We start from the raw sequence: 68779 nt of genomic DNA on the forward strand, positions 1-68779 counted from the left end.
CAGAATCTATAGTACATTTATTTTGGGAATGTAAAATTGTTCAGATCTTTTGGCATGATCATTTAAATTGGTTGTCAAACTCCTGTAAGCATATATGTAATTTAAAGCTTTCTCTAGAGCTAGTGGTATTTGGATGTGCGTATTTTAAATATTTATGTATGTCGTTCTTAGAATGGAAAAGAAGGATGAAATGTGTGTTTTTTGTGTGTGAGAGATAAATGGATAGCTAGATTGATTAGATATATAGTTAGAGAGAGAGAGAGAGAGAGAGAGAGAGAGAGAGAGAGAGAGAGAGAGAGAGAGAGAGAGAGAGAGAGAGAGAGGTGGAGTGGGGGAGATTGGAAGCCAGTACCCTAAAGTATTATATTGTGTTGTTTTATATTTTTTATGTACACAACCCATGTTTTACCCATGGCATGTGTTGTTCTAGTTGTAAACAAGGGGCTGGGAATAAAATAATAATAAAAATTATTTAAAAACAATTAACAATTGTAAATTTCTCTATGTTGCAAAACGTCAATCGTCAATAATCATATTCCCCATGAAAATAATTTATATTTATTGTTATTAATGTTGTATTGTAAACGGGTTTTATAATTTGTAGATAGTTCATAATTTTGTTTTATTCTTGTGTCGTAAAACATACGAAAAATAAACTAAACTGAATTTTTAAAATACAAATTGCTTTTGTCAATATTGCAATATTCTATTATTTGTAATTAGGAGAGGATAACTTATGCCCAATCCTGAGCTTTGTACTGTATTTTCAGCTGTTTTATTAAATGCTTTATGTAATAATGTTTTATTAGGCTAGTTTTCATTAATCTTTGAAAAATCTTGTTTTTTAAAAGTACACACATATATTTTAAAGTACACGGATGTTTTTTTTCCTGAAGACCAGGCTACTATACCTCTGACCTAAGTGAACTATGCAGGTAAACGTGAACAGTTAATTTTTATTAGTCGTAGATTTACCTACGTGATTTCTCGCGTAACGCACCTTATACCTGTGACGTGTTTCTAGGTCGAAGAATCTTGTTTTCGCGTATTTGCCCGTAGAAGACGATCCACACGTAAATGTTTACATTCGTTCCCTCATCAAAGTTAAAGTTTATTTTGTTTAACGACACCACTAGAGCACATTGATTTATAATCACCGGCTATTGGATGTCAAACATTTGGCTATTCTGACATATAGTTTTTAAAGAGGATACCCGCTACATTTTTCCATTTTTCCAAGCGAGCGTTTCACCACTGGGCTACGCACGTAAAGCCCCCATTCCCACCTCCACCCCAACACAAAGTACTGATCCGGAAAATGGTGGCGTGGTGCCATCAGTATTACTAGGAAGGAAATGTTTTACTTAACGACGCACTCAACACATTTTATTTACGGTTATATGGCGTCGGACATATGGGTTAAGGACCACACAGATATCGAGAGAGGAAACCCGCTGTCGCCACTTCATGGGCTACTCTTTTCAGTTAGCAGCAAGGGATCTTTTATATGCACCATCCCATAGACAGGATAGCACATACCACGGCCTTTGATGTATCAGTCGTGGTGCACTGGCTGGAGCGAGAAATAGCCCAATGGGCTCACCGGCGGGGATCGATCATAAACCGACCGCGCATCAAACGAGCGATTCACCACTGAGCTACGTCTCGCCCCTCAGTATTACTAGATTCCTGTATTATCACATCGTAGCAAATTTTATGAAATTGGCGAATCCACAAAATCTGCCACGTTGACTGAATAGGACCGTCAGACAAATGAGAACGTTGCACGAAGAGAGAATTTTTAGGCAGTATCTGGCTGGCTTTACCTTGTGGAATGAATGAATGAATGAATGAATGAATGAATGCTTAACGAAGTCCCAGCACAAAAAGAAAAAAAAGGGAAAGAAATGTTTTATTTAACGACGCACTCAACACATTTTATTTACGGTTATATGGCGTCAGACATATGGTTAAGGACCACACAGATTTTGAGAGGAAACTCGCTGTCGCCACTACATGGACTACTCTTTCCGATTAGCAGCAAGGGATCTTTTATTTGCGCTTCCCACAGGCAGGATAGCTCAAACCATGGCCTTTGTTGAACCAGTTATGAATCACTGGTCGGTGCAAGTGGTTTACACCTACATATTGAGCCTTGCGGAGCACTCACTCAGGGTTTGGAGTCGGTATCTGGATTAAAAATCCCATGTCTCGACTGGGATCTGAACCCAGTACCTACCAGCCTGTAGACCGATGGCCTAATCACGACGCCACCGAGGCCGGTAGAGCAGCACAAAAAGAGCTATTGGGTGTGATACAAACATATATGAATACGAGTATAATTCACCACCAATTCTGTCGGTCGTCCATTACAGATTTTCCAACATTGTTTCCTATTAGTAAGTTATATTATTTAGCTGGAATGTTTTATGATGGATAAACTGAATAGAAAGGTATAATGCTTACATTTCAAAGTAGAAATGAATAAATAATTTAGCAGGAAGCCGCAATTATGCATCTTTAACGTGAAACATATTTAAAATATAAAACTCATTTCTGTTCACTATGTTTACGCAATAAGCCCCACCCCTAGTTGTATTAGAAAAATAATAAAATAGTTGGACTTCTTCCGATCGGAATATACACATGTATGTGGTCTAAAAATACATCATAGGCTATTGTTTCTCAAACATTTAGTAATTTTGACTCGTAGTCATCAGAGGAAACCCGCTATTTTTTCTAATGTAGCAAGGGATTTTTTATATGCACTTTCCCACAGACAGGAAAACACATACCACGGTCTTTGTCCAGTTGTGGTGCATTGGTTGGAACGAAAAAAAAAACCCAGTCAGCTGAATGGATCCACTGAGGTGGTTCGATCCTACGACGCAAGCACCTCAAGCGAGCACTCAACCGACTGAGCTAAATCACGCCCTGACAAACGTATTAAAGTCCAATCAAAGATAATACTATTCTCATGTCTGATATAATAAACTCGGAGCATCGTAATTTTTTTTATATTCTTTTTATTTTATTTTATTTTTGAGGGGGGGGGGGTAGGGGTTGGGGAGGTTTTTTTTTTTATGTTGTTGGGGTTTCTGTTTTGTTTTGTTTTTTTAAACAAACTATTAGATTATAATTTCCTATAAATTATTAGTTTTTTAGTTTAAAAAAAAAAGTCTTTTCTATTATTTCAATAAATATATTGCAATGCCCACACACTCCGATTCCCATGTATTACACTTTATTTCCATGTTTGTGATGTATCAAACACACACACACACACACACACACACACACACACACACACACACAAAGAAAACCACAAAAATCACAAAACCACAAAAACAAAAACCTGCATATTTAAACAATAAAATGAACATTATAATTATTTTGTTGTAAAACTAAACTGTGTTACGTCGTACGAGATACGTTTGTGAGTATGTACTGGATACGTTTGTGTGTATGTACTGGATACGTTTGCGAGTATGTACTGGATACGTTTGTGAGTATGTACTGGACACGTTTGTGAGTATTGATACGTTTGTGAGTATGTACTGGATACGTTTGTGAGTATGTACTGGATACGTTTGTGAGTATGTACTGGATACGTTTGTGAGTATGTACTGGGTACGTTTGTGAGTATGTACTGGATACGTTTGTGAGTATGTTCTGGATCACCGCCAAATGACGACTACACTAATAGTCTAAACGGGTGATCTGTGACACGGGTTGTAAGAAAGGAGTATTTCCCCAGTGGTGTTGGGGACGCACGGAGGCCATGCCCCTCAATCTTTTTTTTAAAAACTCTATTAAATTTTATAAAATCATACATACATACATACATTCATACATTCATTCATACATACATACGGGGGCGGGACGTAGCCAAGTGGTAAAACGCTCGCTTGATACGCGGTCTGTTTAGGACCGATCCCCATCAGTGGCCCCATTGGGCTATTTCTCGTTCCAGCCAGTGCTCCACAACTGGTGTAACAAAGGCCGTGGTATGTACTATCCTGTCTGTGAAATGGTGCATATAAACGACCCCTTGCTGTTAATCGAAAAGAGTAGCCCATGAAGTGGCGACAGCAGGTTTCCTATAGCTATACCTGTGTATGGTCCTTAACCATATGTCTGACGCCATATAACCGTAAATAAAAGGTGTTGAGTGCGTCGTTAAATAATACATTTCCTTAATTTCCTTCCTTGACACATACATACATTCATACATACATACATACATACACACATACATACATAGTGTGTGTTTGACCCCCCGCCCTCCAAGCCAATATAAAATCCTGTCTTCTCCAGTGTATATCCCCCCTCTAAAGCTAATTTCCTAGTCCTAGTATCAAGCCCACAGCTCAGATCAGTTTACCAAGGTGAACTCGCTAACAAGTAGAAACAAATGAAACATACACCTCCACGTTATACACAATGGTAGTGTTTGTTACATTTCTGAAATATTTGTGTTGGGATGGGTGGGTGTGTGAGGGGTGATTCAAAATATTTATGTTTAGATTTTTAAATTTTAATATTTAATTGCATTATATTAATATTTTATCAAATGTTTATATTGAATATCGCTACAATTTAATATTCATATTCTAAAAATATAAATTATTGCATTTACATGTATATAGCCTATTAGGAAGAGAAGAGAGAGAGAGAGAGATAGAGAGAGAGAGAGAGAGAGAGAGAGAGCGAGAGAGAGAGAGAGAGAGAGAGAGACATTAGGATGGAGTCCGTATATGGCTGTAGGTGTGTGTGTTGTTGTTTGTTTTGTTTTTGTTTTGTTGTTGTTGTTGTTGTTTTTTGTGAGAGAACACAATTAATTCATTTGGTGGGGTTGTCATGTTTACAATATTTGATCATACAGGTGAGTCAGATATAAATGGTAAATTTCCGTATCTTGTACTGATGACTTATAAACAATCAAACACGTTTCTAGGTAAATATTTTGAGCAGTATCCTGTTGGACGTTCAGCCAATGATCAGCGGTTTTTCTGGTGTGTCCGACTGTTTACGGGTACATCCCGAAAGAAAAAAACACACAATTTATTAACAATAGGACTGTCCGACCACGCACAGTCGAGTCAGATTAACCTTGTGACCTGTCACGTGATCTTTGAACTGACGATCAGTTTTACGATCTTGTAAGGCAAAATTGTCCCATCCCCGGTTGTGTAGAATGGTTAAGCCATCAGAAATAAGGCTGGTATGTACATGTACCGGGTTAGCACAACATAAAATTTGGGGTAAAGACTGGTTCAGAAATTATGGAATGGGAAAGGTCTCCAGTTTTATTCCTGATACTCACAATTTACAGAAGTGGCTTGGGAAAGGTGTTTCTCAAATCTGTGATCTTGTTGATGAATACGGCAACTTTTTAACTTTAACCGCATTTAATAATTTATACGAATTAAATGCATCTTTGTTTTAGAGTATCAGGGAGTTATTAACTCACTTAAGGCTTAGCTTAGGAAATCGAACTGAATAAAATAGAGACAAATATTACTTTCGATGATTCTCCTGTTCGACGAAAACTTTGTTCTATCAGAAATGGCTCAAAACTATATTATCATACATTTGTAACTTCCGAAAAGCCAAATTCTGCAATATCAAAATGAAAAAATTATTTTCTTTAAGACCTTAATTGGCACACTATCTATTTAAAACCATTTGTAACCACGCAAGAAATAAAACTTAGATGTTCCAATATAGGATACTTCATAGAATATTAACTACTAATAGTTTCGCATATAAATTAAAATTAATTGACAGGACGCGTATTAGTACATTTATTTTGGGAATGTAAAATTGTTCAGAACTTTTGGCATGATTATTTAAATTGGTTATCAAACTCATGTAAGCATATATGTAATTTAAAGCTTTCTATACACACACACACACACACACACACACACATGCACACGCACACACACACACACACACACACGTGTATATATATATTTGCATATTTTAAATATTTATGTACGTCGTTCATAAAATGGAAAAGAAGGATAAATGTGTGTTTTTTGTGTGTGAGAGATAAAAAAAAAAGATTGATTAGATATATATATATATAGAGAGAGAGATGTGCAGGAGAAGAGACTGGAGAGAGGAGGAGAGAGAGAGAGAGCGAGTGAGAGAGAGCATGAGAGATTAGAGAGAGAGAGAGACTGTATATATGGAGAGAGAGTAGAGAGAGAGAGTGGAGAGAGAGACACAGACACACACACCACGCTGAGAGATGAGAGGAGAGAGAGAGAGAGAGAGACATTAGAGAGACAGAGACACAGTGAGAGAAACAGAGAGGGACAGAGATCGACAGAGAGAGAGACACACACACAGAACGAGAGAGATAGAGAGAGAGAGAGAGAGGAGAGAGAGAGAGAGAGAGGAGAGAGAAAGGAGAGGGAGAGACAGTGAGCAGGAAACAGAGAGGGAGGAGCAGAGAGAGAGAAACACACAGAGAGAGAGAGAGAGAGAGAGAGCCGAGAGAGAGAGAGAGACTTAGCTGCGGAGAGAGAGACAGTGAGAGAACAGAGAGGAGAGAGAGAGAGAGAGAGAGAGAGAGAGAGAGAGAGAGAGAAGAGCGAGATGAGAGAGAAACAGAGAGAGGACGAGAGACAGTGAGAGAAACAGAGAGGGACAGAGAGAGACAGAGAGAGAGACACAGAGAGAGAGAGAGAGAGAGAGAGAGAGAGAGAGAGAGAGAGAGAGAGAGAGAGAGAGAGAGAGAGAGAGGTGGGGGTGGGGTGGGGTGGGCTGGGGTGGGTTGGATGCCAGTACCCTAAAGTATTATATTGTGTTGTTTTATTATTTTTATGTACACACAACCCATGTTTTACCCATAGCATGTGTTGTTCTAATTGTAAACAAGGGGCTGGGAATAATAATAAAACAAAATAATAATAATAATAAAAATTAACAATTGTAAATTTCTCTAAGTTGCAACACGTCAATCGTTAGACTAGTTATATTCCCCATGAAAATAATTTATATTGTTATTAATGTATTGTAAACTGGTTTTATAATTTGCAGATAGTTCATAATTTTGATTAACATTTTATATTATAGAATTATAGTATATTATTTTATTCTTATGTGTCATAAAACATACGAAAAATAAACTAAACTGAATTTTTAAAATACAAATTGCTTTTGTCAATATTGCAATATTCTATTATTTGTAATTAGGAGAGGATAACTTATGCTCAATCCTGAGCTTTGTACTGTATTTTCAGCTGTTTTATTAAATGCTTTATGTAATAATGTTTTATTAGGCTAGTTTTCATTAATATTTGAAAAATCAGATATCTTATTTTTCAAAAGTACGCATATATATTTTAAAGTACCCGGATGTTTTTTCCTGAAGACCAGGCTACTATACCTCTGAACTAAGTGAACTAAGCAGGTAAACGTGAACAGTTAATTTTTATTAGTCGTAGATTTACCTACGTGATTTCGCGCGTAACGCACCTTATACCTGTGACGCGTATCTAGATCGGGGAATCCCCACTGTATTGTTCGCGTGTTTGCCCGTAGAAGACGATCCACACGTAAATGTTTACATTCGTTCCCTCATCAAAGTTAAAGTTTGTTTTAATGACAACACTAGAACACATTGATTTATAATCACCGGCTATTGGATGTCAAACATTTGGCAATTCGGACATATAGTTTTTAAAGAGGATACTCGCTACATTTTTCCATTAGTAACAATTTTATATGCACCATCCCACAGACAGGATAGCACATACCACAGCCTTTGATATACCAGTCGTGGAGCACTGCCTGTAACATTAATTCATTTCAACTTATTTTCGTGCTCATATCCAATTAAGGTTCAAGCACGCTGTCCTGGGAACACACCTCGGCTATCTGTCCAGGAAATTTGGTTAGTTGTTAATGAGAGAGAAGACGGTGTAGTGGTCTTACACCTAACTCTCACTCTGGGTGGGAGCCGGTACCGGGCTGCGAACCCAGTAACTACCAGCCTTATGTCCGATGGCTTAACCACGAAACCACCGAAGCCGGTACTGGTTGTAACGAGAAATAGCCCAATGGGCCCACCGACGGGGATTAATCCTAGACCGACCGCGCATAAAGCGAGCGCTTCACCACTGGGCTACGCACGTAAAGCCCTCACCCCACCCCTACACAAAGTAATGATCCGGACAATGGTGGCGTGGTGGCATCAGTATGACTAGATTCCTGTATTATCACATCATAGCAAATTTTATAAAATTGGCGAATCCACAAAATCTGCCACGTTGACTGAATAGGACCGTCAGAGACAAATGAGAACGTTGCATGAAGAGAGAATTTGTCGGCAGTATCTGCCTGGCTTTACCTTGTGGAATGAATGAATGAATGAATGAATGAACGAAATGATGGATGGATGGATGGATGGATGAAAAAATGAATGAATGAATGAATGGATGAATGAATGGATGGAAGGATGAAAGGATGAATGAATGAATGAATGAATGAATGAAGCCCCCACACAAAAAGAGCATTTGGGTGTGGTACAAACGTATATGAATACGAGTATAATTCACGCCCAATTCTGTCGGTCGTCCATTATAGATTTTCCAAAAAAAAAAATCTATTAATAAGTTATATTATTTAGCTGTTTTATGATGGATAAACTGAATAGAAAAGTATAATGCTTACATTTCAAAGCAGAAATGAATAAATAATTTTAGCAGCAAGCCGCAATTATGCAACTTTAACGTGAAACATATTTAAAATATAAAACTGATTTCTATTCACTATGACCGGCCTCGGTGGCGTCATGGCAGGCCATCGGTCTACAGGCTGGTAGGTACTGGGTTCGGATCCCAGTCGAGGCATGGGATTTTTAATCCAGATACCGACTCCAAACCCTGAGTGAGTGCTCCGCAAGGCTCAATGGGTAGGTGTAAACCACTTGCACCGACCAGTGATCCATAACTGGTACAACAAAGGCCATGGTTTGTGCTATCCTGCCTGTGGGAAGCGCAAATAAAAGATCCCTTGCTGCTAATCGGAAGAGTAGCCCATGTAGTGGCGACAGCGGGTTTCCTCTCAAAATCTGTGTGGTCCTTAACCATATGTCTGACGCCATATAACCGTAAATAAAATGTGTTGAGTGCGTCGTTAAATAAAACATTTCTTTCTTTCTATTCACTATGTTTCCGCAATAAGCCCCACCTCTAGTTGTATTAGAAAAATAATAAAATAGTTGGACTTCTTCCGATCGTGACATCCTTAATTTCTTTTTACAACCCAATACCGGAATATACACGTGTATGTGGTCTAAAAATCCATTATAAAATGATTAGTCAGGAATTTTGTGACGTCACGTATTGTTTATAGCGCATTCCATTGCTTTCATTGCACAGGCATTTAGCACAGAGATTTATGGTTTGTTTTGAATGACGTAGTAATCGTGTCTGCATATAGACGCCGGTGTTTTATAAGCAGGGTTTAGAACATAATATAAAAAACAAACGTATTAAGAAGAAGTTTTTTGTTTAACGACACCACTAGAGCACATTGATTAATTAATCATCAGCTATTGGATGTCAAACATTTGGTAATTTTGACTCGTAGTCATCAGAGGAAACCCGCTACATTTTTCCTAATGTAGCAAGGGATTTTTATATGCACTTTCCCACAGACAGGAAAGCACATACCACGATCTTTGTCCAGTGGTGGTGCTCTGGTTGGAACGAGAAAAACCCCAGTCAGCTGAATGGATCCACTGGGGTGGTTCGATCCTGCGACCTCAAGCGAGCACTCAACCGACTGAGCTAAATCCCGCCCTGACAAACGTATTAAAGTCCAATCAAAGATAATACTATTCTCATGTCTGATATAATAAACTCGGAGCATCGTAATTTTTAAATATTCTTTTTGTTGTTGTTGTTTGTTTTGTTTTGTTGTTGTTGGGTTTTTTTGGGGGGAGGTGGCGGAGGTTTTTTTATGTTGTTGTTGTTGAGGTTTCTGTTGTTGTTGTTTTTTTCATATTTAAACAAATTATTAGATTATAATTTCCTATAAATTATTAGTTTAAAAAAAAAGAGAAAAAAAGAGTCAATAAATATATTACAATGCCCACAAACTCCGATCCCCATGCATTACACTTTATTTCCATGTTTGTGATGTATCAAACAAACATACACATACACACACACACACACACGCACGAACGCACGCACGCACGCACGCACGCACGCACGCGCACACACACACAAAGAAAACCACAAAAATCACAAAACCACAAAAAAACAAAAAACCCTGCAAATTTAAACGATAAAATGAACATAATTATTTTGTTGTAAAACTAAAATGTGTCACGGCGCACTAGATACGTTTGTGAGTATGTACTGGATACGTTTATGTGCATGTAATGGATGCGTTTGTGAGTATGTACTGGATACGTTTGTGAGCATGTACTGGATACGTTTGTGAGTATGTACTGGATACGTTTGTGAGTATGTACTGGATACGTTTGTGAGTGTGTACTGGATACGTTTGTGAGTATATACTGGTTACGTTTGTGAGTAAGTACTGGATATGTTTGTGAGTATATACTGGATACGTTTGTGAGTGTGTACTGGATACGTTTGTGAGTATGTACTGGATCACCGCCAAATGACGACTACACTAACAGTTGTTTGTTTACTCAAAGAAAAATAGACCACTTCCAAAGTACAAAGTTTTGGGAGAATGTAACGTTTTAATGTAATTATTTAAGTAATTTAATGAACAAACAATAAATATAATCAGGAAAATAATATTAGTACTACATGGCGCAGAACAAGTGACGTCACAGACGTGTTCTTTGCTACAACGGGTGATCTGTCACATGGGTTGTAAGAAACGGGTATTTCCCCAGTGGCGTTGGGGACACACGGAGGCCATGCCCCTCAATTTTTTTTTAAAACTGTATTAAATTTGATAAAATCATACATACATACATACATACATACATACATACATACCTACATGCATACCTACATGCATACATACGTACATACATTCATACGTACATACATACATACATACATACATACATTTCGATGGAAGCTTCGATAGCTCAGAGCGTATCGTGGTTAGTCTTGCAATTTGCGGGCGAATCGGTGCCACAGGTTCGAGTCCCAGCAACGGCATGGGACAATTTTTGAGGCCAGAAAGGATTTAATTATCCACTACGCCAGTGCGTTAATATCTATGTATGTAATAGTCAACCTCGACATACATACAATATATAGATATTCATACATCAATACATACTAGCCAGTGCCAGGTCTGCCCACTGTTTCATGCACGTAAGCGGGATCGACCGTGTAGATTGTAGGCCCCATGCATATGGTTGAGTTAAATGAAACTTCCTTTTTATGGAAGCTTCGATAGCTCAGAGCGTATCGTGGTTAGTCTTGCAATTTGCGGGCCAATCGGTGCCACAGGTTCGAGTCCCAGCAACGGCATGGGACAATTTTTGAGGCCAGAAAGGATTTAATTATCCCCTGCGCCAGTGCGTTAATATCTATGTATGTAATAGTCAACCTCGACATACATACAATATATAGATATTCATACATCAATACATACATACATTCATACGTACATACGGGGGCGGGACGTAACCCAGTGGTCAAGCGCTCGCTTGATGCGCAGTCGGTTTAGGATCGATCCCCATCAGTGGCCCTATTGGGCTATTTCTAGTTCCAGCCAGTGCTCCACAACTGATGTAACAAAGGCCGTGGTATGTACTATCCTGTCTGTGGGATGGTGCATATAAAAGATCCCTTGCTGCTAATCGAAAAGAGTAGCCCATGAAGTGGCGACAGCAGGTTTCCTCTCTTAATATCTGTGTGGTCGTTAACCATTTTCCTTTCTTCCATATAACCGTAAATAAAAGGTGTTGAGTGCGTCGTTAAATAAAACATTTCCTTCATTTCCTTCCTTCCTTCATATACATACATACATACATACATACATACATACATAGTGTGGTTGACCTCCCTCGAACCCAATATAAAATCCTGTCTACGCCAGAGTATATTCCCCCCGCCCCCATCTAAAGCTAACTTCCTCGTCCTGGTACTAAACCACAGCTTAGACCAGTTTCCCAGAAAACCACGTTCTGTGTACTCGGTGCGCCTGCTTTGTTTGCTGATCAACGTTTTACACAGCGTTACCAAGGTGCACTCGCTAACAGGTAGAAACAAATGAAACATAAACATCCACGTTATACACAATGACAATTTTTGAAATATTTGTGTTGGGATGGGTGTGTGTGTGAGGGGTGATTTAAAATATTTATGTTTAGATTTTTTTTTTTAATTATTTAATTGCATTATATTAATATTTTATCAAATGTTTTTACTGAATATCGCTACAATTTAATATTCATATTCTAAGAATATAAATGTATATAGTCTATTAGTAAGAGAGAGAGAGAGAGAGAGAGAGAGAGAGAGAGAGAGAGAGAGAGAGAGAGAGAGAGAGAGAGAGAGAGAGAGAGAGAGAGAGAGGGAGGAACAGAGAGAAAGAGAGAGAGAGAGAGAGAGAGAGAGAGAGAGAGAGAGAGAGAGAGAGACAAACGGAAAGAGATACCTCGAGAAAAAAACCCAGTTAAAGTTTGTTTTGTTTAACAACACCACTAGAGCACACTGATTTATTAACCATCGGCTATTGGATGTCAAACATTTGGTAATTTTGACATTTAATCTTAGAGAGGAAGCCCGCTACATTTTTCCATTAGTAGCAAGAGATAAATATATGCACCATCCCACAGACAGGATAACACATACCACGGCCTTTGATATACCAGTCGTAGTGCACTGGCAGGGAAGACAAATTGCCCAACAGGCCCACTGACAGGGATCGATCCTAGACCGACCACGCATCAAACGAGCGCTTTACAACTGGACTACAAACAGAGAGAAACAACGAGAAAGAAAGATTGAGAAATACAGACTGTAAACTGTATTTTTATTCTTGAAAAATTATAATTTAATTGTGTTGAAATTCAATAATAGTAATATATATTTATGGCGTTCAGGGGTGAGGGTGGGGTGAAGATAGAAAGGAGACGTTAATTTTGATACGTAGTCACCATCCACCACTTGCTTCATTGTATGATAACAATACCTGAACACGTACAGTACCGGTAGATTGGGTGTTAATATATAGGTATGTATAGCATTTGCTCTTAGGAACTAGGAGCGTGAATTAGCTCAGTCGGTTGAGTACTCACTTGAGGTGCTTTTATCGCAGGATGGAACCACCTCGGTGGATACATTCAACTGATTTGTTTTTTTCTCGTTCCAACCAGTGCACCATAACTAGTCAAAGGCCGTGGTATGTGCTTTCCTGTCTGTGGGAAAGTGCATATAAAAGATCCTAGCTTGCTACTTCAGGAAAAATGTAGCGGGTTTCCTCTGATATTTACGTGTCAGGATTACCAAATGTTTGACATCCAATAGCCGATGATTAATTATTTTTAAAACCCCCCCAACAAATTAGAAACTATTTTGAACCAATTAATCTGCAATTACTATTAGAAGATAGAACCACCCTAAGTGACGACACTAATAAACAAATATTTCAACATTTTCACAAATACATTAAACAAACACAACGATTTAACCAACAAAACTTTTTAAAGATAAAATTATATCTTATTATGCGGAATAGGTTTTGTTATTTTGTTGGTCTGTCTGACTAAAATAAAACAATATTAAAACAAGTACATCACGACTGGGAAAGTGTTTGCTGATAATGGAAAAATGTAGCGGGTTTTGTTATTTTGTTGGTCTGTCTGACTAAAATAAAACAATATTAAAACAAGTACATCACGACTGGGAAAGTGTTTGCTGATAATGGAAAAATGTAGCGGGTTTTGTTATTTTGTTGGTCTGACTAAAATAAAACAATATTAAAACAAGTACATCACGACTGGGAAAGTGTTTGCTGATAATGGAAAAATGTAGCGGGTTTCCTCTTAAGACTACGAGTCAAATATTACCAAATGTTTGACATCCAATAGCCGAATATTAATAAATCAAAATACTCTAGTGGTGTCGTTAAACAAAAAAAATGTTAACTTTATTTTTCCCTTTTTTCCCCATTATTTTTTCTTTTCTTCCATGTTTTAATCTTTCACATTATTCCGTTTTTTCGTTTTAAATGTACATATTTTAAAATAAAAATTGTTGTCGTCCTTCTTGTAATATTGTATTATTTGTAATTAGAAGAAGGTCTCGTAAGTTGGATACCTTCTGAACAATCAATAACATTGTAATCTGGGTACATCACATTTTAGAATTAAAAAAATTCATTGGTAACAAATAACACTATTCTTTTACGGATATATGCAGCTATTTCAATAAATGTTATATGTTTTATTAGGCTAATATTTATTAATATTTTTAAAGTCAAATACACGGATATGCTTTTTAAAAGTACCCGGATGTTTTCCTTGACGACCAGACCACTTGATCTCTGACCTAAGTGAACTAAGCAGGTAAACGTGACCAAATATTAGTTTTAGATGTATCTACGTGAATTCCCACGTAACGCACCTCATTCATACCCGTGACTTGTAACAGACAGAAGCCAAACGTATATTTTTACATTGTTCCCTCATCAATTTTCATGTAGTAAATGTACATGTAATTAACAACGAAACAATGTACTTTAAAGTGTTAAAGAACATTATGAAACCCAGAAATTAATGTGACATTATTAGCTCAAAGCAAGCTTATTTTTAAAATATTAAACTGATAGCACAGGGGCAGTCCATTTATAGTGGTGTTTACCATTCACAGCTACTTTAATTACAACCTTGCTTTGTTATTTCACATTCCATCAAACTACGGCCACCCGCCTGTTTAATAATACATACCTTTGTTTATTACTTTTGGAGGTTTAGAAGAAAAATATTTTTAAAAAACCACTTTCAAGCAACACTAAGGCCAAAAAAAAAAATATATATATATATAAAAAAAAAAAAAAAAAAAAAAAATAATAATAATAAAAAAAAAAAAATTAATTAAAAAAATAAAAACCCATCGGTCTCTGGTCAGACCAAAGTTCCAGAATTGATGCGGCGATGCGGCTTATTTTTTGTTCAGTTTTGTTTAAATCATGGATTGCACATAAAAGGTGGGTATACTTGATACCGAAATAAGGGGTATATTTAAAATGAAATCAGAATGCAGATCCTAGTTCATGTGCGATGGCATTTTGGCCCCAAATGCGGTTTTACGTAATAGCAAAAAAAGCCCGGTAAAAATGGATGTATATCGAGGGAAGTTAAAAAAATCCAAAACAATGTTGACGCGCGAGCATCAAAATCGACGTGCACGCTGACCAGAGACCAGAAATTTATTTTGTTTGGCCTAATCCATTTAAAAACAAAATAATTATGTTTTCTATATCACAGTTACAAGTGCCATATTTCGTCCATTACTTCTGTTGCGTGGAGGTAGCGGGTTTCCTCCCATTATCTGTGTGGTCCTTAACCACAATTATATCTGACGCCATATAATTGTAATCAAAATAACTTGAGTAAATTAAATTAATTCTTCCTTCTTCGTCCATTAATCCATATACATAACTAATGATACCAGGCCCGTAGGAACGTGGCGGGAGGGGGAGGATTGTGCACTTTTTTCCTACTCTGTATAACTAAAGATTAAAATGTGACTTGTGCCCCCACTCCACGCTAGATGTCGTGCCCACCCTACTGACCTGAATACAATATTAAATAAAGTTAAGTATGTGAATTAATGGACGAATGACTAAGAGTATAAACATTTTATATTTATATTGTTTCCGAAAATATGTTTTACCCCTGGCCGTAGCAAGACGTAGCAAGGTATGTGGTATGTACTGTTCTGTCTGTGGGATGGTGCATATTATAAAAGATCCTTTACCACTAACAGAAAAATAATCCATTACTACTAATGGAAAAATCATTTTCCTGTCCTGGGCAGAGGAGCAGCGAGGCCAGCACCTGCGCCCAGGACAGGCATGCGCTACAATAGCTTGTTCTGAATGTGCATGTACAACCCTATGACATGACATGACATGACATGACATGACATGACATAATGGAAAAATGTAACAGCTTTCCTCTGTAAGATTATATGTAAAAAAATACCAAACATTCGACATCCAAAAGCCGATGATTAATAAATCAGTGAAGGTATACAAGTCTTATTGGATGACTCATTTGCCATCGTTTTCATAATTCAAGGGTCCAAGTTTTACACCCATATTAGTATACGCGACCAAATCTTATAAATTTAGAGAACTAATGGAGAACAAACGAATAAGTACCTTAAATATATTAGCATGTTTCATAAATATAATAATTAATGAATTTAAACGCCTTGACTACAAACATCTAAACCTCAACCACTTAGCATATTATATATTTAAGCATTCTTTGGCCGCACACACCCGAAAATCCCCCAAAACATATAGAATCTCAAGTGGTAAAACACTGAATACCACACCATCAAAACCAAACATTTAATACATTATTACCATTATGTACTGTACCATATATGCTATTAATAATTTATTCGTTTATAAGTACTTGGATACCCGTTTATCTGTATTAAATATCTGTATTATTACATAATATATTGATATTTGAGATTGTATGTGTTTGTGTATGTGTGTATTAATGTATTTATTGTCAACCATATTCCTCCTTAGCCGCTGTGCAACGGCCCGAGTGCAAATAAAGTCGTGTCATCTTGACAGCAAAACATTATTAACCGAGTTAATAATAGTAAATACCCCAAAATATCCGGTAAAAATAATAGAAACTTAAAGAAAATCCTCTTCTTGGTTTTAAGTATGTAACTTCCCTGAAATGACTGCAAAATGGTATATAGATTTCACATTTCCTGAGGGTGTGGGCATGCCCTCGGACCCTCTAATATCTTGCGCCTTCCATGCTCAAAAAAACATCCTAACTACGGCCGACCGGCCTCGGTGGCGTCGTGGCAGGCCATCGGTCTACAGGCTGGTAGGTACTGGGTTCGGATCCCAGTCGAGGCATGGGATTTTTAATCCAGATACCGACTCCAAACCCTGAGTGAGTGCTCCGCAAGGCTCAGTGGGTAGGTGTAAACCACTTGCACCGACCAGTGATCCATAACTGGTTCAACAAAGGCCATGGTTTGTGCTATTCTGCCTGTGGGAAGCGCAAATAAAAGATCCCTTGCTGCCAATCGGAAGAGTAGCCCATGTAGTGGCGACAGCGGGTTTCCTCTCAAAATCTGTGTGGTCCTTAACCATATGTCTGACGCCATATAACCGTAAATAAAATGTGTTGAGTGCGTCGTTAAATAAAACATTTCTTTCTTTTCCTAACTACGGCCCTGAAGTCATTTATTATAGTTTCAAGCACGGTGGTACATTAATAATTATTGTACAAATAAAAACACCAGTCCAGGACAACCTCTATCATATTTGTTCACCAGTGACATGTGAAATAGCAAAGAGTACTTTACACTTTGGAAATATAGCACCCTTGACCTGCTATTTTTACATTATAACCTGTCTCACAGAAGGCCACCGAGCTGTCCCACTTTGTTCAAACAGCGCTCGCACAACGCTGTCTACTTCAATAAAAGTAAAATGGCGACACAAAATGAGGCTGGAAGTACTGAAGTGACTTTTGAGAAACCCGACCCATACACCGACATAGAGCTGCTAGTGGAGGGGGAAAGTTTGTACTGCAACAAAACCATCTTGTCGTACGCGTCGCCGGTTTTTGCTAAAATGTTTCACGGAGAATTCACGGAAAAGGATCAAGCGAAGATACCGCTTCCGGAAAAGAAGTATGATGACTTTCGTTCTTTTCTATTGTGCATACACCCTGCTACGTTAAAAGAAGTAACAACGGAAAACGTAGAGAAGGTACTACCTCTTGCAAACAAATACCAAGTATCCCACCTTAAGGAAAAATGTGACGTTGTTCTTGAGAAAATCATTACCGATTATAGCTACAAAATATATGGCTACGGTGCACAAGATAAACTTGTGCATTACCTCGAACTCGCTCGTAATTTTGACCTGGTGAAGACGAACCAAAAAGCTGTTCAAGTTATCGCATCTATGTCTTGGAAGAACAATATAAAACCAAGTTTGGAAAAAGCTGGAATCGACGATAAAGTAAAACTAGAAATTTTGTCTAGACGTATGGAAGATCTTGAATCTGGAAAATTGAAGCTTTAAAAGAGGATGTTCTGGTATATACAGAATTTACATTAATGCCTTAAAGAGAATTGATCCTGAAAATATAATTGTACTCTGTTCTGCTTTTGGTCGAAACTTATAGCACCATGCTTATAGTCCTTTCCACGGGGAACGCAATTTTCTTATTGTGGTATTTGTACAACAAGTTACTTATTTCTAAGCCAATTGTTTCCTAAATTGCATACAAAAATAGTGTGTGGTTTTTGTTGTTGTTGTTGTAGTTGTGTGGGAGTTTTTTTGTTTGTTTGTTTTTTGTGTTTTTTTGTTTGTTTCTTTGGTTTTTTTGTGTGTTTTGTTGTTGTTGTTGTTGGGGTGGGGTTTTTTTTTTGGGAGGGGGGGAGGGTGTGTGCACATTTCCAAAACACTTTTACTTTTCTTCTTACATCAGTTCTAATTGAAATTATTTACAAAACATAGACTGTAAAGGAATATAGAATGTTCAGTTATGTACGTCTATTTGGATCTTGATTGGCTTAATGTCACTAGAAGCTACACCTACGTCACGATACGATACGTATCACGATACATAACTCGCGATACGATATGTACCACGATACATAACCGGCGATACGATACATATCACGATACACTATATATAACGATACCTAACTCACGATACGATACATATCACGATACGATACATATCACGATACCTAACCCACGATACGATAGGTATCACGATACATAACCTGCGATACGATACGTGTCACAATACATAACCCGCGATACGATAGGTATCACGATACATAACCCGCGATACGATATGTATTACGACACATAACCTGCGATACGATATGTATCACGATACATAACCTGCGATACGATACGTGTCACGATACCTAACCCACGATACGATAGGTATCACGATACATAACCCGCGATACGATATGTATTACGACACATAACCTGCGATACGATACGTGTCACGATACCTAACCCACGATACGATAGGTATCACGATACATAACCCGCGATACGATATGTATTACGACACATAACCTGCGATACGATATGTATCACGATACCTGATGCAGGGTATTTTCCCCCTTAGAACAAGAAATTGAAGCTTGGGTGAAATGATTTTAAAATAAGACATAAACATGATAAAAGTGAAACACTGATTAAACACAGTTTAAATATGGAAACACCACATCATAGACATATTGACGTAAGCAGGCACATATTCTCTGTCCACTTCACTGTTTCTCCTTGAAGGAAATAACTTGTCAATACATACGTCTCAGTACAAATTGGTGTTGGTAAACTGATATGAAATTAAAATATGAACCGATACATGGTAAATATATAAATCGATACACAAGCAAGGGTATCGTGTATCGTATCGTCAGCAGTAGTATCGTAATGCATTGGTGTATCGTGTCATCCCTGCTAGAAAAAAAGTAAAGTTTGTTTTATTTAACAATGCCACTAGAGCACATTGATTTTTTGTTATCTTATCATCGGCTATTGGACGTCAAACATATGGTCATTCTGACACTGGGTTTTTTAGAGGAAACTCGCTGACGCCACAGGCAGCAAGGGATCTTTTATTTGCGCTTCCCACAGACAGAATAGCACAAACCATGGCCTTTGTTGAACCAGTTATGGATCACTGGTCGGTGCAAGTGGTTTACACCTACCCATTGAGCCTTGCTCAAGGTTTGGAGTCGGTATCTGGATTAAAAATCCCATGCCTCGACTGGGATCCGAACCCAGTACCTACCAGCATGTAGACCGATGGCCTAACCACGACACCACCGAGGCCGGTCCCTGTTAGAAGCTGAAGACATGTTTTCTTAAATAACAGTTTTTAAAAATGCATCCTATATGACTGTGAGGGTGTTTTATACACCAGGGCCCCGTTCCACAAAGCTATCTTAGCCCTAAGATCACCTTAAGTACATAGCTACCTTATGCACTAAGGTGATCGTAATGTTAAGATCGCTTCGTGGAACGGGGCCCTGAACACATCAAATGATTACGAACTTAATAATTTTCTTGTCTCCAGATTTAAGTGGAACAGTTTGAGTAAAGGAGTGATGGAAATTTTGTTGGGTGATTATGCATTAAGAACTAAATTGACGGGACAACATGTGAAGAAATGATCGTTTCACGGAAGAAACTAAGTTTTGACCAGATACATGTTGTAAGAGGACTACGTCCATTTAAAACCGCAAAAATTGTCAATATGGATTATCCTCCTTTACTCGAAAACCGTCCTGCTAACAGGAAATGGCCGATGCGCATGCTCAGTGTTATCACACTAACTTGTAACTAACAGTATTGTTTACCTTTTCACTTCAGTAATAAAAAATATAAAACGTTTTCCATATAACCACTTGTTGTTTCTGTTTACATAAACATTGCAATAGGTAGTAAGAATCTATCATTGTTCTTACCATGTCCCAAAACCCGTTCTATGCAGTTATCAAAGCAAATCACGTGGTTTTTAACTAAATTAATCAGACCAGAATGAATGAATGAATTAATGTTTAACGACACCTCAGCACGAAAATGTCTATAAGCAAACATGACTGGGATGCATCATTAATTTTAAATTATTTTCGTGCTTATATCCAATTAAGGTTAAAGCACGCTGTCCTGGGCACATACCTCAGCTATCGGGGTTGTCAGTCCAGGACAGATGGTTAGTCGTTAGTGGTTAGTGAGAGAGAAGAGGATGTAGTGGTCTTACACCGACCCACTGAGTCGTTAAAACTCGCTCTGGGTGGGAGCCGGTACCGGGCTGTGAACCCTGTATCTACCAGCCTTATGTCCGATGGCCTAACCACGACACCACCGAGGCCGGTTGGGATGTATCGTTTATCGTGTAGATGTCTTGTTTATCAATTACAAGTCTTATGTTTCACGTATATTAGGTATGTAGTGAAGTGGTATTCATTGTGATGGTAGAATGCAGCGTAGGCATGCATAATGATTAATTGTATTGTGCACAAAAATATTTTTAACCTTTTTTTTTTCAGATATATATTTTATTATTTGTTCCTTAAATTAATGTGTTGCTACGTCAACTGTCTACAATGTGCGGTTTTGTTTTTATATACTCTATTTTAAAATACGACGGTTTTTGGGTTAAGACGATTTTCGAGAACTAGCGATACATACCTTTAGTACATGTTAGAATGAAAACAAAATCATTGGTAACAAATAATATTGTTATTTTAGGAATATTTTCAGCTTTTTCAATTAATGCTTGTTTAATAATGTTTTATTTGACTAGTTTTTAATTAATATGTTTAAAGTCTGGTACTTTTTTTTGAGTAGGCCTACACGGATATGTTTTTTAAAGTACCCCGATCTACTTCTTGAAGATCTCTGACTTAGGTGAACTAAGCCCCTGAACGTGAACAGTTTTAATTATTTTAGATTTATCTATATGATCTCTAGGTTAGGGAATTCCCATTACATTTTTCTAAGGAGGGAGTGCACAGTTTAAAAAGGCCACCTACAGTATTCAGGACCGTAGCTAGCGGGGAGGGGAGGGGGCGTAGTCTTGGTATAAAGTGCTCCTGCTGAGAATAACTATTGACAGGCCTCGGTGTTGTAGTGGTTGATCCATTAGACTTAAGGCTAGTAGGTACTGGGTTCGCATCCCGGTACTAGCTCACACCCAGATAGAGAGAGCTTCTCTCGCACAAACTACTAACCCACTGTCATGAACAGATAGTCCAGATAGCTGAGGTGTGTGCCCAGGACAACGTGCTTGAACCTTAATTGGATTATAAGCTCGAAAATAGTATACAAACAAGCAAACAAAGTAGCTAGTGATAATTTCCCTATTAGCTCAGTTGGTAGAATGCTGGATTCTCACACAGATTCTCTTGTTCGAATCCTGTAAGTGGAGATTAAAATCTGTTACATAATGAAGACGAGTTTCATTTCCTACTTGTTTACCCACAAATCAGTGAATTCAGTGTTAAATAGATTTTAAAATATTACTAATGTAAACCATCGGTTTTCAAATTAATTCAGTTATTACATGACGCTAGCATGAGAGTTATTATTAACTAAAAATAAATATCTCTATGATGATACAGCAAATCGTCAATCATTAGCATAACCATGAAATATAATAAACTTTTTGCCGTGTCCTTGTCCTTGTCCTTGTCACGTTATGCATAAAGTTACTTAAAGTTTGGTCTGTTTAACGACTTTATGCACATGCTTGTATTAATTTAATGTTCAAACACGTCCGTCCTGGGCTCAACATCTGACATTGCCAGTGGCTTGGCCCTGGACAAAGTTCTGTACATGTTTAATTATTTATATTGATTGCTATGTCATGTTGTATTGCAAACTTCATGTACATGTAGTTTGCATATACATGTAGTTCACGATTTTCGGTAACATTTCGCATTGTATTGCCGTAAGGCGCACATGTGAATGGGACTCATTCCCCCTACATATTTATGTTCCGCTTTGTTTCAACTTCTTTCCAACAAGGATGCACTTTTGACGAGTTAGTCTAAGTGCACTTTTCCTGTTACTTTCCCCGCAAAACATTTCCTGGATCCACTCCCGAGGCGTACGGAAATAAAGTGAAATGAATTGAATTATATGTCCCTAACGTCATATAACAGACGACACTATGCTAGAGGTTAGCCCCACCCCTGGTACTGTTTTAAAAAATACATGTAATAATAATAAAACCGTGGTCTTCCGATCGTGACATCCTAGATTCCTCTTTACATCCCAATACCGGAATATTCACAAGTACATCATAGCATTAATATTAGTCATAAATATTGTGGCATCACGCATTGTTAATAGTGCATTCTATTAGTTTTATTACACAGGAACTTAACACAAAGATTTATGGTCAATGTACGGCTCAATAACCATGCATGCATTTAAACTTTAATAGCCTAGTTTTAGATAAAGAAACAAATTTGATTACTTTTAAGCCACCCGGATATTGTTAAAATTACAGCCAAAAGTTGCCATCTTATTTTATTACGTCGTCAAAGATTTTTTATACATACAGAGATATACATATTTTATGGTTTTTAGTTTTAATTCTTATAAATACAATATTTTATTATTTTTTATTTTTTTAAATAGTTTTAAAGTCTCTTATAACTCCACAGGAGTGGCTTGTGTACTTTTATTGCTGTATTATTGTATTATTACTGTTGAATTCTTGTTTTTACTTTAATCTGTACGTACAGATGAGACGTAAATTAAAACAATTGTCCGTCTGTGTTATAACTAGTGTTTAGAACATATTATAAAGACCGAATGTATTAAAGTGAATTCTCGAGTCTCGTATAATATTGATTTTAAATGTAAAATTAATAAAGTTTGTTTTGTTTAGACAGGAAATTCGCTACATTTTTCTATTAGTAGTAAGGGATCTTTTATATGCACCATCTCACAGACAGAATAGCACATACCACGGCCTTTGATATACCAATCGTGATGCACTGGCTCAAACGAGAAATAGCCCAATGGGCCCATCGACGGGGATCGATCCCAGACCGACCGCACATCAGGTGGGCGGTCTACCACTGGGCTGTTTCTCGCCCACCGTAAAATTAATAACACTACTGGCATTTTTACTGTAACTGCTCGACCCCATAAACATAGCACACAATATAATATTAATAGTAATAAATAAATTAATTAATTATTAATAAAAAAAAAGAAAGAAAGAAAGATAAAAATTATGTATGAGGTTTCAATGATACGTGGAAAGTATAAGTTGAGTTTTAAAAATATTTTAAATATAATTACATATTTATAAATTGAAGCGAAATGGTTTACAATGTAATCAAATTTTCAAAATTAATGTAATTTTCTGCATCTCTTGATTAATTCTTTTTTTAAATCCACTTCTACTTGTATATCATGTACGTAAAAAAATTATTATCAAATATTATGCATGTAAGTAACAAGCTATGTGGGTTTTTTTTATTAAAAAGATCGCTTTGCCAGGTATGTTTGAACAGCAGTATTATTAAATAATTATTAATTTAATAGTTAAATAAAGATAATTTTTATTCATATTTCTTTTAAGAAATTCATGGTCAAGTAAACATTTTGGCGTTACATGTTTTGACAGGATAAAGTCCCAGTCATACTGTCAGGTATTGATGGCTAGGTATTACTACGTTGTTAAAACGTAGTAAAACGGCAATATACGTAGTAAAACGTATTATATACGGATATATACGAATGGCAGATTGCTCCAGCCACGTTCATGTTCAAAATAAGCGTGGAGTTTCGATATACGTAGCATATACCAAACGCGGCAAAAATTTGGCAATACGTAGGGGTGGGAAACGTAGTAATACCTAGCCCTCAACACCTGATAATGTGACTGGGGCTTTAACAAAAAGCGAAAGATATTGTCAAAAATTAGATAAGATGTATATAATAAATAGACCATCGCATGGTGGGTTTTTTTCGAATACGATATTTAGGTTAACTCGTGATGTGTGAAAATCATATTTTCACTCATTGCTTCACAATATTTTTAGTGTGTGTGTGTGTGTGTGTGTGTGTGTGCACGCACGCATGTTTTTTTTTAGTTTGTTGTTGGGTTTTCTGTTTGTTGTTTTTTGTTTTGTTTAGTTTTTGTTTTGCTTTGCTTTGCTTTGCTTTGCTTTGCTTTTGCTTTTGCTTTTGCTTTTGCTTTGCTTTGCTTTTGCTTTGCTTTTGCTTTGCTTTGCTTTTCTTTTGCTTTGCTTTGCTTTTGCTTTGCTTTGCTTTTGCTTTTGCTTTGCTTTGCTTTTGCTTTGCTTTGCTTTTGCTTTTGCTTTTGCTTTTGCTTTGCTTTTGCTTTGCTTTGTTTAATCAAATCTAAAATTACTATCGGTATGTATTGGTGGTTCAGGTATGCTTCTTCCTAAAACATAAATCTCATTTCATTAAACTGTCCTTTTAGAAAACCATAGCGACCCATTGCTATGTTATATGAATCCCGCCGACAATAACCGTTGTTTTGATAGCAATAAATGATCTCACATTATCATAGACGTACAAGCTTCCATTTATGTAGGGAACGGGCCGATTTTTTATATATGTGGAGAATTAAACATCACTAGGAATCCGCGTGAATATAACTATAATTCTAATTGTTAAAAGTAGCAAATACATTCCAATTAAGTTCATTTTATTGTATAAATATTTTAATTTTGCTTGTTAAAAGCCTTGACAGGCGGCTCCAGATACTTCGTCTAAGTTAATGTTTCTCTGTGTTTAGTCTTAAACCATTCCAATGTAAACTTTAGTAGACCGCACCGACCAGTGATCCATAACTGGTTTAACAATGGTTTGTGCTATCCTGCCTGTGGGAAGCGCAAATAAAATATCCCTTGCTGCCTGTCGTAAAAGAGTAGCCTATGTGGCGACAGCGGGTTTCCTCTAAAAAACCCAGTGTCAGAATGACCATATGTTTGACGTCCAATAGCCGATGATAAGATAAAAAATCAATGTGCTCTAGTGGCGTCGTTAAATAAAACAAACTTTACTTTTTAGTAGACCGTTTTTTGCTGCCATTATACCATCTAATACGAAATATGTACGTTAGTTGCTAGAGATTCACAGCCCCTACGAAGCTACTCACGACGCTCATGACATCTGTCGATCATGCCCCCCCAATTTGTTTTCAGCCTGGATTCCGTCTAATTAGGCAAGGGACGTCACTCTTCGCGCGCATGCGCAATAGGTAGCGAAAGAGGTCTATTAAACGAAAATGCTCATAGGCCTAAATCAGGGCTCGAAATAGAAATTAACCTGCTAAAGCTACCAAAAACTTACTTAATTCCACAATGCACTAAAATATATCTCAGAGGTCTTAATTTTCCTACACACTGTCCAAAACCCTACCATCAACCCCGTATTATCGTATTTGTAGCAGGACATATGTTTTCTGAGCAGAATATATTTGTTTTGTCCTGATACTTACCCCCCCCAAAAAAACCCCCAAAAAACAACAACAACAAAAACAAACAACAACAAAACAAAAAAAAAAAACCCCCCCCCAACAACCCCCCCCCCCCCCCAACAACACACACACACACACATACCAAAAAAACTGCAAAAAAACAAAAAACAAAAAAACAAGCAGGCCATATATTACTTCCTATTTCGAGCCCTGTCAGTGTATATTATGATGAGACGAACTATCAATATCACGTTAAGTGTGATATATCGCAGTATCAATTCTTCTTTGTGGTAGCGGGGCGGGACTCGCTCGATGCGGGGTCGGTTTGGGTCGATCCCCGTCGGTGGGCCCATTGGGCTATTTCTCGTTCCAGCCAGTGCACCACGACTGGTATATCAAAGACCGTGGTATGTACTACCCTGTCTGTGGGATGGTGCATATAAAAAATCTCTTGCTGCTAATCGAAAAGGGTAGCCCATGAAGTGGCGACCGGGTTTCCTCTCTCATTATCTGTGTGGTCCTTAACCATATGTCTAACGCCATATAACCGTAAATAAAATGTGTTGAGTGCGTCGTTAAATATAACATTTCTTTCTTTATTTTTGTTTATAGAAGCAGGCGATTATTTCAAGCTGAGCTCCATTAGCTCTCAATTGTCGTGGTGTGTGCTATCATGTTTGTTAAAAGTGCATATCATAAAAAGTTAGTTGGTAATTAGTGTCTTCAAATAAATATTTCTTTTCTTTAGCATTCTCAAAAGCAAGATCGATATTTTAATAGTGAATAATATTGAATCTTTGTGCGTTGTTAAATTATCATTAACCCATATTAGTACACGGAAATCCTGTCTGATTACTGGCACACCTACCGTAAAACGCATTGATATGATAATATGGTACTTTCTAATTCTAAGGGAATAATAACGGTGTGTCCGGGTAGATTACTAATTCCAGGCTAATGGGTTTGTGATCAACAAATACACCTTGATATTTAATCATGCACGTTTCGCAATCGATTTTTTAAACACATAAAATATTACAAACACTAAGTTTTTGGAATGATAATTGAAATCCTTATAATTTCGACGCTTCAAATGTCATTGCGAATCTGTGTGGCAGGTTCAAATTTCATCAACATATACTTTGTATTTTTATTATTTCAATTAGTTTGTGTAGTTTTTAGAAGTTATAATTCCGTAATTTTATTAAAACCATTTGGTATATGCTACGTATATCGAAACCCCACGCTTATTTTGAACATGTTCAAAACAAATGTGGCTGGAGCAATCATCATTTCGTATATATCCGTATGTAATACGTTTTACTACGTATATTGCCGTTTTACTACGTTTTAACAACGTAGTAAAACCTAGCCACCAGTACCTGACAATGTGACTGGGGCTTAGACGCCTTTTCTTATTTATAATAATAGTAACAGACCAATAATAGATTATTAGTTTTTTATGTTCAGATTTTTTTAAAACAGTGTTAAAACCGGATCGACGCCAATGTCGACAAGAAAAAATTCAAAATATTCAATGAAATAAATTATCTAGTGATATAATTTTATTGTTTCTATGACTCATCTGCAGCATGTCACAGCATTACATCATACATATTTCACTATTTCAGTTTCAAACAGGATGTTTAACGTTATTTTACAAATAATCAGACACCTCGACCTTTAGTTAACACAATATTGACATTCCCGAGTGAAAAACACGAGCTTACACTTTCCCTTTCTATAATATGGCGCGTACTCAAAGGAGTTCCCGTTCGTCATGAATGTGTTTAGAATTTACCTTTAAGTTTGGTTCCTTTGCAGATAATTATGTCTGCAGTTAATCAGGTTTGTCAGAGCCAGGGTGAAAAGTTTGGGGGGGGGGGGGGGGGGTAAGGTACGCTTGCTCACTTTAGTATTATAGTGGTAGCAGGGCCGTAGCAAAAACAAATCCGGAAAAAATTATAGAAACTTAAAAAAAATTCTCTTCATAACTGTTTAAAGAGTTTTAGACTATTAACTACTCAGTTGTCCCCCCCCCCCCCCCCCCCCCCCCCAACAAAAAAACCTAGCTACGGCCCTGGGTAGTGAAGCGAACTTATGTGTCCCAAGAACCTCTGTTAAAGAGCACACATGAGTATAATTAAAAAACCTAACAATGTTGCATGGGACGAATTTACGATGCCTGTTTTTCTCAAACGCAGGTGTTTAAGCATTGTAAATGTATGTAGTTACACATGTGTAAGATAAAATCAGGTTTGGTAAATTCGACCCCATATGTCTTTAGCCCCAACCCCAGTAAGTGGCCTGATCTGCGGACGTTTTTATACACACACCCACCACCCGGTTCCCCACCCTAGTGGTGGATTCTAGATTTTTCTACGGCCAACCTGTACACCTTAACGGCCTTAACGAGGCCACACATGTGGACATACAGATATATGATTAAATAGTCCGATCCTCTCTTCCTTCTCTCGTTTATTTTTGGACTGTCCTTCTAAAATGCTCCAAAATATATAAATATTCGGCCGAGCAATCAATTCCTTTTTATTTTTTACTAGTTAACTTTTTAATTAAAAAATAATATATATATATTATTATCTTTTTCACTAATTGCTATTCCAAAATTCTGTCCATTTCCAATTCACCCCCCCCCCCCCCCCCCCCCCCCCTTCTGTCCCGAACCCAGTCACTGGCTAAGTCTAAGAGATTGTTCCCGGGAGAGACGTGCTTGAACCTTAATTGAATATAGGCACGTTAATATGTCATCCAATCCAATCCTACGGACATATCCAGTATTCAGTGAGAGAATGCAGCGTTTAAAACTTTTAAAGTTTTTTTTTTTAACAATACCACTAGAGCACTGATTAATTAATCATAAGATGTCAAACATTTAGTAATTCGTAGTCAACAGAGGAAGCCCGTTACATTTTTCCATTAGCAGCAAGGGATCTTTTAAATGCACTTTCCCACAGACAGGAAAGCACTTACCACGGCCTTTGACCAGTCGTGTTGCACTGGTTGGAATGAGGGCGAAATTTCGCTCTGTCGGCTAAGCGCTCACCTGAGGTGCATGCGTCGCAGGATCGAATTACCTCGGTGGATCCATTCAAATGATATATTTTGTTTTACTTGTTCCAATCAGTGCACCACAACTGATCTAAGGCCGTGGTATGTGCTTTTTTGTCTGTGGGAAAGTGCATATAAAAGATTCCTTGCTACATTAGAAAATATGTAGCGGTTTCCTCTGATAACTACGAGTCAGAATTACCAAATGTTTGACATTCAATAACCGATGATAAATTAATCAATGTGCTCTAGTGGTGTCAACAAAACAAACCTTAACTTTTAACCTTTGGTTGGAACGAGAAAACCCCAATCAGTTGAATGGATCCACCGAGATGGTTCGATCTCGTTTAAAAAGAGCACATGTTGGCAGTATGTAAAAATATACCAACAAATATTATCTAAATGGTAATCTTCCACAGAAATGCCAAGCTGACCAAGATATTACTGGTACTGCCCACTGAAAACAAATAAATGCATAGTGGGTGTTTTTTTTACCTGCTAAACACATGGAATTTGTTTTTGTGCAGTGCGCAACCCCAGCATCCTCCCCTTGGATCTGCACTGCCGCCATCGATTTAGTTGAAAGTGTATCTAACGAGCCTGTTCAAGACTCAGAGTATACTATACGCCATTAGACACTTGAAACTTTATTACAAGGCAAAGAAGGAAGGAAATGTTTTATTTAACGACGCACTCAACACATTTTATTTATGGTTATATGGCGTCGAACATATGGTTAAGGACCACACAGCTATATAGAGAGGAAACCCGCTGTCGCCACTTCATGGGCTACTCTTTTCGATTAGCAGCAAGGGATCTTTTATTTCTCCCATCCTAGCCATGCAAGGCAGGTGTATTCCATGACGTCAGCCCATACGGAATAAATCGGTCTTGCATGATCACGTGACTTCTGTTGTTTGAGCTCATATTAATATTGGGTGACGTCACATAAACGGTAAAATAACACAACAAATGCTTTTTATATTTCATAAAAACAAGGAAACCGGCTGTCATAATGAAATTATACTATCATTTTCGGTTTATACTTTTAGTATAAACCATTTCTGGGTACGATCTTTTCAATGGTTATGATTATTTTATTGTAAGATAATGTAGGTTTTTCACTTTTTCCCAAAATGCTTGTTTTTCATCTAGGCTACTGGGTGGGAGAAAAATAATCCTCCATTATGTATCCATTCTGGACAGGGGTATTCCACCCTCGGGTACATAATATGATGTCAGGGACTCGGCAAGCCTCGTCCCTGACAACAAATTATGTACCATCGGGTGGAATAGCCCTGCGAACGCTTTACCACTGGGCTACGTCCCACCCCTTATTACGAGGCCGTCAAACGATAGCATGTGGGAATTATACAATAGGTATTTTATAATGACAAGATGACAACATCTGTTCTTCGTGAAAATATACTCATATAATTCAAAATACCTGCACAGATTTTAAAAAATGAAGAAGTGGTGACAAAATAATTAAATATAGAAATACGAATTTTGACAAGTTAGTATTTTAAATAGTATCTAATGATATTGAAGATAATGCTTTACTGAATTTACTCCAAGTTTAGTCTTTGAATGCATTGAAATATATATATACAGCTTTGATCGACTGCGAACCGCACTAGCCCCACACACACACACACACACCCAACCATCACCACACACCGCTTCCTCTGATAGTTTAGCTTCACTACACTTTGAGCATGGTGGAACTGATTGCTTAAAATGTCTCAGGATTTGTTTTAAAGATAATGTACGTTTTCCAAGAGAGTATATTATAGGATAGTTCACAAGTTCGTACCCTTTAGTATAAAAGCGCCCTTGTTGTCTGGCTAGAGAAGACCCTGTGTTACTGTACCCTAAAGGAAGGAAGGAAGAAATAAGTCTATTGAACGACGCATAGCACATATTTAAATTATGGTTATATGGTGTTGGACATAATGGTTAAGGACCACACAGATAATGAGAGAGGAAACCTGCTGCCATCACACAATGGGCTATTATTTTCGATTAGCAGCGAGGAATCGTTTATATGCGCCACCCAACAGACAAGATAGTATATACTATGGCCTTTATTACACCAACTGTGGTGCACTGGCTGGAACGTGAAATAGCCCAATGGCCCCACCAACGGGGATCGATCCCAGACTGAATGCGCATCAAGCGATCGATTTACCATTGGGCTACGTCCCACCCATATTCCCGGGTTATTATAGCCAAATATGATACAAAGTCTTCCAGTGTCAAAAAGTTAAAAGTTTGATTTATTAATCATCAGCTATTGGATATCAACAATTTATATAATCTTATGAAGTTATAGTCTTCATAGGAAACCTGCAACATTTTTCCTAATGTAGCAAGGGATTTTTTATGTTCAATTTATCACAGACAGCACAGCACATACCACGGTTTTTGATAAACCAGTCGTAACAATACGGGCGCTCTGCCGACTGAACTAGGTTGTCAACGGGAGAGACTCTTTTATTTCAATAGATACAGTTGAAACAGGTCCACTGTCATCAATCATATCGATCCTCCGTACAAGGACAAGGCACCTCAGACGGGCGCTCTGCCGACTGAACTAGATCCCGCCAGTGCACCACGACTGGTATAACAAAGGCCGTGGTATGTGCTATCCTGCCTGTAGGGTGGTGCATATAAAACATCCCTTGCTGCATTAGGAAAAATGTAGCGGGTTTCCTCTGATGATTACGAGTCAGAATTACCAAATGTTTGACATCCAATAGCCGATGATTATTTAATCAATGTGCTCTAGTGGTGTCGTTAAACAAAACAAACTTGTTTCTCTTTTTTTCCGTTGGTACAATGGATCAAAGGAACCATGCTTACCAGTAACACTTTGTAAACATAAAACAAAGTCTAAAGATTAACTGAGGAAAGTTCTTTAATATATATAGTATAAACATGTATAAAGTCACATAAGTATTTACAAGCCATTCAACATATATACAGTATATAATATTCTTACCTCTATTACTTTAATGAAATCCAAATTATCTCTTTGAGGTTTATGACAAAATATATTTTGAAAGACACATCTGGCGTGAGATTTCAAAATTAATTTTCGAAACAAAAGGAAAAGCTTGAGACACTGTAGAGCTTGATAGCACTACGCCACTGACGATATATACGAGGCGAGTTCCATGCACCATAGCTCGAGTGTTCTCTAGCGTTTTCTGTTATATATGACAATAATAGCATAACGCTTAGAGGACACTCGAGCTACATGCACCAGTATCTCGTTATGGAGGGATCACCGTCAAACAAAATAAAGAAATACCTTTATATATAAAATCGAAAAGAAAAAAGAACAAATAGAAAATAAAATGCAGTTCATTAAAGACCGGATCACACGGTAGTTGACCTAGTAAAGAATTGAGTCGTACCGATAATTTGAAATATATACTGTGCGTACGTTCTCTCTTCAGCTAACGCTGGCTATCATAAGCCGCTTTCCAAACACATAAAATAGCGTTAGATATAAACGGATATAAAAAATATACTAGTATATAATTATGGCTACGTATCTATAATTCAATTATTTACCAAAATACCGAAATGACAAATATATAGCTGATTGGATAGCTGTTAGTATACACATTTATATTTGTAACAAGTACTTCATGGAACGTATAAAATGGATATATTTTCAGTCAATATTTAGTAGATTAACGGACTGTGTGACCTTGTCTTTGAACATACATTATCACAGTTGTACTTCTTGCTGTACCTTCATCTTGAGAACCGACTAGATGTGAATAAGAATCTTTCATGTCTTAATCAACCCTTAACATCAGTGTTCTGTAGTGGACACTCGCTTTTCTCAATTCAAGCACTGCGCTAGATGCTTCACAGTTATTTTTTACTTATCAATAGTTTCTTCCCATAATAGTTCATTCACTAAATGTATTCTTCATAATTTAGACACTTCATCGTTCGCTTCACTTGGTTTGTAAATAGGATTAATACGAACTTTAGCATCTGGAGTTGAAAGAGTCCAATTTTTGTTACCTCCAATCTGATTGGTAGATCGGGCTCGCAGAGCCCCGGATGGGAATTTTGTCATTGGTTCGTAAGGATTCTCTGACCAATCGGAACCATTCTCCGTTCCCTCGTCATCGACATTTCTCTCGTAGAAGTCTGATCTGACATCGACCATCGCTGAATCGCCCGATTCGTCGATCCTGTCTGGGACTTCAAGAAACACCGATTCGTAGCTGGGATTGGCGCGTCCGCCATTGCCTGTCTCTTCGTCTCCTTCAAACGCCGGATTCACGTGACCGCCGCCGCCACCGACGTTTTCCTTCTCGTAATGTCGACTCCCGCTGTCGTCACTGATGCTCTGGGTGGTGTCGTTGTTGTCCGTGTCGGCGCCCTCCGCAGCGTCCCCTGCCCCAACGCCGCTGTCGTTGTCACTGATGGATTCTGTAGAAATGGCTGGAGCGAGACCCGTCGTTTTACTGCGGTGTTTGTTGAGGACTCGATTGAACACGGATTCCACGTACGTTCTCTTCACGATGCCGATTCGGAAGAAACCCAGTTGTCCAGTCTGAACATTTCGGCAGTCGACTACAGTAGACGCAGAGTTTTCAGGAGCGGGTCCACTGCACAAGATTCCATCACACTGGAGAATAAAAAACAATATGTTATATATTGCAAAAAAAATTATAATAACAATGTGCACGTAGATGACGTGTGTATTGTTCCAATTTAAACGGATACATATATTTTACGTTGCCTAAAACTAGGCGGCTTTAACTTAATATGTTCTCAAAAAATCGCGAATGGTTTAAAGGAAAATAAAAGTTTGTTTTGTTTAACGACACCACTAGAGCACATTGATTAATTAATGATCGGCTATTGGATGTCAAACATTTTGTAATTTTAACTCGTAGTCTTCAGAGGAAACCCGCTACATTTTCCAGTTAGCAGCAATGGATCTTTTATATGCACCATTTCACAGACCGTACATGCCACAGCCTTTGATATACTAGTCGCTGTGCACTGTTAAAAAACCACACACACCAGATCAGATCAGCGAATGGGGGTCATCGATGAGGTTCGATCCTGCGACCAAAGCAACTAAGACAACCGTTCTACGGACTGAGCTACATCTTGGCTCCGATGTAAAGTAAGATGACTTACAAAGGCAGACGAGTTACAAAGGCAGACAAGTTACAAAGGCAGACGACTTACAAAGGTAGACGACTTACAAAGGCTTACAAAAGCAAACGACTTACAAAGATAGACAACTTATAAAGGCTTACAAAAGCAGACGACTTACAAAGGTAGACAACTTATAAAGGCTTATAAAAACAGACGACTTACAAAGGCAGACAACTTACAAAGGCTTATAAAAGCAGACGACTTACAAAGATAGACAACTTATAAAGGCTTATAAAAGCAGACGACTTACAAAGGCAGACAACTTACAGAGGCTTATGAAAGCAGACGACTTACAAAGGCAGACAACTTACAAAGGCTTACAAAGGTAGACGACTTATAAAAGCAGACGACTTACAAAGGCTTACAAAGGCAGACGACTTATAAAACAGACGACTTATAAAGGCAGACGACTTATAAAGGCAGACGACTTACAAAGTCAGACAACTTACAAAGGCAGACGACTTATAAAAACAGACGACTTACAGAGGTAGACGACTTACAGAGGTAGACGACTTACAAAGGTAGACGACTTACAAAGGCTTACAAAGGCAGACGACTTACATTCTCCAGCCCGAGCTTGGCGAGCACCTGTAGGTGGTGTGTTGTGTCTGCCTCGCCGGTCGGGTTGGCAGACGTAGTGGCGACTGGTCCCGTCAGGTCTATCAGGGCTGACGTCACCGTGTTGTCCGGCATCCGCACCGCGATGCTGTCTGGTCGGCCGATATACTTCTCAGCACTACCGATCCCAAGACTGTCCATCCATGGTCCTAGAAAATACAAACACAGTTTTTGTATAACAGTCATAAAAAAAAAAAAAAAAAAATGGGCAAAATAAATAAATAAAATAAAATAAATAAATAAAATAAATAATAATCCAAACAACCAACCAAAAAAATTACCACCACACACACTACAAAAAGTACTTGATGATATTAGAATCTACTGCATGGTACTGCATGGCAACTATAATTTGACAGTCAATGACGTTAACGCTTTAACGTTACGAGCAACAGCGACGTCCTCTTATTTCTTGTACGGGGACACACAATAAAAATCCAGGCACGCCTATTCTACTAGACCTTGTCAGTGAATATAACCGGGCCAGATTTTTGTTCTTAATCTGACATACTGTTATATACATGTATTCTTAAATTAAACTCGATTACAATTTACAATTCACCTTACATACTAATCTTCCAATAAAGGTGTCGATAAAATCCTGAATTCGAACGGACGTTGACAGCATAAAGACCTCTTCATTAAAGAATATATTTATATATTTTAATTATGGTGTACCTTTTGGCAAGACCAAGCTGACTGTTCCCGGCCAGATTTCGTCCATGAAGTCCCAGAGCAGTTCTCCAAAGAGTTCACGCCCAGCCGCCAGCTGTTCTCGTCTAGAGATCCACATCGACATGGGTCGGTCATCGGCTTCTTTCTTGGTGTTGTAAGCTCTCTACAAATGGAGATTCAAAAACAGTCACCATAACTGTATTATTTGTTTTTCTGTTCTATACGTGCAGGGTTTCTGCCAGTGTAAAACGGGTATGGTGCCATACCCAAATTTCTTTTACAGATGTTTTTTTTTAAAGTTAACCTTTTGACAAAATTAATTACTCTTATCATTACTTTATTATTTTCTTAACCCTTACCCTAAACTTAATCCATTTTCTTTCTAGGGAAGCCCCCCCCCCCCCCCCCCCCCCCCCCCATACCCCCATGTTGACTGTGGTTGCATTCAATTCCATAACGCCATACCCATAACTAACGTGTTTAAATCGAACGCGTATGTAGGGAAGGGGGTCGGTAGTCGAAACCCTCCAGCTTGTTTGTTTTTTTAATATATTTTTCGGGGAGCATGATTCAAATCCCCTAGATATTCTGCCTGTCACAATCTAGACCCACCCTCTGCTCTATAGCCCGTGAATATAAATTGTTGGGAAGTTAAATGGAGCATTAAAGTGTGTTATATACCGTGTTTGTGTCTATCTTACTACTCCGACGGACCAGTATCAACCAAAATTTACTTGTGCAGTAAAATATTGCTATAATTTAAATGCACCTTCAAATGACTATCTAGCGAAACCATAAAATGTTGAAATATCTTTTCCAGCGATTTGTGTTCACTCTATAGTAATATTTAATATTTTTTGGATGAAACATACAGGTAGCCGCTCACGAGACTGATGGCAATATATATATATTTTTAACTCGTCCACCAGAATTTTTACTCGTTTGTGACGACGAACCTGGCTAGAGATTTTGTAAGTTATCTTAGCGCTACGATATAATAAGACCGTCGTAAGATATGACGTCACAACGACGTATACATACGACGGTTTATGCTATCATAGCGCTAAGATAGCTTCGAAAATCTGTAACGACTAGTCAGATAAACTGTATGTTTTAGAGTGTAGTCTTCTTACCTCAATTGCCTTAGGGAACTTGACAGCGGCCACCAACACATAAACCACGTCAGTAGGGATTCCGCAAATTCCTCCCTTGTTCATAATGTCTGTGAAAACAAATCATGGTCATAGTCATACAACATGCAAGGATCTTACGAAACAACAACAATAACAGCAGGAGTAGCAGCAACAACAACAACAACAACAACAACAAACAACAACAACCCAATCAGTATATAGTTTTAGTATCATATTTCTAATTAATTATTTACAATTAAATATTCCTGCTGGCTTATCTCATTTTTCAACAAACTATTCTGCAATACTGGTGAACATAATTAAGACATTATTTCTGTTCCAATATATGTACTGCGTTTTTATGTTAACACTAAACATTGGAGAGAACATAATGTGTGTTTAAAGACACCCCAGTAGTTTATTTTATCTAGTGACTATTAAGTGTCTAACATGTTTGTACTTGCGACACACAATCTACATGATGAGATCAAAGGAACCCCTCTTCCTTTCCATTGACCCAAACTAGCAATTGTTTTCTTCAGTGTTGTTACCCACAATGCATCACTTACCGCCAATAGTTTTGACCCCACTCTGTCGTTTGGCGTCTGCCCACACGGCCCGGTCTCCCTGCGAGTGGATCTTGCTGACCTGGACGATTGGCTTGCCCACGGGGAGGACATCCCGACCCCAGACAACCTTCAGAGCAGATGCGGCGAAACAGTAGAAGCAGACGACAACGAATATGATCATGATGACAATTTCGTAGATCTGAGACCCGGGTATGGCAAGGGTTCTGAGGATGAGTGCAAGCACGACGAGGTCGAACACCAGCATGAGCAGGAACCAGGCTTTGTTAATCAGTGTGGACAGACTCAGCAGGAGAAGACCAACAATGAAGAAGGCAATGGCGCCCACAGCTGCCGCCACGTTGTTGTCAAGTGTAAGAACCCCAACCCCTCTAGCCGGACCCCAGATAAGCCAAAGAGACCCCATTGTGAAGAAGGCAATACTTTCAAACGTCAGTCCTCGAGAAAAGCTAACGGATGCTACGATCATCTGAGGAATTCCTCCAAAACCAATAACCCATGGCATCACAAGGAAGCCATTCGGCAGCCAAAGGATAGCCAGACCAGAAACTGCGTTAAGGGCAAAACCCACGGCGTCGAGATCCAAGTATTTCGACTGGCCCAACATAAAATTCTTGGAAAACAGCGAGTTTGAGGAATTATTTTCTTTCAGTTTTCCATATAGACACCTTGCACAACACAGACATTTGTCTTTGAAGAAGTTCTTAAGCGTTGCAGATTCAATAATACGCATGCCAAGTGGGAGTTTGTACTGAGTATTCCTAACCCGACTGATGTGTGCTGCTAATGCATACAGAGAAAAGATTAAACATACCCAGCCCATAGCTCCTAAGAACACTCCCCTGTTGCCGTCGACGCAAAACGCAACGCACATTATGCAGAAAGAAATATTCTGAAGAAACTGATAGAGCTCTTTTGTCAGTGAAATTATGGAAATAACAAAGAATATAACAACATATATGACTCCCACGGCAATGAGAGGTGGAAGAGTCACGCCTGTGACGTATTCGTAAACCAGATTGTAAGAGTTGGCTGTCCAGAACATCCCATAGAGGAAGAAATAGAAGCCATTGTACCCATCGCCTCGTCTGACAGCCACCACAGCCGCCACTGTCTGGAAGATCCCGGCGCAGATAACCCAGCTGAACTCCCTGTTGGGTAAGTTATACACGCCCGTGACGCTTCCCGCGTAAACGGCAAACGCCAACGTGTTCATCGCATGACCAAAGGGAGGTAATCTCTGGACACTTGCTGGCCATGAGGCGTTATCGCTTCATGTACATCCGGGTTGTTTCGTGTTTTGAATCTGGCCAGCATCATACCGCATATGCTGTAGAAGGCCAGGGCGGTTAGAAGGATGTAGTAGGCAGCGGCGGTGCCACGAAGGGGACGCCATAGAGACGCGATTTCAAATATGCAGGCGAGAGAAAAACCAAGGGCAAGAACTGCGGTGAATTTCGACTTGTGTATGAGAGACCCCATAACAAAGAGCAAAGAGATGAGGAGAAAGACGCCATAGCCTGCCCATAATGCCTCGGAATCGGTGACTCCCTGTGGGAGTGACCCTTCGGTGACGTGCCAGATGCCAATAGATCCCCACATCGCTGCGATACATAGCTGGAAGGAGCGGAGTATGGTTTCTTCAGGGTGCTGAGCAGTGATACCTAAAACAGAAGAAGAAGAAAAAAATAATTAAATTTAATATTTTGAAACAGACGCTGAGAATTAGACATAAATGTTTGTTATAATTAACGATTCCCTGTCTTGTCAAAATTATAGTGACGTCTCAAAATCGCCTAGTTGTGACGAAAATATGGATTATTATTATGGAGTACTTTGTACATTATCGGAACACTTTTTCAGAAATGCACCTACAATTTTTTTTTTAAACTTAAGACAGCTGATAATATGTTTGGGGACTTCTTCTATGTTTTTTTTTGTTTTTGTGGAGGGGGTGTTATTTTTTTGGTTGGGTTTTGATTTTTTGTCTGTTTGCAAAACTGAAGGCTTATGGTGTGTTTAGAGATCTCGTAAATTCCGATTGATACCCTGTATTCACGCAAGTAGCTTCAATGTAAGGTGCCACTATTCTATGCGTTTACGTTCTGAGATATTTAGTACACTGTTTCTAACAGCTTTAATACAAAATATTAACTTTATTTCAATTAGGAATTGTTTTCAGTAGGTGCACCTTCGCTTTACCGTGTGACAGTGATAACTCGCCAATTCCTCTTGTGCTGTGGGCATGAAACGCCCTAAATCTCCAGATGATGAGGATTTGCTGCAGATGACGGTTTTACCCGCCTCTACTGCTGCGTGCTTAGTACAACACTATCAGCAGCTGTCTAGCACTAAGTACTAACAACACTAGGAGGTTCTACAGCTGTCTAGCATACTAGCACAGCACTAAGACAGTGATATGAAGACACCATACTGATTGGGCGATAATCTGTAACAAAGGTTTTGATAAGCTTGGTAAGCTTGAAGAAGGCGTTTTTGGCGCCATCGTGTTTAGATTGAAGTATATTGTTTGATTTCATTAATTTTTTGCAAATACCTAACAATGTAATATACCAAACAGGTTTGCCCCCCCCCACCCCCCTCCCAACCCTTTTAATTAGCTTTCTTTAGCTTTAATTTATGACAGTTGTTGAAAAATGTATCATTTAATTTTCGTATGTTCGTTCTATGCTATGCAGAGAGATGATAGTTTTGTTTTATACATATATTTTTCTATTAAACCAATTATTATTACATTGAATATTTTCACCATTCTGCATACAATGTAAACTTTCTTTTTACATAAAATAATAATAAAATGTGTTTTGTGCATGTATAATATTATACAACTATTTGTAACGCCTATGAACTGTGTGTTTACTGCTACATGGCTATCGTAATTCCGCAGTCGGATCTCAGTCATTCAAGTTAAAGGATTAACCGCAGGATTAGGTCTACAGCACGTGGCCTACTCGTTCGTGGTAAGTACTTTCTGTAAGGATTAACGCAGCATGCTGTCTACTTTACATCGTGTGTTGATGAGATTGCAGGCGGATTTAACGAGATGAACGCGGCGGTTTATCTATGCTGACAGAGTTACCAAAGTTTCGTTGAAAAATGTTTCTAAACTTTAATAAATGGGTGGTCAATAAAGACGTGCTATACTAGTAAATAACAAACCAAAAAATATAATTGTGGGGTTGGTTTTTTTTTCAAATCTAAGTCAAAATTACAAATTTAATTGAGTTACCGTGTTTATTTTCATCACAATAAATAGCAATTTAAGGGGGGGGGGGGGGTAATATCACCCATACAGGGTCACCTTTAACGAAAAAGGATGGGTCCCTCTCTCTCTCTCTCTCTCTCTCTCTGGGTGGTGTGTGTGTGTATGTATGTGCGTCTGCATGTTTGTGTGTATCTAAGTATACATGCGAACTACAAAGGTGTACGATTGATTTACACCGTACTGATGATTTGTCCCCGTTTTGTGACTATTATTATATGTTGTATATAATATATACAATACATGCCTATCGTATGCCTACAAACTGTGTTTTAGTAAATAAATAACATTAACATTTAACTATGTGAATTTATTAAATGAGCATCAGTTTTGTCTGTGAAATAATCTTGATAAAACTTGCACATCAGATTATCTTGGTTTCATGTTGAATAGATATATATATGTTTCAGTATTAACAGGATTAAGCATTCAAATATAACCGTGTATGTCAGCTACAACAAGGTGATAATGTATCCATAATAACAAATCGTATTAAAATTCCAACTTAGGTCTACAAAACATTGTGTATTTCCGGGAACCCGACCATACTTAGAAAAAACAGGCTGTCCCTAATTTGTTTTTCGATCTATTTTTTTATTATTAATATCTACGTGAAAAGAGTACATACATAACATCAGGGGCGGGTTATGAGGGGTTTCCCAATTGCACGGACCCCCCCCGCCCCCCCCCCCCCCCCCAACCACACCACGTAGATCTAAACTGATGTCCACATAAAATTTATAATTTCAAATTATGAACATTTAAATATTGTTTCGGACCCCCATCCTTACCTAAAGCATAATCTGCGCCTGAACATTTATATGGATCCTTAGTGGTGAATGTAGTTTGAAAATGTTTTTCAAAAGCCGATCTACCCTACATCGCACGTTCCCGGAAACATAAACTTATTTTTAGACCTTAGTTTAATGTCTTGTTCTATTTAGTGAAATATGTACATGTGTATTTAGCTAACGGTGTCGACCACATACCTCTGCTATGCTTTTTAGATCATTCTTTAAAACTCACGAAAACATTATTCTTAAATTGCGACATTTATTAACAATTTAAACTGTACAGTTAATTTTAATTATTTAATCTAATACAGCTTCGTGAATCTTTCTCGGATACATTATTTTATTTTATATATATTTTATTAAAACGATAGGCTGTTCAAAAAATGAGTAACTGAATGTTTAATGACACCCCAGCAGAAAACGAATTGTGTGTTAGACAAAGGTTTATGAATCGATGAATATACAACAGTAAAACTGTGTATACAGTTATGGTAAATAAAATATGTATCAATAATCTATTTAATAAAATTTTATCATTAAAACATTTTTAAAAATAAGTAATATTTTATACGTTTTTAAAACAGTTTCTATTAAAAATACTACAAAAATATAAATAAATAAAATAAAATATTTTTAGAAAATGAATACTAACACTTTCTTGTTAAATGGACTTACCAACAATGAGACTTAGTACAGACAATATAATGAGCGCCACTCCATAACCGACGTTGGCAGGTAGGTAGTTGGCGGGGACGCTGAAGTTGAAGATGATAACGACGATCAAGGTAACGAGTGTGCAGTAGAGACCTGCTATCGTGGCCGTGGAACGCTTGATTGCGCTCATTGTCTCTCGTCAATTCGCGAACACTGAACGGTTAATACTTGTAACTAAATATCGGAACAACAAATAATACGTGCTATCCTCAACAGTAAAAGACGTCAACTGGTTTTCAATATTGTCTATCGCTATATTCTGTCCAAAACGGATTTTACCTTAGAATGACGCCTAACCAAATAATGTTATTTCCTGCTCATTTGCATAAGGAGGCGGGGATCGCTTTGTGGGTGGAGCGAGAATGCGGAGTTTTTTTTCTCTCAGTAGGTGGCGTCATGCGGTTACTTAGTATAGCATACAATATTGTTCACGCTCACACAGTGGACTTAAAAATCAACACATCTACGTCACAAAAGTTTTAATATATCGTTCCGGGTCATCCTCGGTCCAGGATTTAGTTGTACCTGGGCATATGTTACGTCGAGACTTCCTCGTTGGACACTAGCCCGGTATGAGGACGTGCTCTGCGATTGGTCACCAAAAAACCCACGCTTTTGTTCTACCTGCGGACAACAGAAAAGGGGCATGACGGGAGAAGGGTGTATCTGAAATAGATCTAACGTTTCGCCGCAAGGGGGCGGTACAGTCTGCTGGAAACAACAATGGTTTGAATCGAGGGCGAGCCTACGAGCAGCTTGCTAGCAGCGAGACGAGGGACAACACACCCATCTCGGAGATATCCGACAAATTGTAATTGGACGTGACCATTTTGATTAAAAATAGCCAAATGACGACCAGGCCATGTGCAAAAATGTATATATTGAACTGTGCACCGGAATACCCGTACCAGACGGCTTAGGAGCTGCCGGCTTACGCACTCCATTTGGCTACAGCGAACAAAGTGCAAACCTAAAACACAAACTGTTTTCATTATTAATTTTAATTTTTTCAATTTTTGTTTTATTTATTTGGGTAGATTTTGGTGACGCCTAATGTCATTACTCAGCCACCATAGACGAACACTGGACATATATAAACAGAATTTAGTTAGAACTACATAACAGTCTGTGTCATAACTTCAGTTCTAAATTGTTTTCCCGAATAAAAAGGTAATATCATCGGAATTATACACATTAACATTAGAAGTGTTTCAACGTCTGGCGCAGTTCGCCAAATTGGATTGTATTTCAGTTTTAATATCCGTGAAGAACAGCAAAGATGCGTGATCCACAGGAGAGAGTGAGCGAGTTTGCTGCTATTCTGTACGCAGAGCCCGGGGCCCTGGGTTTGGTGGCCAACATCATGTCGGCGCTCGTCGTGGCCGTGGAAAACATGCTCAACGGACCTTTCTCGCAGACAGCTTTAACTCTGGCAGGTTGGTGCTTTAGTGTTTATTTCTAAAACAAAATTCGTAAGCTAATTTTTGAAAAATAAAAACAAAATATTAAACAACTTTAAAAATGATTTGTATGATTATCTTTATCATTATGATTATCATCATCATCATCATCATCATCATCATCATCATCATCATCACCACAACCACCATTATCATATTCGTCACCACCATTATTATCATTATTATCCTTGACACCCAATAGCCGATATGTATTTTTGTGCTGGTGTGTCGTTATACATTCCTTCATTTATTCATTCATCATTATTATCATTATTATTAATAACATAATTAAATTAATTAATTCTATTTAATTTATTATATTTCAGATATAATATTACCTTAAATTATTATAACTCTTTCTACATGTATGAATTCTTTGCTATTCAGTTTGATAATAATATAATCAGTCATTCAAAAATTACAGAATTTATAATTAAATTGCAGTTGCATTTTATTGCATTAACATGTATATATGTATTATGTGACCAGCTAAATAATTATCGACTCAATTATTAACTTATCATTAAATAAAATAAAATGAAGTATAATTAAAACCTAGCAAACTAAATAATAGCTTCCAGTGCGTGTTTATTATTTGTTCCTATTTGTGCTAAATAATATATTTTATTAAAGAAAGCTATAATAAAGAGGAAACATTAGCAATAAAATGGCTGGCTGTTTCAGTAAAGAATCAACCGGTGCACATTTTGTTAGACTGGAAACGTCCTAAATGAACCGCCGACACTAAGTAGAAAAGGGAAGGTAAACGAGAGGTTGTAACGCTTTTCCTTCTTCGTAGACTCACCAGTTTTTAGTAGTTTCCTGCAAAGTCACAAATTGTTCCTTTAACCCGAGCAGACGTTCTAATCCACGCGCGACAAAGGAAGTAAATAATCAGAACCGTAAATTCACGAAACGACCCCAACATAGGGTACAGGTTTTTTTAAATGTTTAATTGAACAATATAATTATTAGATTTTGGAAAGATTAGGCCTAACTATACGAAATGTATTTGCAAGCAATTAGGTAACTACACGCAAAATAAGACTTCGAAATAAGTTACTACCTGTAGTGATTGGAGGTCTGTAGGAACCAGGGTGAGGGGTGCAGTCCTGGCTTGTGCCCCACCCCATTAGAGATTGTGCCCCTCACGTCAAATAATCTGTCCACAGGCTTAAATTAGATATATAAATATATATATTATATACATGTATATATGTATATATATACACATTTAAAAAAAACAAAAACCCCGTGCCTCAAAACGGTCAACAACTATTCACCTGTAGGCTAAGCTTATTAAAAAAAATATAGTAATAATAAATTCTAAATCAAAAATGTCTTACAAAATATTCAACACTTCACTAAAAAATTTAATATTTTAATTTTAAAATTTAAATTTTATCAAATACATGTAGTCGTCCGTTCCTTTTTTTTAAATTTAGTTTTTGCTTTTGCTTTTGTTTGTTTGTTTGTTTTTGTGTGTGGGTTTTGTGTGTGTGTGTGTGTGTGTGTGTGTGTGTGTGTGTGTGGTTTTTTGTATGGGGTAGGGGATTCTTTTGAATGATTCCTTTTTAAAATACAAATAAAAATACCATTTAAATACATTAAATATTAATATTAAACAGTTACCTATTGACGTGTAAATCATGATTTAATATAAATATAGTTTATTTATGAAACTGAAAGGTGCTGAGATGGCTTTCCAGGCGGCCACTTGAAAATGAAAAGAGAAAGTAAAGTTTATTTTATTTAACGACGCCACTAGAGCACATTGATTTTTTTTATCTTATCATCGGCTATTGGAAGTCAAAGATATGGTCATTCTGACACTGTTTTTTTTAGAGGAAACCCGCTGTCGCCACATAGGCTACTCTTTTACGACAGGCAGCAAGGGATCTTTTATTTGCACTTCCCACAGGCAGGATAGCACAAACCATGACCTTTGTTGAACCAGTTATGGATCACTGGTCGGTGCAAGTGGTTTACACCTACCCATTCAGCCTTGCGGAGCACTCACTCAGGGTTTGGAGTCGGTATCTGAATTAAAAATCCCATGCCTCGACTGGGATCCGAACCAAGTACCTACCAGCCTGTAGACCGATGGCCTAACCACGACGCCTTCGAGGCCGGTATGAAAAGAGAATTAAACAACCAAGACAAATGTGATCTTTCATTGTGGAAAAATGTATATTTACATTTCTTTAAGCGAATGCATTAACTTTGGGGCTGTTATAACACGTTTCTCATTTAGCATCCATTTTAACGACTAAAATTACTTATTAAATATTAAATACATTTTCTCGTTTAATATGACAATGTCTTTACACTCAATATGTTGCTAGTCGTTCTAATTTTCGTAGCAACCCTGAATAGATTTCACCACCTAATAATTTCATGTGTTCGAAAAAAACCTCCACAATATATTACGAAATCAAATGAATTTTGAGCCATTACAAGCATTAGGCCGATCAGAAACACATTGAATATACAGACACTAATATCTTAAACAAGAAAATGTATTCAATGTGTTATTTTGGTGGTTAAAAGGCACTGTGGGTCGGTGAAATTTAAACAATGTCAGCAGACTCGATACCGTCTCTTTAACGAAGCGTTCAATTGTTTTCCATAATGAACTGACTAAACGCCGCACAACTTTAAAGGCGCAGACCCTAGTTTCAGCTCGTGAAAATGGACACTAAGGTTAGTTAATCGACAAACCTGTAATACATTTGGATACAATTATTTCAGAGAGAAGTTAAAGTCTGTGATGTTTAAACAGGGAAATACCGTCTAAAAAACTATAGCTTGTCTCGATAACCATTACTTCTCAGACGAACGTGCGTTTTTTTTAGAATTATGAAAAAATGCATTTTGGGGTATTGCAAAAGCCTGGATGACCAGAACCACTTAAGGTGTACGAAAATTAAAATTCTAAATAATAAAATGTAAGTACTTCTAATTTATATTATTTAAAAAACCCGGCTTTAATGGTGAACAATACGTCATAGTGTTTAAAAACTAGGATCTGTCACTTTAAGTGTTCACAAAAAGTAAGTCCAGGGATATTTGTTGAAGGACAGTCGACGTCATTACAAAGCGGCATTGAGTGCTCCTTTCCGTTTGCACTTTTCAAGTCTATATTTACGCCATATATCTATACCAAACATTGCCGCCCAGGGCTTCAAACACGCTGTTCTAAACCTAATTTATATGGGCGGTCTGTTTAAGAGAGTGAGTTAATGGCTGATTGTTAAAAGTGGGTTAGTGGCTGTCTGTCTAGGAGAGTGGGTTAATGGCTGGTTGTTAAGACTGGGTTAATGGCTGGTTGTTAAGAGTGGGTTAATGGCTGTCTGTCTAGGAGAGTGGGTTAATAGCTGGTTCTTAAGAGTGGGTTAATAGCTGGTTGTTAAAGAGTGGGTTAATGGCTGTCTGTCTAGGAGAGTGGGTTAATAGCTGGTTCTTAAGAGTGGGTTAATAGCTGGTTGTTAAAGAGTGGGTTAATGGCTGTCTGTCTAGGAGAGTGGGCTAATGGCTGGTTGTTAAAAGTGGGTTAATGACTGTCTGTCTAGGAAAGTGGGTTAATGGCTGGTTGTTAAGAGTGGGTTAATGGCTGCCTGTCTAGGAGAGTGGGTTAATGCCTGGTTGTTAAGAGTGTGTTAATGGCTGGTTGTTAAGAGTGGGTTAATAGCTGGTTGTTAAGAGTGGGTTAATGGCTGTCTGTCTAGGAGAGTGGGTTAATGGCTGGCTGTTAAGAGTGGGTTAATGGCTAGTTGTTAAGAGTGGATTAATGGCTGGTTATTAAGAGTGGGTTAATGCCTGGTTGTTAAGAGTGGGTTAATGGCTGGTTGTTAAGAGTGTGTTAATGGCTGGTTGTTAAGAGTGGACTAATGGCTGGTTGTTAAGAGTGGGTTAATGGCTGTATGTCTAGGAGAGTGGGTTAATAGCTGGTTATTATGAGTGGGTTAATGACTGGTTGTTAAGAGTGGGTTAATGGCTAGTTGTTAAAAGTGGGTTAATGGCTGAATGTTAAGTGTGGGCTAATGGCTGGTTGTTAAGAGTGGGTTAATGGCTGTCTGTCTAGGAGAGTGAGTTAATAGCTGGTTGTTAAGAGTGGGTTAATGGCTGGTTGTTAAGAGTGGGCTAATGGCTGGTTGTTAAGAGTGGGTTAATGTCTGTCTGTCTAGGAGAGTGAGTTAATAGCTGGTTGTTGTGAGTGGGTTAATGGTTGGTTGTTATGAGTGGGTTAATAGCTGGTTGTTATGAGTGGGTTAATGACTGGTTGTTAGTGGCTAATAAGGAATAAGTTGGTGGTCTCATACCTTCGCAATGACTCGTTAAATCTCGCTTTGGTTAGGAGCTGGTACCGCAATGCGAACCCAGTACCCACCAGCCTTAAAGTCGATAGCTTAACAACTACGTCATAGAAACCGTCCTCTTCCACCAGCCTTTGGTTCTTTGGTAGTGCAGCAGATAGTTTTGACATCATTATTTGCAAACAGTAGCTGACAAACTTGCCTAGTCGTAACACATAAAATTGTAGTTCTATCGCACTCGAAAAAGCTAACACTATCAAGATAACCATATTTCTGAGAAAACAATTAAGCATTACTAATGTGTGCTTCTACAACAACTACCACTACCACTTCCTTCTTCTACTACTACTACTACTACTACTATTACTACTGCTACTGCTAATGCTGCTGCTGCTTCTGTTACTTCTGTTATCACCACTACCTATACTACCACCCCTAATACCACCATCTTTAATACTAATATAACCACTACCACCACCAATTAATTCTGGCAAAAATAATTACCTTGACGACGATCTTGAGTAATATAAACTATATATGCACAAGCCTTATTATTGGTAGTAAATCTTAAGGCAGAGATGAATTTGACTTTTAGAATGCAGGAAATTGCATTTCAGGACATCTAGTTTTCACAATTTTATGAGAAAGCATACCTCCGAATCCCCTAGATACTTTGCTTCGCACCCTCGATCTCAGTCAGCCCCTCTCCCCCCCCCCCCAATGTCTACTTGCTTCCGCTATGCCTGATATATATTTTTTGTTGAAATGATATATTAATTTTTTTTACCGTTACTTAAAAATGTTATGACACAGAAAAATACTGTATATAGGAGATGAAGGCCTATGTATATGAATGGAACGAGTCAGTTTGATGCGATCATGTGACTCGTGTCTACTCAAAAACCTAAGATTGGCTCGTTCATTATTCATCTTTGTTTTGCATTCCAGCAAATGAGTAGTTAAACAAGGCTAAAACAATGTAAAATAACCAACTTAATTAATATGGCTATTAACAAAGTTTAAATCATGTTTAAAAATACGCTCATCAATTTAATAGATACGATCATTTTGGCTTTATAGCTAATTTTTACTGGAATCCTTGATACTCGTTTAAATCATCTTTTGCTTTTGCTTTCAAGAAATTCATTTAGTGATTTTCAATGTTTATTTATTTGAAAATAAATTCTGTCATAAATAATATGTGTAATCAGGAGAGGGCCCACAATCAAGCTTCAAAAATTATTACCCATTCCTTCCACTTAAGCAAAGGGTAAAACCAAAAAATACACTGAACAGTGGGGGGTTTTTGGTTATTTTTTTGTCTGATTACTCTCAAAATAATACATTAAAAAATAAATAAAACCAATTCATTATTGCGCTTTTGTTCTCTGCTTTACGTTTCAGATTATTCGGAATGATCAGTGCAGGTCTTTGCAAACAATCCGCTTACAGCCGGCTTACCGGTTAAACCTTCCGTATATCTGCTGTACTTATATAGTGTTGCAGCAGCAGTGACATGCGGTATTTTGCTTAATATGATATTGCTGACTAACAACACTTTCTGGCCACATAACTCAACTTTCATAAACGGAAGTCGACAGAACCGTTTCCGGAAATGTTGCCAGTGGGGATTTATTTTAACGAGTTTCTGTGTCACCTGGGTTTTAGGTATAATTATTAGGAAACTTGATTTTGTTTTTAAATATGCAGTGATTGTGTTCTTTTCGAATAAACAATTTATAAGTTTATAAAAATAATATTTGAAAAAATAACAATCCGAACATATTTTCGGAAGGGCGTAATTGTGGTTTAAAGCATTTTGACAAATAGGAACACATACGAAAGTAGTTCTTCAATTAAACTATTATTAATTAAAAATATTAAATATTATAAAGTGTTTCGACACATTCATTCTTGCGGAGGAGCAAATAGGTTATTTCCGTTCCATCTGATGATGATATATCTAATGGTATATATTTTTAAATTCCGTGCTAAGTGCTATTCTGGTTGCAGGAAAGATCACGTAAACACTCCATCTTACTAATCCTCTGAACTCTATCTATACGAGTTTGTGTTAATATATTTTTGATCATTAAGATTTATGTAGTGGTAGTTGATTTCTTTATATATATATATATATATATATACACGACATTTATGTTTTTATCCGATTACTTAATTGCAGTTTATTAAATTTAAATACAACATACAATTATTTAATAAATTGTCACCTAAGCATAGTTTCTTAGGCTATCTTTTAAGGTGATCAAAGTAAAAGGTATAACTAAACATAAAACAAACTGTAAATAATTTAATATTCCAAATGTCACCATGACAATTTACCAAACTGTTACAATTAAAACATACCCTTCCTTTTTGTCCTGTTATATTATGAAGGAATGAAGGAAATGCTTTATTTAACGATGCACTCAACATATTTTATTTACGGTTATATGGCGTCGGATATATGGTTAAGGACCACACAGATATTAAGAGAGGAAACCCGCTGTTCTTCTAAAATTATATCTGATCACTTTGCTTAATAAATAATTGAATGAATGAATGCATGAATGAATGAATGAATGAATGGATGAATGGATATCGAACGGCATCCCATGCCAGCATCGGTGCCACTATTCACCTGTCTTTCAATGTAAGTTTGTTTCTCGTGGGAATGGAAAATCATATGTCTATCATTACATTGATACATAACAAATGATACATCTTTTATCATCAGCTAGAGGGAAAATTTAGTTTTTATAATATGCAGATTTAGACTGCTGTTACATCATAATATGCTAAATCAGCATTTTTGTGACATATTATTACGCTTGGCAGCATATAATATTTTGTAACAATGTAACACACGTTCATAGTAAACTGTATCAACTATCATTCTCACCACGACTGGTTTATCAAAGGCCGTGGTATGTGCTGTCCTGCATGTGGGATGGTGCATATAAAAGATCCCTTGCTGCATTAGGAAAAATGTATCGGGTTCCTCTGATGACCACGTGTCAGAATTAATAAATGTTTGACATCCAATAGCCGATGATTAATTAATCAATGTGCTCCAGTGTTGTCATTAAACAAAACAAACGTTAACTAACATTCTAAAGTGTATATTTTTCTTCTTATTTCAGGGGCCCATCTTATCGTTATGGGCGGCTTTCTGCAGCTGGTTGCTGCAATCTTGAGCTTTCGTCGAAACGACCACCTTGTTGGAACAGCGTTCTCAATATTCGCCTCTTTGTGGACCGTGATGGGAATTAACCACATCCTCAACCCCGTCGTGGGTATCGAGGTCCTCCGCCAAGGAGCGATCTCAGGCATGATCGGCTTCATGACGGTGGCTGTCATACTGTGTCTGGTGGCCATCACCGTCAACTACATCATGCCCCCCGTCCTCGTCGCCATTATGCTGACTCTCGTCTTCGAAGGGGTTGGCATGTTTTTTGACTGGGGCAGGCGAGTAGCTGCTGCGTTTGAGATATTTATCGTCATTACCAGCGTCTACGCAGTCTGGGTGATGGTCCTCAAAGGGGTCAGCCAAACGTACATTCTGCCTGGCCTGGGCAATGCCATCTACGACCCTCTGCTGGTCAGAGTCAAGGAGAATTCCAACCAGAAAAACGAAGCCAGGAAGGACACAAAATACGGCGAACCGTACGGACTTGGGTACTTCGGCAACGTGGTGCCTGCCGTCGTGCTTCTATTCCATCACCTGGGCTACTTCCAGGACTTCAGGACGGCCATGCCAATGTTCATATACAGCATCGTCTGTCACCTCCTAGGCAGCTACTACTCGTTCCTCAGACACGACTTCTTTCATGCTATGGAATTCGTCATTTACTTTATATTCTGGATGTCCAGAGGCCTAATTCAGCTGCTGATAACGTTACAGTTTCCTGGAATTGAAAACCTCAGGGTTAACTTTTTCGGTCAGTGGGGCCTGATAGCTCTGTTGATATTTCTCACGCTCGTCTCAGCCACGAGGAACAAGGTGGTGTTCCTCTACAACCTCCTGTTTGTGATAGTGGCCATTCTGTCGGTGGACCACATACCCCATGCAGCTCATAACTTTACGTTCGGTGTGTCAGCGGCCGTGTTTGCGGTGGCCACGCTGTACGTTTCCATGGCGCATCTGGAAAACTCCATCGCCGAGAAGTCGGTCATGTTCATTGGACAAGAGGTGATGCTTAATGAGACTCTGCAGAAGTTCTTCGATGCTGGCTTTGCTAAACTTAGGTAAGAAGCTTTCTCTTTATCTTGTCTTTCCTTGTATCTCTTTTTATGTCTCGGTCTCTCTGCCCGTCTGTTTTTCTCCATCCCATCTCTTTCTCCCTCTGCCTGGCTCTCCTCCGCATAATAGGCGTACGGCCTCCCATTTGTGTGTGTGTGTGGGGGGGGGGGGGGGGGGGGAGGCTCTTTAATTTTTGCCCGAATTAAACGAAAATGCCTGAATCTGGATAACAACATTTATTCATATTAACATTACTGCCAAACAGCTATATAAGGTTGCAAACGAATCACTACGCATTTTTACATGTATTGAAACTAATGTTTCGGGTAGAATGATGGAAATACATGGACAACAAATAAGTCAAAAAGTATTTTGAGTAACAAACAAGAAACCACAATCGCAATTTCTGTGACCTTTTGTACTTTGTTATTGTTGTTGTTGGTGTTTGTTTTGCTTTTTTTGTTTTTGTTTTTGTCTTTGTTGCTTCTGTTTGTTTTATTATTATTTTTATCACATTGCTCTGGATTCTAGAGCTAATTAAGATTTTATGCGACAGTTGGAATTTAAGGTTTGAATAACTACAGACTCAGATTACATTTATCCGATTAGGCATAGAAAAGAAAAGAAAAAAAAGATCAGGAAGTTCTGTTTTACTTGCGGTTACCTTGATATTAATTCGGCTTGAATCTAACAGAACATTTATTGTGCCAACTGCATTTAAAAAAATATATATATATGTGTAATTTAGACACTACTTCTGTTGTTGATAAACCATTTTACATAATTCGAATCAGTATTTATATATTTGAAAATTGTGTTATATGAAAGCATCATATATAGTTTTATATCATATATAAGCTTATATCTTTGATGAGTAATATCACTTGCATATTTTATTGTCAATTATATTTTAAAACTTTTTTACGCACTGTATATTAACACATAGTTCAGAACGGCAATTATTAAAGTGCAATAACTTCTTGGCTTGGTTTGTTGAAGTTTTAAAAAAGAATATTTCGTTGACAAGAGCACAACAGGGGTCTATACTTAGTGTACGTGAACTAAACCTTTGAACTCAAATTGGTCACTCGCCAAGTTCACTTAGTTGAGCACTCGCTATTTAACTGAAAATAAGTTCAGATGGGTCAAACATGAACACACCAAAAACAACGCCCGTGATTGGCCAATTTAGAACATATTTTGTTTTTATTCTTTAAGATTGAAAGTGTTTGCAATTTCTATTTATTTTACTGAATAGTCTGTTAATAATATAATAAATCTGTCTTGACTTTTCTGTTTGCTACTGGTCTACAGAAATGGCCTATAATATGACAACAATAGGTTTCATTTATCTTTTTTTCCTAAATGAACCAACCTAATACCTGCTAATTAAACAAGGCGCTGATGTGTTATTACAACTACTTTTTCATCAGTTAAACGTGTGGTGGCACTTACATATTGGCGCTTCTAAAATCTATATATGTTATTTGTAAAATATACACAGTTTACCCAGCCTATTCATAACGTATTTATAATGTCTTGACTACATTTCTCGCTCACAGAAGCAAAAAGGTTGGTAACAGCGATTACCGGGATGAGGATAAAGTGGATCTGAAGATCGTGGACGTCATCGCCTTGATATGCAACACCGTCGCCTTGTCCTGTTTAGCTCCCCTGGAAGCCACCAGGGGGACTCTTTCGTTGCCATGGATATTGGTGTCAGGACTGATACTCAACCTATACGCTGCCAGACTGGCGTACACTGCGGGGAGTTTGGCGAAATGCTACTATCTCGTGGTTTTGGCGGCGTTTTGGGCTATCTGGACAGCTATGCTTTTTGATGGTATAACATAATAAAATATAATATAATAACTACAATGTAGGCCTAATATAACAAATATGTGATAGTAATAGTAATCAACAGTACAATAATAACTCAATATGAAATGTGTAAACTGCATTATTATACTAGTGACTACAAAACCAAATACTGAATGAAGTGTAAAACTAACCACGATATGTTTTTAATTTATCACCGTCAATTCGAAATTTAAGTCAGACTAATATATTTAGTTAACAATATAAGACAATTTCGATAATCATGCATACGCTCTCTTAAATTAAATGACCGATGCAAATATATAAAGATATAATTCATGATTGTGGTTTACAAAAATAATATATCTTAAACGAAATATTAATGTATCTTTACTAAATAAATCTATACAATCTGTAAGTTCAGAAACGTCTATTTGTTTTGTTTTTCCAGGAAACACAGCATTTGCGCTCCGCCAGGCGTCCATAGGCGTTCTCATCCTGCACACAGTCGGTGTTTTGGTGACGCCGCTGTTTACCCGAGTCTGGATCCCGTTCGCCCTGTTCATGGAGTTGTGTTGTATTGCACAGGTGACCCGCTGTTGGAACATCCACCCACAGTGGATGATCCTCGTCACAGCCATTCTGGCAGGTGAGTCTCAACTTCAGTTCCTAGAACAAACACTACATACGTTGCTGGTGGTGATTCTGGTCGTGGTAGGGTGCCACAGTTGTCTGATGGCTGGTAGTGTGGCATATTTCTATTCCAAAGGCCAGTTTCTCCGAAAGTCCTAACACTGATCCTGTCTTTGTACCTAATTTTAACTCTGGATACAACTCTTTGCAACTGAATGTAGATGAACACATAGAATTAACTATTGGAGAACTGTCATGGAATGTAGTGGAATGTAAAACGTACAATGCTGAGTAGAGGCCATTCGAAATAGCACGACGTCACTATCTGTTGTTGTCGTTATATTTGTACATACCATGGCTTTTGGTATACCAGTCGTGGTGCACTGGTTGGGACGAGAAAAACCCCATTAAGAGAATGGGATGTTGTATATTATGCATAGGATCTAGTCACACAGGTGTCATACATGTGGTCCACGTGTAGTTCATGTTTTATACTTGCACACAAAGAACATAACAACTAAAAGATATTGTAATATAATTAGATTCTAAATTAAGTCAATTTTCATGTAATATTGAGATTAATTTTAAAGTGACGTTATACAAGCGGCGTATAATATATTACAATGTGTACGAAATGATAGATTCAAAGGTAGTGAAAATTGTTAACTGGATGTTCCATGACAATTTAATATCTTGCCTAATCATTTCACAAAATGTTGTGATCGTTGCGTTGTTGCGTTTATGTTGATATGAATTCTAAAACATGTTAATTAACATGATATCAATTTGTTTTCAGTTCTACCGGCCATTTATGGAGCAATTGCGGAAATGGTAAATGGAACACTCCAGGAATATGTAATCCCTGTTGGGGTACCTCTAGTTCAGGTGAGTACATCTGTTCTGTGCTATTCTTCTCTGATCTAACTATGAACTAATCATGTTTACTAGTGACAAATCAAACATGTATCAAACTAGTATCTTCAGGTTTATGTATACTACTGCTATCACTACTACTACTACTACTACTACTACTACTACTACTACTACTACTACTACTACTACTATGCTGCTACTCTGCTGCTACTACTGCTACACAGAATTAATCAGGTTAAAGTATACTACTACTACTACTACTCTGCTGATGCTACTACTACTGCTACTACTACATTGCATTAAGAGTTATTTTATCATATCATTGCCCTGTTGAAAATTAAAATGCTATAGCATTGAATGATAAGTATTCCTCGATTCATTAATATTTTACCCATCCCTCTAAAACATATGTGATAAAAAAAAAGTACTAAAGATAAATTGTGTTCTTTGTTTGTTTTAGGAAAAAGACATCAACCCATTCGAAAACCCACCATGTCCTTTGTACCCGTCCAGACGATCTTCAGCCTTAAGAAAAGTGGCCAAAGTCCTACACTCTGGGGGAGTGGTCGGAACACCAACAGACACGGTATACGCCATAGGAGCGTCCTGTAAGCACCCCGACTCCATCAGGAAGATCTACGCCGTCAAGGAACGTCCCCAGGAGAAGCCGATCTGCCTCTGTCTGGCTAATCTCGATCAGCTGAAAGATGCCGAGCCCAACTTCAGTCCTCTCCTGTGGGCGTTCATGAGGCGGTGTTACCCCGGGGGCATCAGCTGCGTCGTGCCTAAAGGACAGTGGATGTACAACCTGGGTCTTGGTGATGCCTATGACATCGTGGGGGACAAGGACAGCATCTGTATACGTGTTCCAGACAGCACAGTTCTCGCGTATCTGGTGGACTGGTCCGGACCGATCGCTCTCACGTCTGGTAACGTCAGTGGAGGCCCAGACAGCACACATCATAATATGCTTATAGAAGCACTGGGTACGATTTTCGTATAGCTTTTAAAAAAAAATACTAATAATAAAAACAAGTTTATAAAATTTGAACAAGTTAGAAATGTAAAGATATGTACATTCAGGAGCGGATCTAGGATGTTGTTAAAGGGGTAATAAAATCCTAACAAGGGCAAGTTTGAGTTTGCTGAAGAAAAATGGGTCAAGAGAGAGTGAAATCTGTATGGGGGGTTCGGGGGCATGCTTTCCGTCATATTTTTGTGGTAATTCATTGTTTTATTTTGTTTTATTTTATTTTAAAAACAGTCATTAAAAGCGGCAATTTAAACGTGCGGTTGGGAGTAGTGGAACCCGTGTGACCTCCTTCTAGATACGCCAATGTGCATTTTCAATGCTAAACGCAATTGTATCATCACACACATAGCAGCAGCTTTGGGGAAAAAATGCATTCAAGTGAAATAAATACCTTACCAAACGTATTACAACGAACATGTAATTCATATGTGTATTACACATATAATCATAACTAAAAGATCTTAAAGCAAAATATGCACATTTATTTTCATATATTTCTATTTTATATTATCTCCACTAAAAATATGTTTATGTAGCTCAAAGTAATGTTATTTATTTATTACTAAGTGTCGAAATAATCATGTTAGACACCCAAACATAACGTAGTGTAAAGTAACAAACTGAGTATTATCATTATAAAGCAATTATGTGTGTATATATATATATATATATATATATATATATATATATATATATTGTAAATCATGAAATTAATGCGTCATGATATTATTGCGTCCGTACATGAGTGAACAAAAATGCGTATTTTTATTAATACGTCGGGCAAAAGTCCACATCACATAAAAACCACAGTTGTGTTCTTATTATATTGTTTGGGCTTCATCTTTCATGTTAAAAGAAGTCAGTAGTTGTTTTGACAGCTACTACATAATCTGAAGCTAATCGCATGGTGGGTCGACCAGGAAGCCCTAATTACTTAAAGTAGTGTAATTAGTATAACTACACCTTATTGTTAAGGGTATGCCTCGCACTTTTGTGTGGTGATTGCTTCTAATTAATCCACCAGTAGGAATAAAAGGTAAACGGGTCGCTATTGCAGGGCACAGTATTTCACGCGAACGCAGACGTATTATTCTAACAAATGTTTTAGACTGATTTTATACACTTGATGCGCAGCACAGGAATAGTAAAGTTTGTGTTATTTAAAGTTTGTGTTATTTAACGACGCCGCTAGAGCACATTGATTTTTTATCTTATCATCGGCTATTGGACGTCAAACATATGGTCATTCTGACACTGTTTTTAGAGGAAACCCGCTGTCGCCACATAGGCTACTCTTTTTACGACAGGCAGCAAGGGATCTTTTATTTGCGCTTCCCACAGGCAGGATAGCACAAACCATGGCCTTTGTTGAACCAGTTATGGATCACTGGTCGGTGCAAGTGGTTTACACCTACCCACTGAGCCTTGCGGAGCACTCACTCAGGGTTTGGAGTCGGTATCTCGATTAAAAATCCCATGCCTCGACTGGGATCCGAACCCAGTACCTACCAGCCTGTAGACCGATGGCCTGCCACGACGCCCACACAGGAATAGATGCGATATATTGCAACAGTGAAAACTTGCGACCAGTCTAACTTAAAATGCCATGTATAGAGTCGAGCCAAATGGTTTGAAGAAATATGCACGGATTGTTGATTGCGGTTATATAATTTTCTACTGTTTAATTTTTAAAGGAATATATTTAGTAATAAAATTTGTTGATGATAATTTTACAAATGTTCAAAACAGTTTAAATGTACACAGTAATCCAGGAGTGTAAGAAAATTTGAAAAATACTCACATCACAAAATGAACTTTTTAAAAACAAAACATTTGGAAAATCACTGTATTATATAACCGCTATGATATTCCAGGAAAGTGAAAATGGAATGGCAACATCGAAAGAAAGAAAGATTCTTGAAGTATTCACAAAACGACATTTAACAAAAATTGTTTTTGTATTTGTTTCATCTTTATATTATAAAAGTTTTATTTTATTTAGAAGTATTATAGTAAAATCCTGCAAATTTTTTTGTATTGGGAATGAGACTAAACAAAATGCGTCAAGTTATTATTGCATCGATGTGTTCGCCGCATTTTTCGCATTAATTACTTGTTCGCATTAATTTCATGATTTACAGTATATATATATATATATATATATATATATATATATATATATATATATATCTAATTTGAATTGTCTATGTGTTTGGTATTTGTCATCATACAAATGCTGTATAAGCCATTATTATTTTCAGGAAAGAAATTAGATGGTGTGATATGTGACGGCGAATCCAACGAAATTGTAGCTTCCACGGTTGTCGATTGTATGAACATAGATAAAGGTAATGTGTAGAAAATGGTTCGAAATGGGGTGAGGATTATGTAACAACTCATCCTTTGAACCAAACCATTTTGTAACAATTAAACCTCAGTTGTTTTCACATTTTACTGTAAAATATTTTCCTTTTGAAAAGATGCCTTCTTGACAAATGGGTGTGTAGCTGGAGTGAGGCAAAAATAACAAAAACAAACAAACTACCTGAGTTGTAACTTGTTTCATACTTATTAGTGCACCCAATATAAACATTCTCCCCCTCCCCCGCTCTCTCTCTCTCTCTCTCTCTCTCTCTCTCTCTCTCTCTCTCTCTCTCTCTCTCTCTCTCTCTCTCTCTCTCTCTCTCTCTCTCTCTGGATGTTAAATGGACATTACTGCAGGTAGGAGACCGGATTATGTCAATGTAATATATACCAGTGATTGATGTATCACAGTTTCTCTGACAATATTTTTATTTGCAGGTGTAATAGAATACTTCCGGATAGGATGCACGCCCAAGGAAATTGTTGATCAACATTTTGAAAACGCCAAGGCAGAAATCGGAGAGAAAAACACCCATGTAGACATTGTAGATATTCCAAATGCTCTCAAAGTATAGCAGTGACTTATGTTTGCGACTACCATGCACGTGAACGCTACCACTAAGACAGTTTATGACGGACGGGTATCACAGCGTATAGCATTGATAGCGTCATCTGTACTTCATCGGTTGTGAAACACAAAAACTTGTAGTGTTACGGTAGTCAAACCAATTAGTCATGGAAATGTCTCGTTCAACCAATAATAAATGCAAGCTGACCAACCTAAGTCACATAGAGTACTTTCAGCGAAACACTAAATCGAGAATTAAGCCGCAGTACAATATTTTGGTGAAACTGTGTTCCTTTAGCTATCGTTGTAGAAAAAAAGAAATAAAAGACCAGCAACAAAATCAAGAAAGGGAAGGGTTAATGTCTGTGAATATCCCACTTGATATGACATATGTTGGTGAGCTTGCCTATGAAAAGATTGTGATAGATGATTATCATATCATGCCACGAAGGCAAGAACACAAATTTGATAAACAAATAATATTCATTTTGATATAATGTATTTGCCAATTGTGAGGTATAAGGCAAACGATTAACTAACGAAAACGAATAGCATGCTATTCAAGGGCAGACAAATCAGGTTGCTATATGAATAACGTACTTTCAAAATGACCGACAGACTGTACGAAAAGAAACCATTCAGACCGACCAAAATTGCATTCATACACCAGTGATCATTTGTGTGTGTGTGTTATATCAACAGATACATTACTGAAAGGGTATAATTTATATAAACGATGTTACACCAAAATCAAATCTAAAGTTTACAAAACTGTTATGTAACAAATACATTATAAACATACGCTACGAATTATATTAGGTGACGTGTATTAATTTATATTAACTTCATCTAATTTTATAAAACACTAGTGTTAGAAATATACTTTTTGTGTCGTGAAGATATACAATTTTTCACTACAACAATGGCTTCAGCGGTATCGTTGCAGATATCGTAACATATTATAAAAAGTTAATCATTTTATATGTATAATGTACCCACATAATTTAATTAACGTCTTTGGCTATCAATCATAAATAATGACTATAATTATAATTAGTTATTCACTTCTTTCTCGGTCATATATGTATGTATATATATATATATATATATATATATATATAATATATATATATATATATATATATATATATAATGATAATATGTAATACATAAAGATACCATAAACGTTTGGCGTCTTTAATTAACGCTAACGTGTATTTTATTTAACAGTTCAATTAAATGTTTTAAGATAGCCAGGAAAATTTACTTTTTATCGCTAGATCACATCACATTGAATATAGCACATGGATTTTTATATATTTGTTGTTTGTTAAACAGAAATATGGGTTGATTTGTAGTTCTGATCATCACTTGGCATTTGACCTTGAATGCATTCAAAATATTGTCAGCACTCACAGTTTAAATTACAACCTATATCTTATGCAAAAATAGTGTACCAGATGTCTGCACATGTATATGCATATGTCATGGTTAATACAAACATCTTCAGAAGGGGTTTCCTTTTTATTTATGAGCTTATGGTTGTGTGTGTTTTTGTTTTTTTAATCACTGTTTATTTGTCTTATTTATTTATTTAAATTATTTTAATTAATTAATTAATTAATTAATTATATTTATTATCAATTCATAACATCACTTCATTTTGTTTTATATTGAATTTATACAATATAAATCAATATACGTCTGAAAACAATGTCACCAACATTTGGAATAGACAAAACAGAACAGAACAGAACTTTATTACATCCAGGCCGTTAGGCAACGGCACACGGGGAAACATGAACAGAACTGTTTTACATGACAAGATAGGACAGGGTTTACAGGAGAAGAAATAATATAATATGTAAATGCATATATATATAATTAAAAAAAGAAATTTGTTTTGTTTAAAGACACCACTAGAGCACATTGATTTTTTAATCATCGGCTATTGGATGTCAAACATTTGCTAATTTTTATAAGTAGTAAGGGATATTTTATATGCACCATCCCACAAACAGGATAGCACATACCACGGCCTTTCATATACCAGTCGTGGTGCACTGGCTGGAACGAGAAATAGCCCAATGGGCCCACCGACGGCATATATACAATAATACAATGCCATGAGTGGTGTGGTATATATTGATACAGATATATTTACGGTCTTCTGAATTTATCATTAATTACTTTAATTAATTTACTGACTTTTCTTAGGACACCTTGTAATAAAATTAATATTCTTTTCTTGTACAAGTATTTAAATCCACTGTTTATGATATAGTCAAGAAAATTTGCTCTGTATACCTACCTCACATCGCAGAGAGTAATTACAGCAGAGATTACAGGTTTTTAAAAATTGTTTTTTAAACAGAAATATGGGTTGATTGTCCGTTTAAAATGAAGCTAAATGTTTTCTGATGAATTGTTTTGCACACAAGAACATGAGTAAGCACAACCATATTTAAATGCATACATGTGGGAAATTGTACTCAATACCCTTTAGAATTCATTCACTGTTATGTTTGATTTTGTACATATGTTTGTATATATGTGAATGTATAGCTACTAATGTATGATATTGTATATACATTACAATCATGTTAAAATTAAACAAATGAAACAAGACAGTGTTTATGTTTTTCTTTGTTCAGGGCCGTACTAAGCGAAGAGGACAAGGGAAGGGCAGTAATATTGTTAAACACGGCCCTGTCATAGAATGTAGATGGGTATTTACAGACCAACTAAAAATGTTACATATCACAATGAGTTTTGGGTGTTACGTATATAATAATGCAATCTTGTGTGTGTGTATGTGTGTGTATGTGTATGTGTATGTGTATGTGTATGTATATATATATATATATATGAAAAAAAAGTGTACAGTATATAAGAATAAGAATAATTTATTTTCATAACACCAGCATATGGGCAGAGCAAAAATAACAATATAATATACATTTATCTGCAGTAACAATCACATAAATATACATTTATTACATGAACAAACATCTGCATCAACAAATACATATGTAATTTAAGCCTTATAAACCTGATACTAGTGGTAATAATATTCAAAATATTGTAAAGCAAATATTGTCAGAAGTGTAGAGCCATGAAAAAACATCAATTCGCTCCTATGGGGTTCGTGAATTATGTTTCACGAATACACACACCCTCGTACATTCTCCATTAGTTTACACAGACGTGAAATGCAAGCACTTTGAAATTACTTCCAACTCATATGCTTTCACGCAACTTAAGCCATCTTTTTACAAAATTGCAAATGATAGGGCATAATTCCGGAATATTGTTTTAGTTAGGTCCGGGTTGAATAATATTTAATAACAGTAAAATGGTTTTTAAAATTCGAAAGCCATCTTTATCTTTAATTACTTGTTAATTTCAATACATTTATCGATTTATTACTTAAATGATTTGTGTGATAAATGAGAATGGAAAGTTTCATTTCCTAATTATTTGAACATAATTATTATGTAAGAAGCATGAACACGCTGGTCATACGGATAAAGCCATTGCGGTTGGATAAATAAGCTGCGGTTATGGCGCCAACTTGGATAAACCCGACAGGTAAGATAAAATTGTTAATTTCCTACAGACATCTGAGCTTGTCCTTTCAGAGTTTATTGGTGATTTAAAAAGAAATATAGTTGTTTTTCGCTATTAAACCCATTTTTTCACAAATAAAATTGCACTTTACTTACCGTTTATTATTTAGAATATACATTTCCATTCACCTGAAGTGTTTTTTGGTAATCCTGGTAATCCTGGTGTTTGTAATACCACAAAATGCATTTTTTGTATTTCATAAAATGCCACGGGCCTCTGAGAAAAAACCCGTTGAGCAGACAAGGTCTAATCTATTTTTAGAGGGGATATTCCCATTTCAATGTCACAGACGTTGGTATACCACGTGACCGTTATCATTTTGGTTCGGTTTGTTTTCTCGTGCACGGTTCGCGCAATCAACATCCGATTTGTTGTCGTTTGCTTGTTGTTCATTTGTGAGATTTTTCTTCCCAGTTCGTGAACATTTTTATTAACAATAAAGTTCAGACAAGTAAGTATCTCAATACAAAACGTTACACACCCTTAAAACCAATAATTTTGCTAAGTCTTACGATATCTGGAGAGGGGATACAACCAGGACAGAACAGTTGGAACATGTCCAGGAGAGGTGAAAGGAACGCACCCCAAGTCTGTGCGCACTCTGTGAAATTTGTCGTGATGTAGGCAATGTTGTGCTTCGAGCGACATCTACCGGTGACATCAGAATACAAACTTTCAAAATTATTTCAAGCAATTGGGACATGGGCATTCCCATGGTATTTATCGATATAAAACCTGCTTTTTCACTCCATTTGATAAAAACGTGATCTAAATGTGTTACAGGTTTGTAGATTAACCAAATTATAATTTATTTTCGCTGGATGGAACTAGGCGTGCGGCTTTAAATAAGTGTGTGAAATATGGAAGTGATTCCAGTGATATTAAGTCTGCAAACAAATAATATGTTTGCACAATGATATATTTTCAATAAAATTGAAGTAGTTTTTTCTGTTTTCTTACATTTGAAGCTACACGAAGTAATACCTGTTATACGAGTACAATTATGAATTATTTAAGAATATATACTGAACATTACAATCTGTTTTTCCTGATCTGGAAATAGACACAATATTAATTCAAACCAAACCATTTGGGCTCTTTTTAGATAAAATCCTTTGCGGGTAGGAGTAAAATATAGTGTTGTTGTGTATTTTCATTGAATAAAGTAATTTGCGGTTAATTTAAAACTATAGTTTTTTAAAATAGCTGTTATTACTGATTTGTTCTTTGATTCATTTTAAAGACTATTAAAAATACTAGCCTTTAAGTGAAAAAAGTTGTGTAATATTCTAGAGCAAATTGTGATCATACTATAGGGCAATATTTCTTTTGAAGGACACTAAAGTCATTTTATTTGTGTGTGTCCTTTTTCGCCTGATGTTTCAGCAGTCCTGTAATATATTTGTAAGTGTTTCCACAACAACAGGCATAATGAATATGTTTGTGTTCAGCATTTTTGTGGTTGACTATAGTGAACCACTATTTGTGAAATGTCTATCACATATTTTGCACTCATGATATTAAAATTAGTTTTCAATGCATGGCCAAGTATGTTGTCGTTTACATGCTTTGGAAGCAAAAGACTTCAAACATTTTCCGCAAGAATACGGTTTAGCACCAGTGTGAGTATTGACGTGATCTGAATAAATATCATGTGAAATACCTTTTGTCAATTCTCAAAAGGACAACTCAGCAATGCCGCACTGTCAGACAGATGGTTCCGTAAATGAACGATCAAAGATCATATTCGACCAAATGATTTCCCACATTCGTCACATAAATGCCTGCGAAAGATGTATTATGGGTAGCGAAGACTTCAAAAATACAAATGGCAGATTGAACATTTTATTAAGCCCCTACCGGTCCAACCGGAGGGGACTATAGATTCCATCTCCATCCTTCTGTCTGTCCGTCTGTCGGGATGTTTTTTGCAGAGGGCGTTGAGATATTGAGCTAAAATTTTGACGAAGTTATGACACTTGAACTTAGGAGATCTGAAAACAAAGTTTCCACACTTTTGTTTTGCAATACCTAAAAATCTTGAGGTGAAATTTTGTATATAGCTTTATCATGCATGATCATGTACTGTTACTGATCAAGTTTAACTTTCATGGTGATTTACTCACATTTCACAGATGTTTGGCCCTTGAATTTAGGAGATACGAAAAATTGTTGGGTCAGGCAGAGGACGTGCAATGCTTTAGCAGTACTGTCAAACTGCTTGTTTTATTAGGCTCGTGAGTTTGCATGTTCATTTGAAGCGAATGTGAGTGTTTATAATTTTGTGCACATATTTTACATGTTTTACTTCCATTATTAGTTATTGGAGAAGGTGTTGTGTCCGAGGTTTTTCACTGGTGTGGATGTCGTCACAGCACTGGTTTTCACAATATATCCAGTTGTTTTTAACTTAACTTCGAAACTTATGTTCAACATTGATCCGTCTATAGCTTCGAAACCCTAGTGGTATATGGACACGTTAAACTAGTTATCTATCTATCTATAGCTTCGATCTCCATTGTATCCTAAAAATGTAGTATATAAATAATGTGCAGTTACGTTTTATGGCAATAGATGTGAAAATATTACATTATACAGTATTATTTAAATACTAAAGTGTTATTTATTTTGTTGATTTTCTTTTCGCTGGAGAGTAAACATTTGCAATATTTTCAAAATATCAGAAAATGTCTTAAAGTTTTATAACTCATCTATATTTTAAAATACCTGTTAATGCCTTTACATTTTATAAGTTAATGGTGTGTGTGACAAATAAAAATGCGAATTATTAGGTAACATGTTTGGTCTACTTACAACTTACCATAGTATATAATATTACACTGCCTAATAACTATAGTCATTGCATGTAAAATTTTCAGTGGGGCACTTAATGATTTATCCCAAACAATATTGGCAGCAAATTCATCACTGAAGTCTCAAAATTAGAAAATTTGTTTCTAATTTTCATTATTATTCATACTTACCTAGTGCTAGCACAACAAATATGCTATTCAACCTGAGTCATACCTACACACTGCATAATTCTCTCCCTTGCCGGATATGCGCAATGCTATCCTTGCACGGGCTACCTGTAACTTCATTCTCGGTTCAAAGTCCACCCACCGAGGGAAAGCCTCATAGGGGTGGGTGGGAGGTATAGTTTGTTGTGCTAGCACTAGGTAAGTATGAATAATAATGAAAATTAGAAACAAATTTTCTAATAGTCTTATTCAACTTACTGTGCTAGCACAACAAATATGCTATAACGGACGTGCAATGACACCGTTAGAGCACGTGAATTCAACATTAATGGGAGGAGGTAAGAAAATAGAGGACTTACCCGTACCCAAAAAGCTCCTTTGAAGTAATGACATGGAGATAGGACGAACCACGACATACGGTAACAAGGAGTCAAAAAAACTTTTGGGAATAAAAAGGGGCTTCCCAAAAGAAAAACTCATCCCCCATGAAAGGGAGGAAAAACATCTCCCCAGGGAGAGGAAACGGTAGACAACACTACAAAAAACCCCATCCCTCAGAAAAGAGTGGAGTGTTAAACATGTCCGAAGCGTGAATCGATGGCAGTCGGACGGAAAAGAGGTCGACCCCTTTCTGTTGCCCTGCGCACAGACACGACGTGTTGAGCCGCAATGACTGTCTGGATCCTACGCGTACCGTCAGGACCAACCGCCATATCCCGGAAATAGAAACGGTCAAAAGTGTGCCGTCCTTTCCAAACCCCTGCATTCATGACCTTTATAATATCTAAAGAGTCATGAAAATTCAGGGAAGCAGAAATGGCTCGGATCTCATGTGGTTTAACAGAGAAATTCCGTAACACATGATCACCCGCCATCTCATATGCTAGCTTGATGGTAGCTGCTATCCATCGAGACAAAGCATTTTTTGTGACATCACCCGGCCTAATGGTATAAGAAATAAACAATCTCTTTTTACCCTGCCGCCGGTTTTTCGTACGCTGCAAATAATACTTCAATGCTCTCACCGGGCAAAGAAGTCTATCCGAGTTATCAGATGACAGTGTACGAGATAAACTGTGAATGACAGTAGGTGGAAACTCTTCCCCTGGAGACTGGTTTTTAGCAACAAAGATAGGGTCGGTACGTAAAGTGACAGACCCGTCCGAATTGTAATCAACCAAGTCATGCAAAAAAGCATGTATCTCACTGATCCGACGACAAGCTGCCAGTGAAACAAGAAACAGAGTCTTCCACGTCAAGGCACGAAGACTAGCAAACCTCAACGGCTCATAAGGCGCACCCTTAAGAGCATGTAACACCAGAAAGACATTCCATTTCGGAATAATGGAAGGTCGTTCAACCGTGGATTGTAATGATTTAAGTAAATCATGCAACACCAAGTTGGTAGAAAAGTCACGACATCCACACTGTTTAAGAGTAGTGAAAATCGCAGCTCTGTGACTTTTCACTGTCGTGACTTTAAGTTTCCTTTCTTGGACCAACGCCAGAAAGTACTCCGCTAAATCGTTGACAGTAGGCGATAAGGGATCGAAATCCCGTGCGTTCGCCCAACGAACCCACATACGCCAGTGACACTGATAAACCGACTCGGTAGATTTGCGCTTTGCTGAAGAGACGAGATGCGCAATTCTTGTCGAAAAACCTCTGCGTCGCAAGGAAGCCCTGATAACCTCCACGTGTGAAACCGGAAGACCTCCGGCTTCGGATGCCACACCGTCTGACTCAGTCGCTGGCTGAGTAGATCGGACAACACTGGTAATCGGAACGGGACTGCCACTAACAGTGACAGGAGCTGTGGAAACCAGGGCTGCGCCACCCACAGAGGAGCTATCAACGTCACGTGACAAGGTTCCTGGACCACTTTGGTCAACACCTTGCCGAGTAGGACAGGAGGAGGGAAGGCATAAAAATCCAGTCCCGTCCAATCCATACTTAACGCGTCGTACTCCCAACGCCAATGTGTCCGGTACCGGGGACACGAACACCGGCAATTGGTTGTTCAACCGTGTGGCAAACATGTCCACCTGTGGACTGCCCCACACCCGAAGAACCGCTGCGACCACCCCTTTGTTCAACATCCACTCCGTCTGAACAAGGGTATGTCGACTGAGGGCATCTGCTAACACATTCACCGATGAAGGAATGTGTTTCGCCCACAGAGTGGTCCCTAGTTGGTCGCAGAATTCCAAAATCGCAAGAGCTTTGCGACCCAAAGTCTCCGATTTGGTTCCACCCCAACGATTGAGATATGCCACTACCGACGTATTGTTGCATCTCAAAAGAATTCGACGGTGTCGAAGAACACACCGGAAATGAAGACAGGCACGATGCACTGCCTCCATCTCCAAACAGTTGATATGAAGCTTCCTCTCGGACAGATTCCATACCCCTGAAATGTGTTGATCCAACAGATGCGCCCCGTACCCGTGCAGCGACGCATCCGTGAACAGGATCAGATCCGGAGCAGGGGGGTGCAACGGAACCGATAGGGACATGCACTTGTCCGACAGGCACTCCTGTATCGGATGAGTGAACCATGGGCCCAGAGGCACTATCGTGTCCCAATT

At 37.5% G+C, this 68779-nt stretch overlaps 3 protein-coding genes across 3 annotated transcripts; 2 read left to right on the plus strand and 1 right to left on the minus strand.

Annotated features, from left to right (window-relative positions):
- Positions 1-17667: 17667 nt before the first annotated feature.
- On the plus strand, positions 17668-18267 carry LOC121374398. Its single transcript, XM_041501499.1, has one exon. It carries the CDS (start codon positions 17668-17670, stop codon positions 18265-18267), a length of 600 nt encoding a protein of 199 aa, XP_041357433.1.
- A 14009-nt stretch (positions 18268-32276) lies between these two features.
- On the minus strand, positions 32277-38697 carry LOC121374399. The gene is made up of 5 exons (XM_041501500.1): positions 37464-38697; positions 36895-36983; positions 35765-35924; positions 35030-35235; positions 32277-33926 (listed from the first exon to the last, which is right to left on the minus strand). Exons 1-5 carry the CDS (start codon positions 38695-38697, stop codon positions 33216-33218), a joined length of 2400 nt encoding a protein of 799 aa, XP_041357434.1. The 3' UTR covers positions 32277-33215.
- A 4854-nt stretch (positions 38698-43551) lies between these two features.
- Positions 43552-60349, plus strand: LOC121374400. The gene is made up of 8 exons (XM_041501501.1): positions 43552-43708; positions 51168-52296; positions 53854-54134; positions 54561-54758; positions 55539-55627; positions 56076-56601; positions 58910-58996; positions 59451-60349. Exons 1-8 carry the CDS (start codon positions 43552-43554, stop codon positions 59585-59587), a joined length of 2604 nt encoding a protein of 867 aa, XP_041357435.1. The 3' UTR covers positions 59588-60349.
- The last annotated feature ends 8430 nt before the right edge of the window (positions 60350-68779 follow it).

Source organism: Gigantopelta aegis, chromosome 6 (assembly GCF_016097555.1).
Source record: "Gigantopelta aegis isolate Gae_Host chromosome 6, Gae_host_genome, whole genome shotgun sequence".
Classification (NCBI taxonomy): Eukaryota; Metazoa; Mollusca; class Gastropoda; order Neomphalida; family Peltospiridae; genus Gigantopelta; species Gigantopelta aegis.

What these genes read in the sequence shown, in the direction of transcription:
- LOC121374399 (XM_041501500.1), bottom strand. Translation starts at nt 38,697, where the DNA reads ATGAACACGTTGGCGTTTGCCGTTTACGCGGGAAGCGTCACGGGCGTG. An exon ending in AGTTCCCTAAGGCAATTGAG is followed by an intron (nt 35,925 to 36,894) that starts GTAAGAAGACTA and finishes CTCCATTTGTAG; the next exon opens with AGAGCTTACAACACCAAGAA. An exon ending in CAGCTTGGTCTTGCCAAAAG is followed by an intron (nt 35,236 to 35,764) that starts GTACACCATAAT and finishes TGTATTTTCTAG; the next exon opens with GACCATGGATGGACAGTCTT.
- LOC121374398 (XM_041501499.1), top strand. Translation starts at nt 17,668, where the DNA reads ATGGCGACACAAAATGAGGCTGGAAGTACTGAAGTGACTTTTGAGAAA.
- LOC121374400 (XM_041501501.1), top strand. Translation starts at nt 43,552, where the DNA reads ATGCGTGATCCACAGGAGAGAGTGAGCGAGTTTGCTGCTATTCTGTAC. An exon ending in GACAGCTATGCTTTTTGATG is followed by an intron (nt 54,135 to 54,560) that starts GTATAACATAAT and finishes TTGTTTTTCCAG; the next exon opens with GAAACACAGCATTTGCGCTC. An exon ending in TATGCTTATAGAAGCACTGG is followed by an intron (nt 56,602 to 58,909) that starts GTACGATTTTCG and finishes TATTATTTTCAG; the next exon opens with GAAAGAAATTAGATGGTGTG.